Source organism: Raphanus sativus, chromosome 8 (assembly GCF_000801105.2).
Source record: "Raphanus sativus cultivar WK10039 chromosome 8, ASM80110v3, whole genome shotgun sequence".
Lineage (NCBI taxonomy): Eukaryota > Viridiplantae > Streptophyta > Magnoliopsida > Brassicales > Brassicaceae > Raphanus > Raphanus sativus.
In genome coordinates this window covers 23,454,362-23,526,450 of record NC_079518.1, presented here as the reverse complement: position 1 = coordinate 23,526,450, position 72,089 = coordinate 23,454,362, and the positions used below count along the sequence as shown (strand labels likewise).

The 72,089-nt window shown below is 34.3% G+C and overlaps 4 protein-coding genes, 1 long non-coding RNA gene and 1 pseudogene across 6 annotated transcripts in view; 1 reads left to right on the top strand and 5 right to left on the bottom strand.

Moving 5' to 3' along the window:
• LOC108821534 (uncharacterized) overlaps positions 1-2,229 on the bottom strand; it is a 2,563-nt gene extending 334 nt beyond the window's left edge. The window contains exons 1-5 of one of the 2 annotated variants that reach the window (XR_001944589.2): positions 2,067-2,229; positions 1,607-1,981; positions 1,251-1,295; positions 209-1,164; positions 1-105 (exon numbers count right to left, since the gene is read on the bottom strand). The exon at positions 1-105 is cut by the window's left edge and continues 334 nt beyond it. This is a non-coding gene — a long non-coding RNA (uncharacterized LOC108821534). The remainder of the gene's footprint in view (positions 106-208; positions 1,165-1,250; positions 1,296-1,606; positions 1,982-2,066) is intronic. The other variant, XR_001944590.2, reaches the window with a different exon arrangement.
• Positions 2,230-14,873: 12,644 nt separating this feature from the next.
• LOC108821131 (uncharacterized) lies at positions 14,874-15,658 on the bottom strand. The gene has a single exon (XM_018594180.2). The coding sequence runs from the start codon at positions 15,356-15,358 to the stop codon at positions 15,125-15,127; it is 234 nt and encodes a 77-aa protein (XP_018449682.1). The 5' UTR covers positions 15,359-15,658; the 3' UTR covers positions 14,874-15,124.
• Positions 15,659-29,822: 14,164 nt separating this feature from the next.
• LOC130499093 (uncharacterized mitochondrial protein AtMg00810-like) lies at positions 29,823-30,215 on the bottom strand. Its single transcript, XM_056992995.1, has one exon. The coding sequence runs from the start codon at positions 30,213-30,215 to the stop codon at positions 29,823-29,825; it is 393 nt and encodes a 130-aa protein (XP_056848975.1).
• A 29,157-nt stretch (positions 30,216-59,372) lies between these two features.
• Positions 59,373-64,111, bottom strand: LOC130499092 (uncharacterized; annotated as a pseudogene).
• A 6,103-nt stretch (positions 64,112-70,214) lies between these two features.
• On the top strand, positions 70,215-70,991 carry LOC108818698 (1,4-dihydroxy-2-naphthoyl-CoA thioesterase 1). Its single transcript, XM_018591620.2, has 2 exons — positions 70,215-70,439; positions 70,529-70,991. The coding sequence occupies exons 1-2, from the start codon at positions 70,314-70,316 to the stop codon at positions 70,868-70,870; spliced, it is 468 nt and encodes a 155-aa protein (XP_018447122.1). The 5' UTR covers positions 70,215-70,313; the 3' UTR covers positions 70,871-70,991.
• Positions 70,992-71,577: 586 nt separating this feature from the next.
• The window catches only part of LOC108818697 (UPF0725 protein At3g44770), a 1,634-nt gene continuing 1,122 nt past the window's right edge, over positions 71,578-72,089 (bottom strand). The window contains exons 5-6 of the mRNA XM_018591619.2: positions 72,076-72,089; positions 71,578-72,002 (exon numbers count right to left, since the gene is read on the bottom strand). The exon at positions 72,076-72,089 is cut by the window's right edge and continues 70 nt beyond it. Coding sequence (XP_018447121.1) covers positions 71,772-72,002; positions 72,076-72,089 — 245 coding nt within the window. The 3' untranslated portion in view covers positions 71,578-71,771. The remainder of the gene's footprint in view (positions 72,003-72,075) is intronic.

Here is a 72,089-nt window from a genome sequence, read left to right as displayed (position 1 = left end):
TTATTCTAGATGAAATTGCCAGCTAACTTATATCAGAGTAGAAAGCTACAAACTCAGCAGAGTCAGATGCTAGGGAGACGGTCATCTAGACACTGACATAGGTACCTAGCTCGCATTTACAAGTTCATAGGGTGACGTATAATGTCAATAAGGGTTAATTATCAAAGAAGATGGAAGGATGAATAGTATTGTGTTCTGAATACATTACCTCACAACTCCAACATTGCAGTTTGCACCATCCGTTGGTTATATAAATGCCAACAACTACCAATGTTCGTATGAACTCAACGGCCTGCAGCGTTGAGATTAGGGCTGGAAAAAATCAGAATCCGAAGAACTGAACCGAACCCGATCAAAAAGTAGTACCAAATCTGGACCAAAATTGATTAAATATCTGAATATATAGGTTCAAAATTTTGGTATTTAGAGAACTGAAACAGAAACAGACCCGGACCGAAGTATTTCAGGTACCTCAAATGTATCTGAAATAGATTTATATACCTAAATATATTTATTATTTAAAATTTAATGTATATTCAAAACATCTAAAATATATAGATAGATTTTAAAGTTGTCCAAAATAGTTGAAAATATATAAAATAGACTAAAATAGACAAAACTAGCTAAGGTATACTCAAAACACCAAAAATATTTAAAATATCTATGATCATATATCCAAATATTGAAATCAAACCAATTTATATGTTAAACTTACGTATTTTGACATATTCAAATTTATATGTAATATATTGTTTGTTTTTAGTTTTTGAGAAAACTAAAGTATATAACAAATTTTCAAATTTTAAAAATAATTTTAATGGGTTATCCGAACCTGAACCTAACCCGCAAAAATTCGAACCGAAACTTAACCCGAATAGGACTGAAATCTTCTAACTCCAAAATCCGAATAGACTTGAACGGAACCCGAATGGATTTCCAAGGAGTAAGGAAGGCACACATTAGTGGTTCCATTTACTTATGGCAGAAATGTTTATTATATGTTTATTTAAAACGAATATATTAAGCTCAGCCAAGGTTATATTCTATTTTCCTCAACCACGATATTGTGCTTCTTTAAAGGTTTACGCCTGGGAACAATTCTCTCCCTTCCTGAGTACTTGTCTCCTCTAAGCAGCCTAGGAAGAATATGGGAAAAAAGCTCACCTTCACACAGGAGAGAACTAATGTGAGCCTACCAAAGCATGCAATGGAAAGTGATGATTTTCCAGTCTGTGATCTATACAAAGAACCTGACAATTCGATCGAGTCTCTGCAACCAACAGCAAGTGAACCTACTGATATAAAGATGTTGATATTAAGGATGGAACTGCTAACGAAGATAAAATCTCTGCTGCAAGTAAAATATTATATACGTCGTATTGTTAGGCTCTTTGTTAACTATTTTTCGAGAATAGTGTAATTAATCTAATAACCAGCCAATCTTCCAGGTTCTGAAGATGATATAATGACAAGTCCATCAAAAACAAGAAGGCAGATGCTAGCTTCCTGGTTGGACAATATGAAGGACTACTATCGATGACCGCCAATCACATTATACATATATTTTTCAGGCCAAGTTAAGCAATTTAGCAAACAAAACTTGTACCTTTCTATTTCGAGCGTTTCCATTATGAGTTGAGTTGTTTGGCTCTTCATTGAATATGGTGTGCATACCCATCACCTCCCCGAAATTATCTACGAACGAGAAATAAGGTGAAAAGTACTTTCATCTGCTTTTAAAAAAAGCAGAAGCGTCCGTGTTTGTGTTGGCAAAGGGCATTAGTTGTTCTAGAAATGGAAGCTCTCTGTTGGGTATGTTCGAAGATACGTATAGCTACAGAAGCGTCCCCAAACCTGATGTTGGTGTTGCTTCTTGTTACATGAAATATGATATAAGCTCATAGAAGACTCCTTCTCCAAGCATGGGTCTGAAGATGTTTAGACGGTGAAATTTGATCGAGGCTTGGATTAGCTTCTTTGACTGAAAATGGATAGGTTTAATTAAAAACCAACAACTGCGAAAGATCGTTCTCTAAAATAATAAGGGGATAAATTGAACGACATACCTTCACATCAATCAACAGCATATCGACGTCCATCAGCTCACTGTTCTTGACATTCCAGACCTCACAAAATCGAAGGAGCCTGGTCAGGACCATCTGTCTACACAGTTCTTCTTTTAAATCAGGGAAATGAAGTTGGGAGTTCGCCATTACTAAAGGGAAGAAAGATCTATCAGTTCAGAGGATGAAATTTGTTTTCATGGAGTTCTCAAACGGTGTGTTTAGTGCTGGGCATTCGGGTTTTCGGTTCGGATCGGTTCAGTTTATTTGGTTTTTGGGTTATACGGGTTGGGATATTTAGGAATCGTTTAGGAACCGGATATTTTTCGGATCGGTTCGGTTCGGGTAGTGCCAGGTTCGGGTCGGGTTTCTATTTTTTATAAATCTGAAGTGGAACCGAATATAATAAATGGGGGTTTAAAGCCAAAAAACTAAAAGAATCAAAAAAAAACCCGAGCTAAACCCGAAAAAACCGAAAAATATTCGGGTACTTCGTTTTTTTTTGGAATTTTTTATTTATAAATTATATTTTATATATATTAAAATTAAAAATGACTAATATTTTTAATATATTCAAAATATTCGGGTACCCGTTCGGTTTTCGGTTCGGACCAGGTTCGGTTTCGAGTTTTCGGATTCAGAATTATAAGAACCGTTCGGGTTTTTGTAGTTTCCGGTCCGGTTTCGGTCTCGGTTTTTTCGGTTCGGTTTCGGTTCGGTTTTCGGGTTTATGCCCATGGCTAGGTGTGTTTATATATTACATGAAGGTGATGGTTTTTGAATTGAAGATGCATTGAAGAAAAAGTTAGTGCCCTAAAGTTATTGACCTTTTTGCTTAGCGTTACGGCGGCGACAAAAGGAGAATGAGAAACACAACCGGGAAAATAGTTTTTTCTGAAGATGGTTTCCTTCAAGAAAAGAAATGACAGCAAAGGTATGGAATGAGTCATGCAAACATGAACCAAAATATAGGCCCATTAACAAAACGAAATGAAAACAGACAAAAGTTTTTTAGAAAAGTACACCTGTCCTATTTTGCCACCCCATCTTACTGATATTGCACAAGGAAAAGAGAAAAAAGTTTTGATAAATTATTAATAAAAGTACATGTGTCCTATCTAGGTGCTTCCTGCACCATATGTGCAGTAATAATTTTTTTGAAATATAAATTATATTTAACAACAAATTTTTTTAATATTATATATTTTGTTATTGTTGACTAATATTTAATATAAATTTGATTTAATTAAGCATACGATTAAAATAAAAAATAATTTATGTTTATTTTGAGTTATATTTAACAATATATATATAATAAAATTACAATATTAGATAAATTGTATAGTTAACAAAAATTAAAACTAAAGAATATTTATAAAATTTGTAGATATTTAAAAGAAACTAATGATATTACGATTAAAAATTTATATTTTTTTAAAAAATGTAGTAAATTTTGAAACTTCTAGTAATAACAATTTTGTGATTATAAAAATAAAAGTGAATAATAGTTTAAATTTATAATGTCGTATTTGACTATATTTATTTTAGTGATGACTTATGAGTCACTATCATATTCTAAAAAGTTTACCTTAAATATAAATCAACATAAAATATATATATATATATGAGTTATTGCCATATTCTATAAAGTTTACCAAAAATATATATCAACATTAAATATAATTGTCAATGTCATCAATTTTATCAGCAATGTCAATTTTATTTTTGTAAAATTGATTGTAAAGAGGATATGTAATAAACCACTTCGTAAATAATATCTAGGAAATATTTTAATTAATAAAATATTATAAAACTATGTGTTCCTCAAACTTTATAGAACACTTTAACCTTCTCTTATAATTAAGTATTATTCAATCATTTAACTGTTTTCGTAAACTATAAAATTTTATCAGATAATTAAAAACTAAAATTTTGTGATCATTCTTTTATTTGTCACTAGGGGAGGTCAGCGTTTTGAGCGGAATTTGATGGATCAGTTTTTTAAAATATAATTTTTGTAAATAATTTTTTATGTTAAGTTGGATGTAAATATGATTATGTTGTCTACATCATATTATATCACAATAATATATATAAATCAATCGAAATCGTTCAAAAATCAATGAGCTTGCGTTTTCAAAAATTTCGTGGAGGTTTATAAAATAGCACATAAACATGTTTAGTTTGGAAGAAATCTTTGTTCAAGTTATTATAGTTGTTTTAGATAATCCATTATAACATAAATACCAAAAACAGCAATTATTAATAATAACAATTACTAACATTGTCCAACACAACTATAATAATTTCGATAAAGATTTCTCTAAATTAAAACCTCTTTTTCCACTGCTTTATAAATCCTTACAAAAAAGATACAATGGTATTTGAAAATTCAAGCTCATTCTTTTAGAACAATTTCTATTGATTTATGTATTTTATAGTGTTATAATACTTAAAACATTACAAAATCTTAGAACTCTAAACTAAAACAGAAACTATACTAAGAATTCAGTCATTTTTATTTATATAATTGGAACTTGTTGTAGCCAACATAATCATAGCCACGCACAACTTAACATAAAATAAAATTTACAAAAGTTTTTTTATCTTTTATAAAAACCGATACATCAAAATTTCTTTATGCATTTATATATTTCAGTTTCTTATATATACTATTAATGTCATATTTTTGTTTATTAATTTTTAATTGTTTTTAATATTTATAATATATTTTATTAAATTGTATACAAAGCTAAATTATATCTGTTATTCATAAAATAAATTTTATTAAAAAGTAAACAAAACAACTTTTCGAAATCTTGTATGAGTTAAATACACTAAAAGTTCTATGAAAATATTATTATTTACTATATCATTTTTAAAAAAATAAAACATAAAACAATATATTGCAATCTAACAACAGTTGTAATTTAATATTTTTTATATCTTAAGAATATGATTATATATTATGTGTAGACTGTTGTATCATTTTTTCGTTTTTAAATCATTTCGGTTGAAATTATTTAATATTATCATATTGAGCCTCAATTTTTATTGCAAAAACTAAATTTAATAATAGATTAGGGTTGTTCAATATGGTAAAACTGAACCGTACCGAACCGAAATAGACAATATGGTTTGGTTTTGGTTACCATACAAACCAAATGGATGTAATTATATAAAAACCGTAGGATTTGGATATGGCTTGGTTTATAACCGATTAAACCGAATAAACCTAACAAAACCGATCAAAAGTAAAAACATGTATATATATATATATATATATTTATAACGACGAATAAAAATCTACTTGTTAAATAAGTTATTGTTTTGCTAATATTACAATATTTTTTACATTAATAAAAAGCTCTAATTTGTAAAGTACTTGAACTATAATAAAGTAACAATTCATCGTAACATAGGCTTCTTATTTTCTTAGTCTTCTTTTTAATCTTTTTGTTTTATTTTAGCGCTGACTAAATTAAAGTAAATATTATAAATTTGATGGACAATAATTAGTGGAAATTCTTCACAACTTTTTTCTTATCTATAAATGAGTAGTGTTTTGTGATCAATCAAAGAAACATGATTCTGATGAACACTAAATATGGAATAATAGAAAAAAAATATTTTGTGCTTCTGTTTTGTTTTTTCTTTATTTTTTTCTCAAATTCAAAGCTTCATTTTAATTCTAGATTTGATTATTTTATTAGATGGTAAAATAATTTATTTAGTTTTTTCTTTTATTTAAACATATAATATTTTTAATAAATGACCGCATTGACAACATCACTCTAAAATTCGTATAATATGATCCCAAACAAAATTAGTATGTTTTTGGTATAAAACTGAATAAACCGAAAACCTACGGTATATAACCGAACCGAAGTAAATATGAATTTAGAATGGTAGTTGTATTTTGCTAACCGAAATACCGAAAACCAAAAAACTGAACCGAAATAGAACCGATATCCGGATCGAACACCCTTAAATAGGATTAATGAGATGGTTTTATAAGATTTTTCATTTTAACGGTGTAAGTCTTTTTATATATTTATTTTATTATTTTGTAAAATTAAATTATATTGTGTATATTTTTCATATTATCTAATATATTTTTTCATATTAGTTTTGATTTTTGTTTGAGAACTCTCGAATTCTTGACATAATTTTTTTTTAATTTTACACATTTTCTATATTGGCTAAATATAGAAGGCCTAACCATTCACAATTGGCTAAATATAGAAGGCCTAAAACTTTTAACTTATTTTTTTGCTTTTAGTTAGTTACGCCTTCTTTTAGCTCGAACAAAAAATTGACACATTCTTAAAAACAATTCCAAAATAGCACAATCTTAATGCTAATATTAAATTGTCATCGTCTAACGGTCGATCCAAAATATCCATAATGCCTCAAATCATAAGGCTAAACACAATCTTCATATATCTGTTAAAATTGCTTATGTGTGATTTATCTTATGTGTCATTCATATACGAAGTATTGTCAGAAATGCATATAGAAATAACTGATTGTTTTTATATTTAACTTCATAATTATATTTCTACTCACCAAATTATAATTTTTTGTTTAATTTTCAGTTTTTATCTAAATATATATTATATAAGTTCTGAATCTGTGAATTAATCGAATTTGATTGTTTATATATATCAAGAAATAATTTAAATAAAGTTAAAAATAATGAACTAAACTTTTTATTTATTAAATACCTAAATACTAGAATTGTGTTTTTTGTCAAACTAGATCCTTTTATATCGGATTTTGAAAAGATACATAGCTTAAATTAGATAAGTTTTAATATGTGATTCATCTATAAATGTTCTTCTCTGTATTTCTAATTTCTAAAACACTATCATTTCATTAGCAAAGATGAAAAACGCATTTAAACCTTCGCTTATTGGTTTGGTTATTCTCACAATTCTTCTGTTCGGTTTGTGTTCACATTTACAACTTTATTGATATATTATATAATCATTCCAAAATAAATTTTATTTGATGCTGTATATACTTATATACCTATATAAATTGAATGTATAATTATATAATGTTGAGCTTAATGATTTTTCAAGAATAATCAATGATCTAGAACAAAGATCTTTAAACGTTTACTTTTTATATAAGTATGCAGAAAACTCTCTAAACATATGTTTTACAATTTTTTTTATTTATTTTAAATATGAAAACTAAAATTATGTTTTAATTATTATAATAACAGGAGAAACGGTGATTGCTCAGAAAGGAAAACCATGCTATTCAGAATTGCCGGACAAAACATGTGAAATCAAGCGCTGCAACGATCAATGTATGAAAAAGAATAAAAATATACGGTTTCAAGGCAGGTGCATTAAAAATGTAACCGGAGAAATGTTTTGCCGATGTCAATATCCTTGCCCTCCCTAATTTTTTATCTACACTAGAACTCAAATAATATTTATAACAATACTACAACTTTGTCAAAGAAATGAATAAAATTTTAATAAATTTGTGCTGGTATTTTTGGCGTAGTAAGGTGTATTATGTAACTGACAAAGAATTAATATGTGTGTCTTCCCTTTATATTTTTTGTACAATTGTTTAAATTCACATAAAATATATTACAATAAATTGTTAATTTCATCTAAGATTGAAATGAAAATGGTAAAAACTTAATTTACTTACAGCTTAGCAATCTCACAGTCAAAATAAATTTCTCATTTGAGTTTTTTTAAAGATATTTAATATTTTGTTTTCAACTAAGTTTGAAAGTAAAACAACAGTTAAATAAAACGAGGGAGTATAATAACATTACAAAAGGTTACGGTCTCGATCCACCACGAACGTCAAATCTCCCTTCAACAACGGGATCTGAATGGACCAAAAATCCATCCCAAAATCACATGGCTCCAGAAGAGGAAAATATTCAGATAGTTCTTACTTATGAAAGCACATAAAGAACGTTTCAAAGTTTTTACTAACGTGTAAACGACGATCTGCATCCCATAAATTGAAGAAACTGGAAGATAATAATATGATTAGGAAAGATCATTAGAGTTAATAAAGTAGTTGAAAGTTGAGAAACATGTGGTAGAAGATGATGAGCTTGCAGGAGTTATACAACAGCTCGCCTTTCAAAACTTAAAACACTACAAAAGATGCAGATTTGTGACTTACCGAGACCAAGAAATGTCAAGGTAAGCATAGCGATTGTCTCTATGATATGCGACACCCTCTTGCAGTAAAGATGATGACCTGTTACACAAGATATTAACATACGGCTTCTGTAACAGATAGGTTAGGACTTTTTTATTACACGGAGACATTTTCTTATGTCACTGGAACTTAGAGATCAATCTGCTTCGGTTTCACTTGTTTCACAAAAGCTGAGCAGTCGCACAAACAACTGCCAGCATTCAAATTGGGGAAAAACACTATAAATAAGAGAGATATAAAAGATGGTTCTGAGAGGGAGGAAAACATACCTTTTTATATCCGCAGATACACCGCCTCTCAGAAGATAACCCACACATTGAAGTAGAGATCATGGCTAAAGGAGTTAAGAAACATGTTTAGTATGAGGTTAAACATTAAATCTCTGTCAGTCACAGATACAGAGCACTTATGCTGGTTATTGCTCCCGAACAATCCAAGATCTGAACTTTCTATGTTATAACATAAACAATAGTTAGAATGTACAGAGAATTCTAGTAAGAGAAATAATATGAAGAAAGAGCTAGTAGTAGCATATGCAGCTGCAATTACATCTAGGATACATATTACAGTCACTAAATCTCTCAAAAACAGCAACGATGTGCTGGTGGTTGAACAGTAACAGCAATACTGAGAATGCAAGCAACAGACAGAACATGAAGAAGGAGCTGTAATTCCAATTACATAAGGTTTCCAAAATTCAGAAACCAGGCAATCAGATAATAAGTATTTCAATGTTTAATGTGAAAGATTATGTATCAATCCTATTTGAATCAGCAAAATTTTTTAAGGTATATGAAGTAGAAGCAGAATCGGAGGAGAAAGAGTGACCATGGTGAGCAAGATGAATCTGACATTAACCGAGATCGACTCACTATTACTCGTCTCACACAACCTTTCCCCTTTCATTGTTGGCTGACCGTATCAGAGCTTGCTGTAGAAGACGATGAACCCGAAGGTCAGAAGGGGAAGGAAAGAAAGGAAAAATACAGAACCTCAGGTCGAAGATTCACAAAGCAATTCTCACGTGGATTGAAGATATCATCCAAACTCCATAACTGTATCAGAGATCGAAGAAGAAGTCTGTTCGTTTAATTGTGGAGGAAGAACACCAAACCCTAAATTTTTTTGCGGCTGTCCCGCTATCTTTTTTTTTTGAACTTGAAAGAGTTAGTTGGTTACATCAAGGCCTCATCAAGAGCCAACAATAAACCAGACGCATTCAATGCATTCTTGGCTAGCAAATCTGCAGAAGTGTTCCTCTCCCGAGGGATCCACACAAAGCAAAAGAAAACAAAAGCAGAGGAAATCTCTAAGAAGTCTGCAATAATTCCATGGAGGTCTGGAAGTCCCACGCCGGAGTTGATAATCTTGATCAGCTGAGCAGAGTCCGACTCAAACCGAACCGTCTTCATCTTCAGTCTTCTGCATTCCAGTAGCGCTGCTCTAATCGCCAAAGCTTCGGCCTTCAACGGTGATGAGACAAAAGCGGCAGAGTCCTTGAACGACATTTGTTGTTGGGGCGTTAACACATACCATCCAAGTCCTGCTGCTTGTCTCTCTGCATTCCAGGCTGCATCTGTCCTTACTACAATGGTGTTATCAGGGCATATAACCTCTGTTCTAGGTCGGAGGCTGTCTCGCTATCTTCGGGCTGAATCATGTGAGTATAATAAAATACATAATTGAAATGCAGAGAATAAGACATCACATAAATGAAACGATGAGTTTTGCTTGTACAGAACACGTGTCGCACCCATAGAACTCGATTTTCTGACATATCTGCTGAGTGGCACATCTAGGAGGGAGAAAACATCTTTATATATAATTCCCTTCATATTATTTTAGGATAATTTTAGATAACTAACCTTTAGTTCATGTGTTATTTACAGGTGTGCCATTTCCTACGTGTCATCTCTACAAGCTCTCTCACCCCTTATATTAAAAACCCCTTTCTTACCTAGAGGAATTACATAAAATGCCAATTACACTATTATACTATATGACTCGCATAATTATAACTGGACTATGAAATTTGGCTTCCTCATTCGGCTTCCTCATTTATAAGACTACACTATATGTCTCGCATAATTATATTGCTGCACATTATACCTTCTTCTCCGTCCTATATGTGAGATTTTGTTATCTATTCATATGCACTAAATGGAAAAATTCGACCTATCTATTTTTTTATATAACATGGGTATCTAACGTCAAACTTTTGCATATTCCATTGTATATCATAGACATAATGTTTATTATCATCAGAGAATCATATTACAAAACAAATATATACATGGTCATTTAGCAATTTATAATAACTGTATAAAACTGACATTTTCAAACTTTTAACTCCAAATAATATTTTTCGATAAATATATTTCCTCATTATTTGTTGCATACTATTTTTTATATATAGAGTAAAGTTTAAAGTTCAAACATGATGTAACCATTTTTTGAAATATTGAAGTCTATGATTTACTATATGCTAATTAGATAAAGTAACTTTTATTATATAACAAGATATTTAAGGTTTGTATAGTTTTGCATTACTGTATAAATATTACATTTTCGAACTTTGAACTCTAAATAATATTTATCGAAAAAATATTATTTGTTGCATAATATTTTTTTATATATAGAGTAAAGTTTAAAGTTCAAACATTTATGATTTACTATATGCTTATTAGTAAAGAAACTTTATTATGATTATTTTCATTATTGGTTATATTGTATGTCATAGACATAGACATAGACATTATGATTTTCAATATTACATCAAAACCATTTATAATTACTTGCCAATACTAAATTTTCTTTATTAGTCGTATATTAATAACTCAATATAATTATAAAGGGGATTTCTAAAATTTTGATACCTTAATTTTAGAAACCTTAAATACTATGACCAAACATTTAAATTTAGAACACGGTAAAGATTATTTTGGATTGCACAATTACTTATGGCACATTCCTCAAATCGCATTATTGACAATCTCAGATATTCCTGAAATTGAGATTGACAGTAAAGAAACGTATATAAGGAAACATTATATCAGGATATTCAAAGTTATATTTTTAATCCAATTAAAAAGCCGACAATAATTGATATATTTTTATCTCTAGAATTGATTCAATCCACTATAAATGGTAGTGCCTATGTCTTACGGAAATCAAATTGTATATTTTAGGAATTCCAGAGATTTGTTTTTGAATCTCATTCGTTCGATAATTAATGTAAGATTTGAAAGGAGTCATTGACTAATAACCAGATTACCTTAAATATGGAAAGTATATATTTCGAATTATGGCTGATTTATTTTTCTTTAAAGTGATCGATATAATGACATTAATAATATATCGCACTATGGAAAATTATTAACAGCATTGGAGTGCAAGTTATGTCGTCCCATTAATTTTTCAAAATCCCTTTCTTAATTCGATATATTTATTCTTTCTAAGCGCTAATTGATATCTTCCACTATATAACAAGTAGTGCTCACCACCTATTACCTCACCACACTCGCTTAACTCTTAAATCGTCCGTGAAAGTAACCACTCTCGATATCAACTCCCTTATGGCCGCCTTCAATTCCGTTGCCGATTTAAAAATGTTTAAGACAATGTGGAGAGTGATGGTGAGCATTGTTCGATTGTGAAAGCAAAATTCTGCTGTTGGTGGTCTTACCATTGAGATGGTTCTCATTGATTCAAATGTAAGTTCTAATAACTATTTTTATCAGACATTTATATTTATATGATCGTTTCTGTTTTCTATAGGGAGATAAGATTCATGCAAGTGTGAAGAAAGAATTGGTTAATCAATTCGACAATTTCCTAGCGCAGGGGAGGACATTGACATTCACCAACTTTTCCTTGAATCATTCATGTGGCTCATACAGGACAACAAACCATCTTTACAAGATGACTTTCCTGTCCACAACTCGTGTGAGAAATTCTGAGGATTTGCCCGTGGCTTTGAATGGCTTCACACCAGTTAGTTTCCGGGAAGTTCTCGATGGGACTCTCAACCCTGACTATTTGGTTGGTAATTATGGCAACTTCATCATTTATACATTTCACATGGAAAAGTTTCTATATAAATCTCATTAACCTAATTGTCGTTATATTTTTTTTATACAGATGTGATCGAACATGTCGTGGAAGTCATGTTGAAATAATTTCCGTGAATGGAAAAGAAACCCAAAAGATTTAACTGGAATTTCATGATCTAGAGTAAGTTTACTCTCACAGCTTAGAAATAATTCTGTTAATAAGTGATTATTACCAAGGTTTTTGTAACGACATGTCTATACAGAAATTCTAACCCGTTATGATATATATTTTATCTTAGGGATGTCCGTATTCCAGTGGTATTGTGGGGGAAAGTTTGCAACTGACGCCATGAACGCTATACAGTTGGTATTGAGGTTTGGGAAGATTAAGGTTTGGAAAGGTACAATGAATTCAAAAATATGGTTTGGTTATTATATATCGTTTAATATTGTCCTTATACATCTTTGTGGATTTAAACTTACTTGAAATAATGTATTTTATTTTTTCAGTTCAAAAAGATGTTTTACCTGATTCTTTTTCTCATAGATGATTCTATTTGTACCTTTTGACAATATTATGTTTTCTTGCTTAATAAGGTCGATCGAAGAATGTTACTAACATTGATAATGTTTCAAAATATTTCTTTGAGCCCAATGATGTTCCAGAAATCGATGCTCTCAGAATGAGGTAATACATTTTTTCACATATTATGTTAACTAATGTTTTAAATTTTGCAAGGTGATATTTTTTTAGTCCTCATAATAGGATTCCAAACGAAAAGTTCTGATGGCACTATTCACGGCAGCTGTTTTGAAATTGTTAAACATATTATGTTTTCTTATATTTTTTTCTGCATGGTTTTATTAGTCTATTTCATATGTTTCGTTTTATCTTATATTTATGATTTTAAATGTGATACATTTGTGGACTTATATATCTATGTTTTGTGTTATCTTTACATAATTATTTTTTATTAGTATTTGCTTATTCTTATTGATTCCCTTCCATGATATATGATCCAAGTAAATAATTAAACGAATACACAAGTTTGAAAATAAATACAAAGATTAGTGTAGTTTTTATTTTTATGAAATTTACCTTTATAATTTCTATTAATTCAGTGTAATCATCTTTTAAAATACGCGCAGGGTGCTGATTATCACCTAGTAAATATTATGTAGCAAACAATTGACAAGCCAGACCAATATGAAGTGACAACAGAATCTCTCTCTAATAAAATAGTTCTTTAATTACAGAAAATGAGTTAATGAACTCGATCATATCAGAGAAACTTTTACATAGGTTCATGTATCTCTCCAGATTTTACTCTATAGGCCCTGAAAGTAAATGTTCGCTTCATATCAATTATTCATAATAAATCCAATAGCTGATAGAAATATAATAAGCAAGAAATACACACACATAGATACACATACATATTTTATGTTGTTTATGTCTTGTAATCTAAAAGCAGGTATTCGTTCCCAATATGGTACTTAAAATTCCAAAAGTATGTCGATGTATTTGACCTTTTAAGTGGCCATGTTAAGTTACAGAAGTGAGGCCAGCTCTCTGATAAGATGTTTGAACATGTTAGGGATGTTAATGAGGATGATGAGGAAGAAAATGCACGTTATAGGAATCATGTTGTCCCACTTTCACTTTAATACAATCACATCGTATCATTCATCACATTACCTCACACTACACCTTATACGGCTGTACTTTTTCTCTTCTTGTTTTATATTTTAGGTTCAATGATTGGGTTCCCCTGAGTTTAAGGCCTGCCATTTAGTTTTTATTCTATTTTTTTTTGTTTGAATGTTTGTAAATCTTATATTAAACACCCGCCTTATGTAAAGATTGTTGATATATTGCTTGTAATTATTTTGTCACATGTCTACTGTTTTTGGAGTTAAGATCTGTTGTTATATATGGCTGTCAAAAGTAATCAAACATGTAAATGGGATTTTACTACCAAACAATCTTTCTAATTTGGTTTGATTTCTTTAAAACTGATTAAACCAATAGCAAAGAAACCAACCAAAAACTGAAATTTGATAAGAGTTACATAAAAACATATAAACGTAGCATAACATACTGAAATTGACATTATCGAATGGCAAAACCAGTAAATGTTATTCTTTTTGTGCAACAGAATACTTCATTAAAGGCTAAAAAAGCCCAATGTCTTAGGTTACAACTGAAAGTAAATGTTCAACATTATGTTTCTTTGAGGTTATTTATAAAGTTCCAACAAAATTTGGCAATCAACGAGCTCAAGCTAGCGTTCAAAGGACCACTGGATAAGAGTGTGGATAACATTGTCCCCCATGATTAACATTGTCCCCCATGATATAGAGATCAGCTTAATGTAAAATTTTATCAGCTGCAGCTTTTATGAATGACCTTGTTATCCAATGGTTTCATTTCTTCTTATAATAATCAGAATTAGTTATAATCTCAAGTTCTCAACGGGCTTAACATATCATATTCCGTAAATCGCTAAAAACAAAAAAAATAGCCGTACAAATGAAACGGGATGTAAACTAACATCAAAAGACTTGATTTTTCAAACTAAATGAAAAATCGCACCGTGAAGTCGATTAGATCATCACGGGGATTAATAACATCCGAATCAGAACTAATCATCGGATCATAGTTCACTAAAAGCTAAAGAAAGAAGCCGCGTACATGAAGATAAAGGAGAAAGATGAGAGACATGGCGGGCTAATACAACTATACACAGAAGATAAAATGGAAAAGAGATAATTCGAATAGTTTTTGTTGTAATAAACTAATCAAGAACTGAGATTGTTGGAAGAGTTTGACTTGTCAAGAATTGACCACATGACGAGGACATCTTCATAGCCACAAGCCATGACATCACCTTGAAGCTCATTCACCGTTCTTCTCTCATGTTCCTCCCTCGCTTTCGAGTTAGCGTGGCGGTTGTGCGACGTTTGCTGCGGTTGGTTAAAGAACGTCGCCGCTTTCTTGAATGGCGTTGTGATAGTTTTCTTCCATGAAGTCATTCTTTTATGGGTTAGACACAAAAGAAGAAGATGAAATTAGTTTTGATAGTGGATTGCTTCTTCGCTTTAGTTTTGGAGTTGGATTGAAGAGGAGTCTTCTATGTATTTATACCACCACATGTGAACACAAAAACAATCTCTCATGATTTTTTAAAACAATTGTAATAAAATAAAAATTATTAAACGAGAAATAATATTGGAGAAATGGGAGAGAGAGCGTGGTCAAACGAGGCAAGATCCGCGATAAGAGCATTCCCATGAACCCATCAATTCGATTTCTTATCCTCCCCACGTGATCTCCTTCACTAACAACTAACACCAGTTTCACCGTTTTCTCACCTTTTATGTACGTTCAATTTATATCCCATTAAAAATGATAGTGGTTAAAATGGTTACAAATAATGTGAAGTACTAATATATTTTAGTTATCAACATATTTTCTGTAGCTATCAAGATTTCAAGAATAACTTAAGTAGTTCAGTTTCGATGGCTCCGTCAAAGTGAAGAATTCATGTTATTGGACTATAATTTTTAAACATTATATATATTTTACATGATAATGATATCGACCATGAATTAGAATTTATATTACAGTTCATGATCTTAGGTCATTAAAAATTATCATAATATAATAATAATAATAATAATAATAATAATAATAATAATATAATAATAATAAATAATAATAACAAAATAATAATAATAATAAGAATCTCATACGTTCTATTATTAACAGAAAACCTCGTAATGGATTAGAACCTACATGAATCGGTTAGACTTTTATCACTCTAAAAACCCTAAAGAAGTTAATATAAAATGAAACTAAAAATTAGTCAAAGAGTAGATGACGAAATCAAGAAAACTAGACTAAATTGTTTTTTTTTCTGACAGTAATAACTTAATAATGATACAAAAATCACCGAGATGTTGGGCTGTTTTTTTTCCTCGCTTTCGAACATGATCTTTGGACTAGTTTTTTAAGTAGAAGATCGGTTTGATAGGTCACAGGTGTATGGTGTGAAAATATAAATGCTATTTCTGATCACAAATCATAAGGATATATTTTTTAAGCGCCATGGTAGTACGGTAGACATTTTTCAAGCTTCATTGGGAGACATGACTACGCACATGACTACGCACAACGACAAACACAAAACACTTATTACATCAACTTTCTGGGGTCTTCTTTTCTATTTATGTTTCTACCCAATCTCATTTTTTCGTCATTCATCTTTGCGCTATTTCTAGATATTTTTTCTCATATGCCTCCATCTATCGCACAAGTTCGGACACATGTACCTATAAATGTTGGCTCTAACTGGTGATCAAAGGAATGAATGGGAATGAGTGATTCCTCTTCATTCCCCAAATTTTACACCATTTATGTGGAATATTTTTTTTCTAGTGTTCCTTTTCATTCCTTTTAATTTAAGGAATTATAAAGTAAAAGTATTCCTTATAAAATCTGGCAAGGAACAATAAAGAATAAGTATTCCTATTATTTTGTTCCTCTGCATTCCATTCCTCTTTGTTCCTATTATTCCATTTGTGGTCACCAGTTAGAGCCGTTGTATGGTCAGTTTTATGCATTATGAATAAGCATATGGTGAAGTACCAAAAAGTTACCGACTGTTTTTTTTGTTGCTAAAATTAGGAAAAGTTACCGACTGTTACGAGATGTAAGATTGATTTCTATAATTACGGACAACGCGGTGGACATTATTAATTAATATTTAATCTGTCTAATTTGATAGCTTAGTGAACATCTAATAACACACTCAAATAGCATACGTAGGTATGGATGTTTGGTTCGAGCTCTCTCGGTTTACATTCCTAAGTCACATTCTTATATTTTGTTACTATGGATTGGGTTCAGATAATAACATTTCAGGTTTGATTCAATTTTGCGTTACTTATTAACAGCGGCTGACTCAAGAAATTCACGGGCTCTAGTGCCAAAAAAAACTTTTTTGAACCCTTAAAACTAATATCAATTCAAAATTTAGTAACTTAAAAAAAATATTATTAAAATACTTTTTACAAGATTATGATGAAAATAAAAATATATGTTTATACAAAAAAAATTTGGACCCTTTATATATATATTTAATATAAATTAAATATATAGATTTTTTAAAAAACCGGGTCCCTAGCTATTAACAAATATAGGGACATTAGACTGGATCCGAAGCGGTCGCACCGTTTGTCCCCCACTTAAGCCGGTCCTACATCTTGAAACCCACAAAATAATGATATATTGTTGGGATTTGGATTATATCGGTTTGGTTTGAAAAAATTGAAAAGCAAAATAAAGAAAAACACTTAAATTGAATATAAATTATCTAACACACATTGAGAAAATAACAATAAAGTGTTAAAATCAAGCATAAAATAAACATCGTCTGTAAAAATATGCATTACCTTATAAATAAAGTAGATTATTTATTTCTATTAGAAAACTATGAAGTACTTATTTATAAGTTACTAGGTATTTAAAGTATTTATTTAAATTTTAATACTTATTTTTATATTTCATATCAAATTAAAATGGATTAACGACCTATTTTCACACCATAACTATCATATAATAACAGTTCCACCCAAACTTTCATTTTCGTCATAATTGAACACAATTTAACTATCACAACCTATTACTACTTAATGCGAAAGATCGAAACCGAATCCACACAGACGAAAATGAGGCTTGGTTTTAATGGTTTATAATGTTAAACCGATATTAAACCTACTGGTATTGGTTTATATTGGTACAATCCGACCAAAACGAAGATCCAACTATAAATCGGATAAAATCTGACCCATATCTTTTAAAAATCCCAAATAGAAAGAACCCTGAAATTGAATTGTGAAATTTGATTGTTCATATTTCCAAAATTAATGATGTCTGTATTGTCAAATACTAAAGCCAGAGCTTCGAGTGGATTATCTAACCTGCCTTACCGAATTTTCGTTTGGTCATAATCAATGAATCTATGGAGTGAAACGAAAAAACTTAAAAAATCAAAACTACAAGTGCAAAATCCTACTTTATAATATGGTATGTTATATTTGGATAAAGCTAATAAAAAACCAGTTAACAAAGCCGTAAATCATGGAAGAAATAAGTGAAAATTCAGAATTTTGGGTTTTCAAATCGCAGAAAAGATTAAAGATAAGGGCAAAATCGTCCATTTGTATTTACTTCACTAAAATCATAAAAAAAAAAAAACAAAATGCATTACAGCTGGTTTGAACTTGTGACCAGACATAATTTTTTAAAAGACACAAACCACCGGCCTATTGCATCTTTGTGGCACATAGATAAGATATATCATTTATATAACTACTAGCCTACGTATTTCTTAATGAAACTTCATCTTCTTCACAGTTTATCTGCAAATATAGATTTATCATTTTTTGAATGAATATAGATCTACCTCTCTGCAGGTAAATATATTGTAGCTTAGAGCCTTTAATATATTTTTTCGACTTCAATCTTCTCTCAAACTTCACTTTCATTTTCGATTTTGAGTTAACAATTTTTTTTGGATCTAGGTTATTAATTATAGGGTTAAATATGTCGGGTTTCTGGGTCAGATTACAGAATTTAGTTCTAGATTCAGGTTAATTGGTCCATTTATGTCGGTTTAACGGTTTAATATTTCTAATCGGGTCGTTTGGGTTAAATTAGGTTAACCATTGGTTAACATATTAATCAAAAGTTAGTTAACCAACAATAAACCGCTTTGTGTTGGTTTTAGATCGTACATTAAATTTTAAGGGGATTCGGGTTTCGATCTTTCGAATTAGGGGATAATAGGTTGTGATAGTTAAATTGTGTTCAATTATGACGAGGATGAAAGTCTGTGTGGAACTGTTACTGTATGATAGTTATGGTGTGGAAATAGATCGTTAACCCAATTAAAACATTCAATTGAGTATTTTGAAATACTTATGTATGTTTCAAGTTTTTATATAGTCTATTAATTTCAGATTTTGGGGTTATTCATTCGGTTTCGATTAATAACACATTGGTTCAGATATGTTTTGTACCATCCTATGAGATCCCCTCGAGTAATTTATATTTTAGATTATTTCGGTTCCGACAAAAGATCAGATTTTTCAGTTCGGTTCAGATGTCAGATTATGTATTTTATTGCTAACCCTAAGCATATGGATTCATCCAAGAGGCGTGGAGATTAAAATTGATAGAGTTAATATAATTTATATTTTGTAACTAAAACGATATGAAAGGAAAACAAATTAATAAACAAAAAATAAACTATATCAAAACTTAATCTCTATGATTTTATAGGAATAACCTTTGTGCACCATCGGGTAAAAACACATGTTAGAAACCTGATATTTCTAATATCTAATTCGTGAGTAAGAGGATTTTTAATGTTGTTTCATTTTGACATTTTGCTTTATTTTTTCTCCTTGTTTATATTTTCAAATTTTTTAAAATTGAATAATATCTCTTCAAATTTTGAAAATATTTTTCAGTACTTCATTTTTCAAGATGAACTTTTTAATTAAAAATAATCCTTAATTTTAACATATTGTTTTTACTTGAAATAAATTATAATTTTAAATACTACCCAACCAATTATAAAGTTTGTATTATTTTATCTAATTATATTTTAATAGCGAAAATATTTATCCCAAGAATTTTGTATTCAACTTAAATTAATTTAGAATAAAATAAGCACATTTCGCATTTCCAAATACTTTGGTTAATCATTAAGAGAAATCTATACTTGATTGTTCTTTATAAAAACTATTTTTTTGTTTACTAAAGTATGTTATGATAATAAATGCATCATGTTATAATTTAATTTTAACTTATACTAATAAATAGTAATTGTGTCAGGTTAATATTAAAAAAATGGGATAAAATTAGTAAACATTTTAAAGTGTAAGATGCTTAAATAATTAATTATAAATTGGTGATAACATGAACTTAAAATTTATTATTATTATTATTATTATTATTATTATTATTATTATTATTATTATTATTATTATTTTGATAACAGTGGGATCCGGCGACCGAAGTCAGCCGACTAATCCCACGATGTCAACGGCATGCCACGTATTCTTGCGATTTAACGTTAAACCGAGTGGCCACGCGAGTCTAACTCAGGTGGTTTTCTTTATTGAGCCGAAGTTCTCTCAAGTAATCACCACTGGGCCAACGCGAGTTGATTAAAAGAAAATGAATAAACTGTTAAAGAACAAATTGTTTTATTTTTGAAGAAAAACAAAATTGGAAGGAAAAATTCTCTGAATAGCTTACTAATTTTTCTTAGCATAGTTCAGATATTAATTTTATATTCACGATGTACACAAAAGATTTTATTAATGGAAAATTTATGTACTTATAAAAGTACAATTAGATTATATATATATCAAATAGGGATTATTTTGGTTAAAAGTCTATTTTTTTCTAACAAGTCATAACCGATTTAATGATTAGGTTATCATCATCTAATGAAATCAAAGAGATTATACAAAACTTTAAAAAAATTGTAATCAGTGGTCGTAGTTCAGTGGCACTTGAGAAAAAATAAACCCAATTCGACGAACTCTAATGTGGACCGTACTTCTATCCGGAAATTAGGTTAATGTCTTTAATATATTCGGGTTTAATCATTTTGTGTTACAAAAAAAACTTTAAGAAAATGCAACATTCTGACAAAAAAATGCAACATTTTGTTTGTTTTGCAAGTGTTCCATTTTCATATCAATAGTAAATCACTGAAAGAATTTAACTGGGATTATGCCATCATCATCACTGAAAAGCTACATATTTATAAAATAACTTTTAAAACTGAAAATATTAACCAAGTATTAAAATGTTGATAACGATTAGTCTTTTGGGAGAGAAATAGAATCGATTCACCATTTTCTCTTTCCTTTAGTACTTACTTTTGGTTTTACCATACCTCCAATATGCCTGCGCTGTTATGATTTCTTTCCTGTATAGTTTTTGTTAACTGGATAATTAAATACTCATTTCCCTTATATTTTGGTTGATGTATTTTATCTCAATTGTTTTATTCCTAGTGATTGTGTGATATTGTTCGTCTGAAGTAAAAAAAGTCTATGTCTGTTGACATTGAAAATATTACGTTTAGGAAAGTTGCTGATTATATCATTTGTTTCCCATTAAATTATACCCTTACAATTATTTTAAGGCTTACGTAACAATTAGAAATGTATTAATTAATTTTAGTGACCTAACCACCACCATACGTAAAATTCTTAATGTAGAAAGATGATGAAAATTAACAAATGGTTAGGTGATTAAAATGTGGGGAGCCAAAGGTGGGTAAATGTGTCTTGTTTAAAGGACCATTGGATTAGGAGTTTGAGGTGGGCAGAGTGATACGCAGAGTATCCCATGTGATCTCCACATGTCTTCTCTCTTTCTCCACTTCCATGATTCCATCCCCTATTAACTATGTTCTTCTCATTTTATTTATTTCTTTGTTGTATTTTCCATTAACTTTTTTTCTTTCATCATATCTTGCTTGACATTTCTTTTTCTTTTTGGTAAAATCTTGTTTGACATCTCGACAGCTTAGGTAACATATTCTAGTTTTCATTAGCACATAGGAAACTGAACTCATGGAACGCCACACACAAAAATTCAACATTTTATACTTTCATATGATTGATTTTATTGTTCCATTTAATGAGAAGTTCTTAGTCTAGTTGCATAACATATATTTACGTATAAAAAAGCAACACGATTTTATGTGTGGAGATTTCAACTTCCGTCCTCTATAATAAAGTTAGTAGGCTAATGGACTCACAAGTTGTGATCTAAAGTACCAGAATATATATATATATATATATATATATGACTTGTTTCATCATTTTACTAGTTCACCAATCAGTTTTGGTAGTTCTAACTAAAACTTTCGGAATAGAAACAAAACCTATTTATCGATATTAGATGTTTATGAACTTGTGTTTACATATTGAAAATGTCATGAAGTTAAGAAAACATACTGAAGCCGTAATTCTGAAACAATTTAATTACGTAATACTTAGCTATCACATATTATAATAATCAAAGTTGACCGGAATCTTTTTAAGCCGCCTGTAACAAACTTTCAATTTAGTCTGTGTCAAAATTGACTTAATTATATCTGCAACAATCAAATAAGACTCTTTTTCAAAAAAAAAAAAAAAATCAAATAAGAACATACACGACCAACCATCAAATGAAAATGTACACGACCAACCATCTTAAATATTCGAGTCACAAGAGTGGTTTGTCTGAATTGATATTTGTTGTTTTTCATTGCAAGTCAATGAAATATGGTGACTTTGTGTTGGTGAGCAATGAGTAGTCGGCCTTATTGCATTTTAGTAAAGAAGTCTTCCATTGTGGCTCTTGTTCTCGAGACAGGCTCGATTTTTGATTATCAAATAAGCAAATCAATGACTAATGAATCATGTACAATTCAATCGATGACATGAATCATGTCCTAAAGTGGTCTGAAGCGTTATGGAGTGGCCTAAATCGTCTTGCTACATCCATTATCACATGTCCTGTGGGCCAAACCGCAAAGGCCTACATATATTTGGAGGTGGTTTTGGGCAACCATTCTAGAGACCGCAGCTCGCGTGGATCTGATCTGCCATGACATATCTGAAGATGAGCCCGTTGCAGTATGGGACAGGACATGACATAATAACATGTTTGCATTCTCTGCTAGTAAACATAACTCAAGACTTTTTAATCTAAAATACATTCAATAGTTAGTTTATCCCAGACAAAGACTAAGTATCTTAGAAAACCTAATAAATTCATAAATAAGATTAGGTGTCACATGTAATCAAAAATACATATAGGTCAAACTGAGAGTTCAACGCTCAAAACATTTATATACCTACTAAACACTTACTAGCATTTGCAAAAAAGGAACAACTATATCTCAGTTTAGCTTAAAAAGACACCTAATGGTTACCTACAAAACAAGTAGAGTTGCAAACAACTAATTTGCTTAGGGAGTTCGGTTCCCAATACCCACATAATCAATTCCCCGCAAATCCAAAATAAAATCATCACGCAAGACATAATCAACATATGCAACAATCATAATACAATGCATAATCATATATACTATATGTATATATTTTACTTTCAACCTCGAGGCATTTACTGTCATTTAACATTGCTCATCCCATTTAACTTGTCACACCTAAACATATCATAGCCACAAAGGCTAAATGATTGATGGTATACACATATCTGGCTTCCTATAAGAACCAGCATGCCTGGATCGCGCATAGTCATGTGTGGCACATGCCCATGCTGAAATCACGTCCATCCGTGCTTCCATACCGATCGGTTGTCAAATGACCATAACATTTTCCACTTGTACAACTACACAATTCATAGTTATAAAATTATCTAATATCAACTGATAGTACTCATTCATATCATAATCATTCAACATACTTATGATCAAGGCCTGATGACCAATAAACAGTCATGCATATCAATCACAACAATCAATATCAGTCACGATCATTAATATAAATAAGACCACCGTTATCACTTATCCACCACATCTAACTATGGTAGTATTCTCTAACTTCATATAACAATACTAAAGCATACCATGTTCATTCACTTAACTAACCTTCTAGTCATGATAACATCAATATAGCATTATATGATACCATAACTAGCATGACCAATCAATAAACCACAACCATTACCAGAAAGCAACATCACTATATCTCATACTTGCTTTGCAGTAAAACAACAAGCATAAGCACTACTCACTTTGGAACGAGATAAATATATTTTATGGGTCACATCGGGTTTTCGGGTCTTATAGACGAAACCTGGGTTCTAGGATGGACATACAATAATTAGGAAAAACTAACCTCGGATTTGGAATCAAGACGGAAAACTAAGTTGGAAAGGGAAGCTAAAAATAACAAGAATTTACCCAAAAACTTTCGGACCTAAACTACTTGAAAATTCTTCTCTGTGGACTTTTATAACAAGTTAGACGTCTAAATTTTTTTCCTATTGGTTTTGTGTTTGAGCTCTAGTTTCATAATTAAATAGAGATCCCCTATTTATACTAAAGGAGAAGGTATACCTGACTCACCTCCTTAGCCGCCAACTAACCTTAAGAAAAGACAAATGTCAACATTTGGTTTCACGTTATCGAAAGCAGCTTACAAGGCTGGTGAAACATGACACGAGGTGGCATAACATGCAATCAAGTGAAGCATACATGCAGGTGAATCAGACAAGCAAGTAGGTGCAGCAAGACAAACTGCTGAAGCAGAATAACCATCAACCATCACAACCTTGTCCAATTAACCGATTATAAAGACGTCCAAATACAAGTTCTGATCAACCTAACAAGAACTCCCAAATCAAAAATTAACATCCCATCTTATTTTTTACTCTGAGGCTCATTATGATGCTCACATTCCGCATGAAACAAATAAAATGATCTTTACTTAAATATTTTATGAAATACGTGTTCAAAAGGGCTTATTAGGATTATGCACCAACCAACTCTCTTTCTTCTGCTTCAAAATCACTTCTCGTGTTTTCATTAGCTTCTTCAACCCTAATACATTCCTTTACAAGTCATGAATATTTTTTGACCATAATAGGTCATTTCCATCCTTTTTGCAATGCATTAAACATTCTCATAGACTATCCGAATGGGGTACAGCTTTGCGGCATAATCCCTTCAACAATTCTTTCATTTCTTCTCATTTTCCCTTATACTTAGGTTTCCTTAAGGTTTCCCAACCATATAAATCAAGGCCAATAGACGTGGATGCACACTGACCATTTTTGGTGCTTGGTCGCTTTAACAGACACATGGAGCTATTCACGTCGACCACATATGATTTGTATTTACCATACCATATTGGTACATATAAGCTTTGTTTAACACATTTATAACCTTCATATACTCATTCAAGCTTGCGATCTCTTTTGTAATGTATTGAATATTACCGGTTAAACTGGTGTTCTCGTGGCCTTGTGTCAATTATTCGTATGGTCATTACACAAGGTGTCCAAAGCCAGCACATGATCGCCAATCACCATCATCGAAGTCACCCATGGAGGCGTCCCACGACCACAACTTGACTGCTTCTAAGCGAAGAGCCGATTCCTTAACCCTAACCATCACATGTTGTACGAGATCCACTGCCTCGCAAGTCTGAGACAGAGTGTATTCCTGCACTCTCAAGGCAGAGAATAGGAAGATTCTGAATTGGAGAGAAAGCTATTATCAGAAACCGTCATCCCAGATGAAGAAACTTCGACACCAAATACCTTCTCATCCACCGGATATGAGCTCCAGACCGGAGGACGGAGAACATGATATCCAGCGCTCTTTCATGGGCATGTCGGAGCTTCTCATCTCTTTTTGAGGAAAGCAGTTCGGAGGGCACTGCCGTGAATCTCTGTTTTGAGATTTACTTATCAGTCTAGCCTTGCATTTTTTTGTCGTCTTGTCTCTTTCTCTATATTTCGGTGTTTTTGGTGAGGACTAGCCTAATTATGGAACCTTCATGTGTAATGCAGCTTGAATCGTCAGTTTGGACACTTTTGTTGGAACTCCAACTCTTGTGTTTTCAAACCCTCAAAGGTAGTTTGGAGAGAGGTTTTATGCTTCTTTGTCGGATATAATGATGTATCCTCTCCTGGGACGTGGCTGGTATAAGTAGATTTATATATCGCCTACCACCTCCATGTATCACGTGCTTCTTTCTCTGCTTGCTTTCACTGATTAGGATTTCCAGTCATCTCTTCTCTCGATTCTAGTTTAGTCTTATAATTGTCTGATACTGAAATGGTCGGAGACATATAGACTAACCGCCTATTCCTTACATCGTCAAACATTCTCTAGGATTTCCACTATTTTAAAATTTACCCTTGACTAATATTTTTATCTGAAGGTTTCCAGGAAAATACCATCCGCTTGGTCATAAAGAAATTCTAATAGTTGTTTAATATTTTTTACTGTATATTTTCACTCTTATTCAAAGAGTTAGTATAAATCTAGTGGCGACTAATTTTTTTTTTAAGTTTTTGGGGATGTTTAGTTAGAATTTTGCGTTCTAAAGCATTTTTAGATTCAATTTCATATGTATCTCTTAACCTTTTAAATAAATTGAATTCACATTTTGTTGACAAAAAAAATTGAATTCATATTTTCACAGATATATGAGAAAAAACATGTGAGAAAAAACTAATATGCTCCTTGATTCAATAATATATATTTTTAACATCTGATTTGTATTATATTAAAGCTCATATAACAAAGACTAAAGGACATAAAGGAACTACCATGAAGATAGCTAACCCATACAAAGAGTGTTCCCATACCACAAAACAGCTAGTTTCAAAAAAATATATACAATAATATTTTCATGTAAGCTTTTAAATATTAATATTTTTTTTTATAACCGTGGGACCCCAGGTTTCGCCAAGACTAATTCCACGAGACCGACAACAATCCACGTATTCTTGCGATTTAACGTTAGTCCCGGTGACTACTGCATATCGAACCCAAAATGCTTTTTTGTGCTTACCACTGGACCACCATGTAGTGGTTATTAAATAATATTAATATTAGAGCGTTGGATATATGTGTAACATGATTAGGTTCGTAGATTGTTTATCACACATTTGGAGGCACCCTCGACCTCGAGACACGGTGAATTTCCTTACAACTTGCATTGTGTTGGTTATCTCATTCATAAGTCACTATATATGTATACATAAACTAATTAAACAAATACAACAAAACATATCGCCTGCAATGCAAGAATTTGAATCCGTACGATTAGGATGGATGTTTACTCGTTGTATCTAACCAATGTGACATTAATAGCAACCACGCGTCGATTCATTCATTTTTACTCTTCACCAAATACATATTTTATTAGGGGGAAGAAATATATTAAAAAGAAAGACCTAAAATAATTTTAAAACTGAATTTGAAAGAAATACCTAGTCGTAGAAAACAAAAAGAAAGCGAAATAATTTTTTATTATTATTTAAAACTGGATATAATTGTGGTAAGTGGTATATATGAGATCTAAGAATGTGCTTTAACATTTTCCCTTAATTCGAGTTTAACTTGAAACAAAATCACAGTTATGTGGAAGTTTAAATTTGAGTTTCGGTCCATACAGTAAACATGATAGTATGGTGATATATGCGACTCAACTACCATTTAGAATTAGAAGATATTTTAATTCGAGTTAAACAGTGTGACAACCAGTATACTTTATAACAATAGATGTTTTTTTGGATCGAAATTAGTCGATAAGACATATAAAAAAACTCAATTTTATTGAAATTTGTTCTTTATAATGGTATCTAAATTCCCAATGTTGTGGGGGTGTGTTTATGAGAGTATTGCGTTGCTTGGACGGCAAATATGGGGAAAACATGCAGAAAAAGTATTGAATACTTCAAAAAGTGAAAGACATGATTGACAAGAAGACCGAGAAAACAAAAGAAGAAATAGTCTACTTATCAAGGAGTGATTTAAAGTCTAAAATGGTACTAGTATTTACTAAGCTTAGAAAAGGGTGAAAGTAGTCATGTTTTTAATAAGATTTCAATGTTTTTTGGGTTGAGTATGGGACGAAGTGAAAGTTGTGGTCGGTCCAAAAGTTAGGTGTCTGACTTTATGGTCTCTACTACCATTCCTGCGTCTATCACCCACCGAATGTTCCAGTCTCCAGTATATATATTTACGAGACTACGACGTAGTATTTTTCTTGCCTACATTCTAAACTGTCCGACTAGGACCGGACTCAAGGTGAATACTTGTTATTTTGCATGTATTTTTGACTTTATTTGTCTTGTATGAGTAATAAAATTTTCGATTTGTACTTAACTTGTTAAAAACGAGTATTTGCTATTTCGAATACTTGATCAAAAATGAATTACTTGTATGTTACTTAATATTTACGAGTACTTGTGAACTATTTACAAGTTATTAAAAATATCTAAGAAGTACTTCCTAAATAATAATCTATTAAAAATAAACATAATTTTTTTTTTGCCTATTCTACTTAAAATAATATATGATTTATTTTAAACGAAATATTTGTTCATATTATAGAGAAGACAAATAAAAAATGTCTTCTCTACACAAGTAACTAGTAATAACATGTCATATAACTAATTTTTTAATACTTGTTATATATAATATTTGAGTAGACGACGACGAGTATTTACAACTCAAGAAGGATAAGAAATAAGTAACAATTTTAAGAAGAATAATGAGTATTTATATCCAATCCAAAATGCAAGTAAAATAAGAGAAAAATATAAACAAGTAATTAATAGATCATATAACAAATAGCAAGTAATGAAGTAAGTAACAAAGCAAGTAACGGGACGTAACAAGTCAAGTACTAAAAATAATAAAGATACTTGATACTTCACATGGTTTTGCAAATAATGAAAATTGTCGACTTGCCTTGACAACATCGAGTATTTGATTTTTTAAGGCGGGTACGAGTCAAATAACGAGTTTAAGGCGAGTTACAAGTAATGATGTCCAGCTCTAGCAAGAACCATGATCGGTCCTTAATTTTTTATACCAATTTTTAAAACAAAAAGATTAGTTTTATTTCTAAAGAGAGAAAAACTATGGAATTGATGATATAAAACATATATTTTATTTCATTTTTATATTGAATTTATTCATATATATATTACAATAGCATAAAATATAACTAGTAATTGAAATTTATTTTTATTTTAGAGGAAATTATCAAAAATGACTCAAAACTTGATTTTGTTTACAAAAATGTACCCCAAATTTAATCAAATGTAAAAGTAATCTTAAAGACTAGTGATATTACAACAATCTATTTATGACCAAACAAAATACATGTATTGAGTTTTACCATTATAATCCTCCGCGTGAGAAGACTTACAAACAAGTCTTCTCTTCTTTGTAAGTATTTTTAGCTAAGTAGATCTTCAAAATAATTTAAGATCAAGTGGTTCAGTGAAAAGATCTGATAATTGTAGTTATGTGACAACGTGTTCGACCACTACCAGTTGTTCGTCGACTAGTTCCCTGATGAAGTGCTGTCGAATGTCAATGTGCTTTGTCCTCGAGTGTTGCACTGGATTCTTCGAGATGCCAGTGGCACTTTTATTGTCACAGTAGAGCAGAAATGATCCTGGGTCCATCCCGTAGTTAGCAAAAATTACTTCATCCACATGAGTTGTGTGCAGCAACTTACCATTGCAATATATTCTGCCTCTGCTGTAGACAGTGACACAAAGTTCTGCTTTTTACTCAGCCATGATATCATATTATTTCTGAGAAAGAAAAATCTTCCACTCGTGCTCTTCCAATCCATCTACACTTCCAGCCCAGTCCGCATCACAGTATCCAACAAGACTCCATTTCGACCCCTTGGATTAAACGATCCCTAGATTGACAGTCCCTTTGACGTACCGGATGATCCTCTTCACAGCTTCTAGATGATACTTTTTGGGTTTCGTTTGATATCTTGCGCATATCCCAACACTCAAGCTTAGATCAGGTCGACTTGCTATCAGGTAGAGCAGATTTCTGATCATCCCTCGAAACACCTTTCTGTCAACTTGTTCACCATCTTCATCCTTTGAGATCTTGTTGGGGCTGCTCAAAGGAGCTTTTACTTCTTTGCAGTGATCAAGACGAAACTTTTTCAACAGTGTCATTGCATAAGTGCTATGTGAGATGAAAAATCCTTCAGCAATTTGATGTATTTGAAGTCCTAGAAAGTATTTCAGCTCTCCCACCATACTCATTTCAAACTCCCGAGTCATATCTTGAATGAAGGCATCACTTATGATTTGGTTGTTCCTCCAAAAATGATATCTCATGTTTCATGTTTCATGTCTCAACGCAAAGAGTGTCTTGTCCACACTTCCTCTAATATACCCTTTGTTAATCAAGAAAATTTTCAACCTGTCATACCAAGCTCAAAGAGCTTGCTTCAGACCATAGTAATGCTTTCTTTAGCTTGTATACGTATTCAGGATTTGTTGCATCCTTAAACCCTTTTGGTTGATGCACAAAGAGTTCCTCCTGTACTCCATTCAGGAACGCACTCTTGACATCCATTTGAAACAATGTGAAGTTCATAATGCATCCAATACAAGTACACAGCCTGGCGGATTCCAGTCTGGGTACTGGGCAAATGTTTTTTCAAACCCAACTCCTTCGATAGGTGAATATCCATGAGCCACTAATCTGGCTTTGTTTCTGACCACGGTTCCAGTCTCATCAATCTTTTTCTTGTAGATCCATTTGGTTCCAACAATGTTACCATCCACCGGCTTTTCTACCAACTCCCAAACGTAATTCCTGATGAACTGCTCCAGTTCTTCTTGCATGGCCTGAACTCGAAACTCATCTGAGAGTGCTTTAGTGTGATCCCTTGGTTCAATGGTTGAGACGAAGCATGCAGATTGCAACATCTCTCTCAAGTTTATCTTCACACCCCGTGTTCTCCTTCCCTCATCCATTTTTACAATGGTGTCACAAGCCGAGTGGTTTTTGTGAACACTTGGGTTAGCATCCTGATTGACTCTTGGTGATACAAGTGTTGTCACGCTTGCAGGCTCAGGTTGTGTCTGATTGCTTATATCTGCTGGTTCATTGGTTTCAACTCTCTCATATTTTTCCCACTGAGCTATGGTTGTGTCATCAAACACGACATTGACTGACATCATGATCATCAGAGACCCCGTGTTGTACACTTTGAATGTGGAACTGTTTCCTGAGTACCCCCAAGAACATGCTTTCATGACTTCTTGCATCGAACTTTTCGAGATGTTTCTTGTCGTTCAGGATATAGCACTTGCATCTAAAGACATGAAAGTAGCTCAAATTTGGTGTTCTTCCTTTCCAAAGTTCAAAAGGATTTTTTTTGTTGTTCCTTTCTTGACATAAACTCTATTTATGAGGTAGCAGGCTGTGATAATAGCCTCTGCCCAAAATCAAGTTGAAACATCATTTATGTGCATCATTGCCCTTGCAATCTCCCAAAGAGTCCGATTCTTCCTTTCTACTACATCTTTTTATGTGGAGTCCTAGGTGCAGAGAACTGATTATTTATGTCGTGTTGCTGGTAAAAGACAGTCATAGCTTCATTCTGGAATTCTCCTACATAATCACTGCGAATCTGATTCAACTTCTTCTTTCCATTCGTAATCTGAAGAACTTAAGTTTTCCAATGTATTAGATTTCTCCCGAATGAATCTGACCTAAGTGAACAGTGAGTAATCATCACATAGGACCAAAACATACCTTTTCCCAGTTATACTCCCTATTTGCATTGGACCCATCATATCCATATGTATCAATTCAAGTAGATCCTTTGATTGAACGTCTTGGATTGCCTTGTGCTTAACTTGATTTGCTTTCTCATGTTGCATTGTCCACAAACCATCTTGATGGTATTTTATAGCTGAGGTAGACTTCTGACCGATCCTTTGCTCACAAGCTGGGTCATGTGTCTTATGTTCATGTGTCTCAGTCTTTGGTGCCACAGAATAGCTTTATCCTGAGCAATGAAACACTGATGTGAATTCTGTCATATGTAGCAGTTATTTCCAGATCTTACTCTGTGAAGATTCGTTTTGTTCTCATCATTTACTGCCTTGAAATCCTAGCTTGTGAATTAAACCATCAATCATCCGTCACACAGCTGGCTGACACTGATGAGATTTGCCTTTAGACCTTTGGTCAAGTACACCTTGTTCAGTGATGGTCTAGATTAAGCTGTCTTCCCTTTCCCTTTGATACCTCATTAACTTTAATCCCCAAAAGTGACTCTTCCACCTTTCAGAGGTTTTACATCCTTAAGATGCTTATGTGTCCCGATCATATGTCGAGAGCAGCCATTGTCAAAGTACAACAGACTATCATCTCAGATACCAAGGCCATACTGCATCGAATTTCTTTATCAAATTGCTATGATGTACGACTTGGTTTAGGGTGTCGTATGTCAAAGATTTTGATCCAGACCTGCTTTCGATGACCATTCCACCAGTACTTCCCTTATCTAAGCAGTTGGTTCACTCTCTCTAGATAATGATATCATTTCCCCTTGATGTGACCTGGCTTTCTACAGTGATAACATCCCTTCAATCTTTCAGTGTATAGCTGTTTATGCACCGGATAGTCCTTCACATTTCTTGTTACAGTCTTTGCCTTGGCCTATGTTTTAGGGTCGGTTCTTCGATGTTGGAGCTAGGAACAAACTTAATTGGCCCCACACCAGCCTTTCCATATCTGATATACCCAAGTCCTCTAGACGAATGCTCTTGTCTTCCTAAATTCAGAATTTTATCCAGCTCCTTTGATCCAGTGAGCATCCGAACTGTTTTGTAGTGATGTTCCAAGGACACATGTAGCTCAGATGACTTCTTTTTCTCAGTCTGCAACTCTTTTTCCAGTATAACCACTCGTGAGATTAGATGTATATTCTATTTCTTTAGACTAAGGTTTGTCAGATCCTTTTTCCTTTCATCATCCAGTTCCTTCCTAAGGTTTACGACAACTTCTTCTAACCAGATTTTCTCCTTTTTCAAACAAATATTCTCCTTTCCTATCTGGAAAATAGCCTGACACAATTCCTGGTTGTCTTCTACTGTGTCGTCAAAGACAATAGATTGATCACTGTCAGATTTCTACTGTGTCGTCAATGACAATAGATTGATCACTGTTCCTGGTATTCTTCTGTGTCAGTTTCTCATTTCACAAACTTGGTGATCCCAATGAGAGCTACGAAGTTAGTTAGCTCTTGTTCCTCACTGTCTTCTTCTGAGTCTGATTCATCAATCCCGTTCAGTGATTTCTCACGACGCCTCTTTTGATCATTGATACACTCAAGCTGAGTGTGACCAATACCTTTGCACTCAAAGCACTTGATGTCCCTTCTCCTTACTGTGGGGCATTCAGTTTTGTAGTGCCCAAACCCTTTTTATTCATGACATTGAACATCAGATTTCCGGTCACCTTTCTCTGCTCCAGAAGAACGTTTTTCTACCTTTGCTGCACGTCGTGATGCAATTCTCTTTTTCTGACCAATATCAGCTCTGCGTAGAAATTTGTTGAATCTTCTGACAAGTAGGATAACATGATCATTATCATATTTTTCTTTCTTTTTATCTGATTCTTATGATGAGAGAGCGATTCCCTTTTGTTTCTATCCTCCATCCAGTTCCATTTCATGAGCTCTTAGCATTCCTACCACTTCACCTTTAATTCAGTTCAACCTGCCATGACAGACTTCCATGCCATGGCATCAATCCCTTGGATGATAGACCTCATCCTAGACTTCCACAGCCCATGGTTGGAAGCATCCAAGTTCAACTTTGTTCTTGACACCAGTTCATGATAGTTCTCCATTTCTTATGCAGGATCTCACCTGTTATATAATTGAAAGGGTGACTGCTCGGATACCACTTGTAAATGCAAGAACTATAACACAAACGTAAATTATAAAGTATACCAGAGAATATCTCTACAAAGATATGCGTATTTACTAGTATTCTTTTAAAGCGAACTTACAAATCTCTTTTTACACAGAATTCTAATAAGATCAAGAACCTCTTGAATGTTGCCCTAGCCTAACACGTCCTAAGGTCGAATACAAATCCTGTAGAGTCTCTCCCTTTAGCCCTTAGTACTTTCACTCTCTTACAAGCTTATGAAACCCACTCTTATACTAAGAAAACAATTTGCGTGACAACCTATTACATAGGTCGTATGTGACTATCTATACAATACAGCCAAGTTGGCTAACCTATCCATCTAACCGATACTTACTAAATCACCAAATATGGTAAGTGCCCTAATACTCCTACTAAGTCCTTACGAACTTTCCATTAGTGAGATCTAACTTCTCCAAGGTTAACTTTTTCATGCTTACTCTCGAAGATGTCTTCGCATTAACTCTTACTTGATCTCCAATCCGTTCTTCAAGTCTCGATCTTCACTCGTCTTGTTCATCCGCATGCATACTCATTGTCGTAGACTCTGCTCCATTCGTTGCTGCACTAGCGTCTGAATCAGAACTCCACCTGATCTTTGCACCTTCATGTTTATGCGATCCTAAGTCCTAACTAACCAATTCAAGGTGTTCGTTTACAAGTTTTCTTTCCGGTTTAGGAAGTGGTTTTACTGACCAAACCAATTTACTTGATATGCATGACTGTATCCTTTCTTGTCTATACTGCCGTCCCAATTTTTTTTGGGATTTACAGCATGTCATTTGTTAAATTTGGCCCATGTGAAATGTAAAATTGTAAATGAAGAAACTGTGACAAATTGGCTGGAAACTGGTTCGAAACTTTGAACATGGGTGTTTGTTTTTTTACCATTAAAACGGCTCTTGTGTTATTTTGTGTATTGTATGTGTTTATCTCTCAAAAGTGTATCATTCTGGTGTGATTTTTTTTCATAAAGTTTTTTATTAATTTTATACTAGGTAGTAACCCGCGCCGTGCGCGAAGTGAAATAACTGATTAGATTATTTATTTTAAGTTGTAATAAGAGATATGTCGTATATTTTTTTCAAGGGATGAGCATTCAAATATATGTTCGGATTTAGTTGATATATTCAGATTTCAGATTTTGGTTTTTAGAATTATAAATTAAATATGATTCAGATATTTACAAATTTTGGTTTGAATGTGGTTTGGATTTGGTTCGAAGCATTGCATGTTCAGTTCAGGTTCGAGTTTGGGTATATTTTTTAATTATTTAATTTAAAAAAAAAGCCAAATATACTTAATCCTCAAAATCCAAAAAATAAAAATAATATAAAATATAAAAATTTTAAATAATAAAAGATTAAATACTTAAGTTAACATAAAATAGTTTAATTTAAATATTTAAATAGAGAAAATAATATATTTTCAGTATTTTGAACATATTTTATTATTTTAGGTATTTTCATATTAATTAATTAATATTTACTAATGAAGTACTCTTCTTCCTCTGACATAATTGACACCATAGAAAGTGGTTTGAAAATCACAATTCTCATTGGTAAATTTCCCTTTGGTAACCTATTTAGAAAATAGATCGTCGATGAAAAACCTGTGCAGATATTAAATTGATCATATTATACAACTCGATTTGTCTTCAAATATAAACATACTCACAATGATTAGAAATCATCCACCTCCTTCATGGACGGATTAAGGGCGATAGAGGACACATTGTATGTATTACATACACTTCGCTCATCTTTTGAAGAATACACGTTTAGATGGTGTAAGAATATTATATATATTTAGATGATCTAAATAAGTAACATCACTAATAGTGAAACACGCTTACCTTTCCATACTTTAAGCTTAGCAAACTTCATGACACATATTATGGTTTTATCACAAAGAAGTTGAATTGATTCGCTTAGATCTAGTGCAACTTTTCCCCATACAACCAAAAGAATCATGACATCTCCGAGGAAAAACATTTAAAAAACGCAAGTTCTCAGCATATGAAAACACATATATAATGGTATAACTCCTATAGCAAAATCGAAATGACAGCCAATTATAACTCACTCTGCATTTTTTAACTGTAATGAAATCACTTTTACAAAAAAACTGTAATGAAATCTTTTCCCTGTCCTTCCCATTAAGAGACACGATTTCAACATGAGTAACCTCCACAACCTGACCAATAATATCTACAAAAAAGAAGATAAAAATCAGTATAGTTAAATTGATTAATTTAAAAGGATGAAGTTTATTTTATATACGCTCACCGATCAAATATTGAGGGCTCAGACAACCATTTAAGATATCATGAAAACTGGAAGGTTTGAAACCACTCAATCTGAATGTCAAATCCTCACAAAATCGAACCCAAGTAAAGTCTCTGAACAAAATTTTGTAAGGATGTTTTGTTGTTCGATAGGAGTTACATGACAGAGAAAGTTGAAAATTATACAAAATCTTCGAGTCACCTTCTAGGAGGAATGATTCAAAAACAGGAACCAATTCATCATTAACAGTCGCATGAATCGTATTATCCTGACAAAAAAATAATTATAACCGATTAAAAACATATATTTTTGATCATCGATTATTCTTATTGTAATTAAAAACTCCAAAAAAATACTTACATGTGAATCGACTAACACCATCTCAATACTCTCGATACTTGCTGCGATGAATTATCTCCACAGACGAATGATCTCGACCCCGATCTTCCACGTCGTTTTTCCAGGTTTCAGTTCAATAACCTTGTCAAAATTGTAAGCCATATTCTTTATGATCAATAGTTTTAGGGTTTTCTTTTTTTTTATGGAGATTAAGAAGTGTGGGCATCAAAATTTATATTACTCTTTTGCCATAACGTTAGAATATTGTGCCTAAGAGCAAAGGAAATCCCCAAGTAAATGTTAATATCTATTATGTAAAATAGATATTCTATAAGTTCGGTAAATTAGCTTTTTTTTTCTTTTTTGATTACTTATATAAAACTTGTCCACCAAGCATATAGTTATCTTGAATTTAACTAATTTACAAAACTGGTATCTTGACAAAATATCAATGTTGGTCGAAACTATAGTTTTTTCGTAGCTTACGTGATTTGTAGCTTACATACTGAATAAGAAGCTTTTTAAGAAATGTGATCCAACTGTTCGTGTAACTATAATGTGATCCTAAGGTTACGTGATAAGTGTGATCCTAACTGCTCATCTTGCAGCAGAACACCTAAAGGTTCTAGCTTAACATGATTCTGTGATTATGGCTTTATCACGGGGAAAGGTTCATCTGAAGCTAAAGGTTCATCCGAAGCTTAAATGTTCGTCTAGCAACAACTGAGCTAAAGGCTTTAACGGGAAGAATGACCATCAACTTGTTGGTCGTGAGCTATTAACTTGTCGTCGTTGTTGGGTGTTGTCGTCTAACTATATTGCAGTTTTATGAACATACAACGAAAGCTAAGTAGGGAAGTCCAGTAACACCCTGTTCTCTGAGTACACATATGAGAGAAGTGTAAGGTCCAACAACACACACAGAAGCTTAAGTGAAGCTTTTGTGAAGTTATGAAGCTTACATAAAGCTGTCATGGGTTGTTTTGCTCCTCTTATCTAAGTTATAGGACTTATGAGATTGTTACGTGTGTTTGTTTTTGCAGCTACGACTTGATGAGAAGAATATGTTGAGCTATGAGTTTGATCTCGTGGGATCTGATCCAAGTGATCCAAACACAAAAAGTAACACCCTGTTCTCTGAGTACACATATGAGAAGAGAAGTCTTAGGACCCTCAAACTTTAATTTCGCATGCTTTTTCTTGTAGTGTCGTGTTGCTATGGGTTATGTTCGATGATGTTATGAAGCTTACGTGATTTGTTTTTTTTTTTCACATTAATTTTACATGATGTGTTTAAGAAGCATTTTAAGGAATGTTTATGTTTACATTAAATACAAATTTTGGTAGAAACATTCTTCGTTCGACACGTCAGCGTTTTTATTAATAGAAGACTCTCATGAAGCCACGTCATATACCTTCTCAATTATCTTTTAAGGCAAGTTCTCAAAATGCTTCTCCTTTAATATATAGGAGATTCTAGGCGATTTTGCATGTGAGCTGATGTATATTGTTTTGGACTTCGGATAAATATATTAAGTAATCTTGTGTATTGATGAGAAACATCCCACATCGAAAATATAAAAATTAATCTATTACTATATAAAGGATTATGGTCAATCCACTTATTGCCAATTGACTTTAAGTTGGAAGCCCATAATAAATTCAATTATAACATGGTATCAGAGCAATAAGATCATTTGACCTAAATTTACTACAACAACTACTACTATACCGATGTTGGACCTCTCGTTAACAGTGGCGTCGATAGTTGCTTTCTCTTGTTGACTGAGTTCTTTTGAGTCATAGCAAGACCTCCCGTCACTCGCATTTAGATGTGGGCTTCTTATTAAGCATTCAAATCTGTTTTGTTTTTTTTTCCTTTTAAAAAGCTTTACACTTTTCATGTCACTATGGTAACTGAAGACTTTCTCGTCATGGTCTGTTGCTGAACGATGATGGAAGAAATCATAGTGAGTAAAGATCGAAGATGAGATTGTTTTAGTGAAACAAACTCACAGTGGTCAAAGTCGAAGATGTTGTCTTCAACGAAAGGAGCCAGGGTTTGGCAAATTACAAAGATTACCTTTTCATATGGATTGGCAATTTCTCTGATCTAATAGTAAAGCTAGTCGTTGACAGAGTTGATCTTTTCTGATGGCGTAGGAGTGAGTAGGTCCATTGCAGTCTTCAAGAAAATTTATAGCCGGAGCTTGTAGCAGTTATCTTTGAATATGGTGATGACGATTAAATGCATAAGAAAGTGGGAAAAGTGAGATAACCACGGAAATAGCTGCTTTAATACAATACGTCAGAGGAGTGAAAAATGTAGCCGTTACACAGGCTTTGCTGGAGGCGGTTAGATCCAAAGAGACGGCAGCGTCTCAACTACGATTCACCACCATTATGTATGATAAGCCCTAATAGTTAATGGGTTTCTAAAGAGATTTTAAAAGGGTTTTATGAATTAAACACAAACAAAATTGAAACCATAAACATAACAAAATAAAGAAACTTTGATAAAAAAGAATTTTAAGATGGTTTTATGGACAACATGTGTCGAAAATCGAGATACAAGCACTGAGGTGGCAACTTGTGGAGTGTTTAAGTCAACTTTATTATTATAGATAGATAGATTACTCAAATTCCTTAAGTAATTCCAATGTGAGATTTTTTCTCGAACAACACCTAACGGAACATAATGAATCGAGTTCAATGTTTGCAAATTCTGTAACACATACGCCTTGCGGAGTTCTGGTAGGAACTACTCATTTTGAAATTTGGGCTTCTTTCTGATAACTAGGCTTAGCCCATGCTTTTAGATTTTGTAAATACTACTTTGCGGGCCGTAGTGTCCACGTCTCTCCCGTTGGCGGCGACTCACAGTCTAGATTCATCTAGGGTTTCTAAACTATACCCTAGAGAAGCCATCTATATATATAAGACATACTCCCACGATTACTTATTCATCCGCAAAGTTTGTTTAGCGAGCTTCGGCTGCAGGAGAATAATAACACGTTATCTCTGTTCTTCTTTGTTTACATTCTGGAAAAAAGAAGTGATGACGCCATCGCACTTTTTCCAAATGTAGACAAAGCAAAACCGTGATAACGTAAGAGAGAATTTGTTGATGGTACGATTGGTAATATATTTTTTTTGATTTTCGTTGGTGTTTATAACTTCTCTGACTGCTGATCTTGTTTTTGTTTACTCTAATGGAATCGTAAATCTTTTTACAAAATAAAGCCTCGTAAATATCTCTAGTCGTCTCTGTTTTATATTTTTGTTTGTTAATGAGGATTCTCAGACCACCATTTCTACTGAAAGAAAAAAGTACAATTACCAAGTACTGTTGAGTCCTGCTCGAACAAGAACAATTTCATCTACATGCTTTAGCCAAAGCCAATCGTTGTCCGGGTACTTAATTTTTAAAGACAGACAAATTGTTCTCTTATCCATTTTTGCTAAATGGAAGAAGTTTATTCTGAGAGTAATCAACTGAGCAATATATATTATGATATTCGACCTAAGATTTTTAGCGTGATGTTGAAACTTTTGACAGATTCGTAATTTTTTTCCAGTTTCTCGATTATATCGAAACACGAGAACAGCAAAACAACTCATTGTTTATCTCTTTGATAAACGAACATATGTTGGTATCCTCAACCAAAGACTCAAAGCTGGTTTAGCCGATTTTGGTAAATCCAAGTTTAACGGACACATCGTTGCTTTTACGAAGTCTTTGTAAGCGACTAACATAAAGTCCTATCTCAAACAAAATTTTCATATAAAGTAAAAGACAAGAACAGTCTGATTCATAAGAATCTTATAATGAAGATCTTAGAATGATAATAGATACGAAACTAGCATTTTAGGTTTGACATAAAAATAACAAAAGAATCTCTCTAAACCAAAGATTGTAGAATCAAGATTTAAGAAATGTGTTTTAAGGTTGAACTCGATATGATAATTTAGTGAATTAACATAAGGTAACATAAAGAACCTGCTTCTCTCTATATTCATTCTCAGTGTGATCTCCATAGAGACTGAGCAGAAAACAAAACCTTAGTGCTGGAACCTTATACAGAGATTCTAACTCTTTTTTACCATCTTCTGTTTGGCCGTGGAGATCTCAGGAAGATCCCTGCAGTCCTTAAACATTGTGAGTTGCGAAGATGTATGCCACAAACTGTTTCTTCTATACGCCTTCCACTCAAAAATCTCAAGATAGACAACAAGCACAGGTACAGAACTCGGTTGGTTCCAGGAAACTCCCGGAGCAATCATTCTAAAATAATCATTCACTTGTTATATGATATCCGTTGTAAAGTGTTCTTACGGTTGTTGGAGCAGCTCTCATGGGAGAACATGTTCTATTCTCTCTTACATCCTTTTCTTCTTATCTCCATTGTTTTTTTCTATTTTTTTTTCTTTTTATTAAATGCTGAGAGCTCAACCGATAAAGATGCTCTCATAAAGAGATAAATAACCTTGGTCAAAACCACAGTTCGAGACAAGTGAAAGAGGGAAAAAGATTTCAAGAACTTCTCATTCACGGAACGAGAAACAACGCTCACAACCGCCACATCAAGGCGAGAGGTATTCTGGATAGAGATACTGTCTCCGAAAGAATCGTTGATGGTTACGTGGTTTATCCTCGGGGAATCTATAACCAAGAACCTAGGAGACTCCTTATATCGACGCCATGACTTGTTCACATATGTTAGACTCTCTAAAGAAGGCACTTTCACAATGAACATTGTCACATTGTCGTCAAAGACATTTCACAGCAAAACCAAAATTTTGAGAACAGGGCAGCTTGATAAAAGCCTAACATGAGCATCTTTGTCTTTATACACAATGCTGAAAATGTTCAGCAAGAGGGACCCACAGGAAAGAAACATCAACAAGGATCTTTTTGTTTCATAGAGTTAGTTTCACAAGCTCTCTGCAGGTGTGACTTTCAGGCAACCCAGAGGTAATGCAGAGAGAGTAGTTCAGCTCTATCTTCGGCTCTCTATGCAGCGGTCAACTACGTATGAGAACCACTTCTGGCTGTTGGTTGCTTTGTTGGCAAGGTAGTGAAGTTGATGATTCATAGATAGGCTTTGCTGTTACTGAGCCTGGAGAGTATAAATAAAGATCCATGATTGTTGTTGAGTGGTATCAAAAGATCACAGAGAATTGTAAGGCAAATCAGAGGAGTGTCTCTGCATTTGAAGGCAAGTTCAGAGATGTTGTTCTCTGGATTTGAAGGCTCAAGATCTTGATTCGGATCTTGTGATTGTATCGGTTCTTGTCGGGATGTTGTCTCTAGTCCTCGTGTTGGGCCAAGACCTGAAGCCCACTTCGTGCAGCAGGGATAGAAGTCTCTAATTGATGGGCTCGTGAATGACATTTATATTCAGCCCATAATGTTGTCTAGGGCAGACTGAGTAACCTGCATATAAAAGGAGATCGTTTTGTTGTGTTAACGTGGTGGCGACGTAACAACAACAACAACAACAGGAGATTGCAGTGTTCAGGTGATAGATTGTCTTGGTGAAAAGATCGTCTAGAGTTTACCTGATAGATATAGCAATCTGTTTTAGGACTTAAGGTGACAAGTTCTTGGTCTTGCTACGGTGGTGTAGTAGCTTGACTTATTATCTCTTGTATTGCTCTACTTGTACTTGAGATAGTGGATTGGAAGCATAGTTCTTCCCCCAGACGTACCTAAACGGGAACTGGGTAACCAAAGCTTTGTGTCTTATCTCTTAAGTTAACCTATCAAACATACAGACAAACATCAAGTTAGTGTTGAGGTTAATCAATCTAGGAGCTTAGCTAATCGATATCTAGCTAACTGGTTAAAGGTTTAAGTTGATCAAATCCGGAATAAACCTTACAAGTGGTATCAGAGCACTCAGGTTCAGCAAAGGGGAACGGTTCTCAGTTTCTTATCTGCTTATTGGTGCGGTCAAAGGTTGTGACTAAGGGTTTGTACTCTCACGGTTAAGTGGAGAAGTATGAAGAAAACTAAAGTCAAGATTGATGTTGAAAAGTTTGATGGTAAAGGGGATTTTGGTATGTGGAAATTCAAGATGTTGATGCAACTTGAAAACTCTGATTTAGACAGTGTTCTAAATGAAGAAGACACAAGCGAGATAACAGATAAAGAGAAGGCAGTTGACACAGATACTAAGCCGGGTGCATCTAAAGAGGGTCTAACTCGAAAAGAGATGGACAAACGAGCTAAGAACATGATCTGTGCAAGTCTGGGTAATCTGGTGCTTCGAAAGGTTATGAAACAAACTACTGCACTAGGGGTTTGGAAAGCACTAGAGAAGGATTATCAGACAAAAACGCTACCAAACAGAATCTACTTAAAGCAAAGGTTTGCGAGTTTCAGAATGGAAGAGCATCGAAGTATAGAAGAAAACCTTGATGTGTTCTTGAGGCTAGTAGATGATCTGGAGAGTCTAAACATCACGGTTAGTGATGAAGATCAAGCGATACAGGTACTGTCAAGCTTGCCAAAACCGTTTGATTCCTTAGTGCATACTCTCAAGTACGGTAACGGCAAAGAAACGCTGACGCTGCAAGAAGTAACGACATCTGCATATGCAAAAGAAGTAGAGTTAAAAGAAGCTGGACTTCTGGGCAAAGCAAAATCAAATGCAGAAGGTCTGATAGCAGAGAGAGGGAGATCAGAAACAAAATCTCAAGGTAAATGGAAGGGCAGATCCAAAAGCAGAAACTACAGATCTAAGTCAAAGCCAAGAGGTCCAGGAAAACCCAGAGAATGCTGGACATGTGGTAAGGAGGGTCACTACAAGAAGGATTGTCCAGACAAGAAAAACTGGAAATCAAATGAATCTGCGAATGTTGCAAGTGACAAAGAACAACCTATGATTTTAACTGCAAGCATTCACAATCCTATGAAGGAATGGGTAATGGATTCTGGCTGCACCTTCCATATAACACCCGAGAGGGATGTGTTATTTGACTTCAAGGAAGTAAATGGTGGACGAGTTCTAATGGGTAATAACACTGAATGCGAAGTCAAAGGTATTGGAAGTGTTAAGATTATAAATTCTGAAGGAGCTCAAGTCATCCTAAGCGATGTGAGATACATGCCATCAATGGGCAGAAATCTCATCTCCTATGGTCAGTTGGAGAAAAATGGTTGCAAATACGAAGGGGAAAACTTTACTGTCAATTTCTATCGAAAAGGTCAGAAAGTACTATCTGGAAAATATCAAGATGGCTTATACTATCTACAAGGATCGGTTCTTAAAGGGGAAGTTTCAGTGGCTAGAGCTGAGACAAATCTAACTAACAGATGGCATTCCAGATTAGGACATATGAGTTTGAAGAATATGAATCTCTTGGTGAAAGGAGGTTACTTAAATCCTAAAGAAGTGCACACTTTGGATTTCTGCGAAAAATGTGTTTTCGGCAAAGCTCATAAGCAAAGTTTTCCAGAAGGGCGACACACATCAAAGGAAAGACTTGACTATGTACACAGTGATCTATGGGGGTCAGTTTCTAATGAACCTAGCTTATCAGGCTGCAGATATTTTCTAACTTTCATCGATGACTATTCGAGGAAGGTATGGATCAGGTTTCTACGAACTAAAGATGAAGTGTATGATAATTTCTCAGAATGGAAGACCCTAGTGGAGAATACTACAAAGAAAAGATTGAAGTATTTTCGGACAGATAATGGATTAGAATTCTGCAATGTCAAGATGGACAAGTTATGCAGTGATTCTGGAATTCAAAGGCACAAGACGTGTACTTACACCCCACAGCAGAATGGGGTGGCAGAGAGAATGAATCGGACTATAGCTGAGAAGATACGATGCATGTTAGCAGAGTCTGGACTAGAGAAATCTTTTTGGGCAGAAGCTGCTTGTACAGCAGTGTATCTTATAAATCGATCTCCTAATGCAGCTCTAAGATTCAAGATTCCAGAAGAGTTATGGACAGGTTCTAGAGTGGATTACAGTCACTTGAGGAGATTTGGATGTGTGGCATATGTTCACACAACACAGGACAAAATGAGTCCTAGAGCTATTAAAGGGGTTTTCGTTGGGTATCCTCAAGGAGTCAAAGGGTATAGAGTTTGGATATCAGAAGAAGGAAAGTGCTCAATCAGCAGAAACGTTGTATTTGATGAGGATAAACTATATTCTGAGACAGAAAAGAAAACTGAGAAACCTAAGAAGCTCAAGAAAGTGACATTTAGAACATAATTGATTCAAGGACCAACAACACAAGGTTCTATTGATCAAGGTGGAGCAGATTCAGAAGATACGCAATCTACTAGTCAAGGTGGAGCAGATTCAGAACAAGAAAGCTCAAAGTCCTCAAGTGAGTCAGAAGAGGATGATAAAGATGAGGAAGGAGATTCGGAACAGACTGAACCTCTAGATCTGGATAATTATGTGTTAGCAAGAGATAGAGATCGGAGGACGATCAGGCCTCCATCAAGATATGAAGATGGGGATTCTGTTATAGCTTATGCATTGGCATGTGCTACGATTATTGAACTTGATGAGCCGAGATCAGTGGCAGAGGCTAAACGAAGCAAACACTGGAAGAAGTGGAAAGAAGCTATGACAGAAGAAAAGGTGTCTCTTGACAAGAATGACACATTCGAGTTGGTTCCAAGACCAGAAAAACAAAGAGTGATCGGTTGCAAATGGATCTATAAATATAAGGAGGGGATTCCAGGAGTTGAAGACCCAAGATTCAAGGCTAGACTAGTAGGAAAAGGCTACGCTCAAGTTGAAGGGATTGACTACAATGAAATATTCGCGCCTGTGGTAAAACATGTGTCGATAAGGATTATGTTATCTATTGTGGTGAATTATGATTTGGAATTGGAACAGCTTGATGTTAAAACGGCATTTCTACATGGGGTTCTTGAGGAAAAGATCTACATGGAGCAGCCTGAGGAATTTATCGAAAAGGGAAAGGAAGGAATGGTGTGCCTACTTAAGAAATCCCTATACGGATTGAAACAGTCCCCAAGGCAATGGAATCAGAAATTTAATGAGTTCATGATGTCTCAGGGGTTCACAAGATGTTCTAAAGATCCGTGTGTTTACACTAAAGGAACGACTATAGAAGATATGATATATCTTTTACTCTATGTTGATGATATGCTTGTGGCAGCTAAAGATCTTAAGAAGATAAATTGTCTAAAGAAGAGTTTGAATAAGATGTTTGAAATGAAAGATCTTGGAGCAGCCTCAAGGATTCTCGGAATGAATATTATGAGAGATAGGAAGAAGGGAGTTCTAAAACTATCGCAAGAGAAATATATTAAGCAAATTCTGAGAACATTCAACATGGAGGAGAGTAAGGCAGTTGTGACTCCTAGCAATTGTCTGGTGAAACTACGAAGCCTAAGACCAGAAGAAGAAGAAATAGAGAGAGAAGCTATGGATACTGTTCCATATGCAAGTGCAGTAGGGAGCTTAATGTATGCAATGGTCGGGTCAAGACCAGATTTGGGATATGCCATTGGAGTGGTTAGCAGATTTATGGCAAATCCAGGAAGGAGTCACTGGGAAGCAGTGAAATGGATCCTAAGATATCTAAAGGGTGCTTCGGAAGTATGTTTAACATTTACAAAAGCAGAGAAGTTTGATATAGAAGGTTTTTCAGACTCAGACTATTCAGCGGATTTAGATAAAAGAAGATCAGTTTCAGCTTATGTGTTCAGAGTTGGCGGCAATACAGTCAGTTGGAGATCATGTCTACAGCAAGTAGTTGCTCTATCTACCACAGAAGCAGAATACATGGCCCTAGCAGAAGCTACTAAAGAAGGAATATGGCTAAAAGCTATATGTGAAGAATTAGGATTCAAAACAGAAGCATTCAGGCTACATTGTGATTCTCAAAGCGCAATTTGCCTAGCAAAGAATAGTGTGCATCATGACAGAACAAAACACATTGCAAGAAAATATCACTTCATACGAGATATAGTTGAAGAAGGTTCAGTCAAGATAGAAAAGGTACACACTACTGAGAATGCAGCAGATATGTTGACAAAGAGTTTACCTGGGAAGAGTTTCGAGAAGTGTCTCGAACTTCTCAAAGTAATCAGGTGAACAGCTTGTGGCATCCCGAGGTTCCTGTTTGGTTGATTGAAGGACCTCGCAAAAGGGGATACATTCAGATACAGAGGTTAATCAGTATCGGTAAAAGGAAATCAACATTAGTTCTCAAATGGTAAAATTTGGAAGACGAGTTAATCTACGGTTTTTTTTCAGAAGATTAAATGAGTCATTTTTATGACTACAGGATCAGACAAAGCTACATTAGTTCAACAAGTTCTAAGCGAACGAGTTCAGAATTTAATGGGGTGTCTAAAGACTATGCTGAGTTGAAGTTTACCTTGTTGATTGGGTCTTGATGTTCTTTGTTAACTGCAGAAAAACAAAGACAAAATTAAGATCTCAGGGTTCGTATAACAAGCGGCAGATAAGGAAACTAAAAAGGGATCAGCAGATTACCAGGAAAACGAAGATCGGTTGAAAGGTTGAAACTTGAAAGGTGGCTCAAGTTCTTCAAAAGTCAGAGACTTTAGCTGATGAGGTTAGTCGACGAATCTCATCTCAGGGAAGGAGCTCTCCGGTGTACGAAATATAGATCGGTCATGAAAGAGTCTTGGTTGGAATAGTCGTTTTGCGGTAAAGCGAAGACACGGAGTCGTCAGGTTCGCTGTCCAAAGAGAAGTGAGGGTTTGATTGTCACAGTTGCTGGAGAGATTAAAGAGACATAGGAGGAGAATCCAAGGCTTGAATAAGCGGAGGAAACGATATTTGACGGAGGAAGCGATTCGTCGGTATTCATGATCGTCGGTGGAAGTCGATAGAGAAGAAGAGAGACTGTTGAGCTTTCTCGAAGACTCCGACAGAGACAAAGGTGGAGTTTGTCGGGATGTTGTCTCTAGTCCTCGTGTTGGGCCAAGACCTGAAGCCCACTTCGTGCAGCAGGGATAGAAGTCTCTAATTGATGGGCTCGTGAATGACATTTATATTCAGCCCATAATGTTGTCTAGGGCAGACTGAGTAACCTGCATATAAAAGGAGATCGTTTTGTTGTGTTAACGTGGTGGCGACGTAACAACAACAACAACAACAGGAGATTGCAGTGTTCAGGTGATAGATTGTCTTGGTGAAAAGATCGTCTAGAGTTTACCTGATAGATATAGCAATCTGTTTTAGGACTTAAGGTGACAAGTTCTTGGTCTTGCTACGGTGGTGTAGTAGCTTGACTTATTATCTCTTGTATTGCTCTACTTGTACTTGAGATAGTGGATTGGAAGCATAGTTCTTCCCCCAGACGTACCTAAACGGGAACTGGGTAACCAAAGCTTTGTGTCTTATCTCTTAAGTTAACCTATCAAACATACAGACAAACATCAAGTTAGTGTTGAGGTTAATCAATCTAGGAGCTTAGCTAATCGATATCTAGCTAACTGGTTAAAGGTTTAAGTTGATCAAATCCGGAATAAACCTTACAGTTCTGTTAAGCAATAATATTGTACGTGGTTGTTTATCATAATTCTTTTGTTTTTAAATTTTAGGTTTTACTTCATGTATACCTGAACTGAATCGATATTTTTCGAATCCAAATGATATATGGTTATTTTTTGAATCTTAAGATGTGATACAAATTAAAATTGAGACTGATGTGTTATATCCAAACCCGACATGTATTTACAAATTTACTAGAATGAGACTTAGGATGCAATACAAATTAGAACAAAAATCCGAAATAACTAATCCAAACCCCCTCAAGGTCGGCGAGTACGCATATCGAGCACTATTGAGCGCTTTACTTGTATGTAGGACTAGGATTTAGAATCATAACCAATTATTCAAATCAGAACTGATCCAAAATAGACCTTTTGGATTGGTCTCAGTTGTATATTATTTATCTGATGGTCTTTATATGGAGAACCGTAGGTATCAGTTGATTGGGTATACGTTCAAACCGAAATCCATGTTCAAAAAATATATAGTTGACCACCATGAAACTCGAACCCAAGTTCGAAAAAAGGACGTGAAAGCCACATTACTAGTGGACCTAGTGCTAGCTATGGCAAGAAATCAAGGAGGCATTTGCTTCCGACCTCTAAAGTTTATAGAAAAAATTCATACTGTTTTACCCTACTCTAGCTCTACTAGCAAGATTGTAGTTTATATTATTTCTAGTTAACAAGTTCGAATCGCATGACATAACTTTTTGTAAAGATTTTCATTAAAATAACATCTAGACAGTGTCGGTCCGGACTATGGTGGCGCCTAAAACGGACCACAATATTCTGCCCTTTAATTATAAATAAAAAAATTTACAATATATTAAGCATATAACCAAAATAATACCAAATATTATTAAAACTGTATTTTTTTATTTAACAAAAAAGAAATCTAAACATTATTTGCAACTTATCTTATCTATTAGGCATACATAAAGATAAGAATTGGTATTCTAAAGTAAAAGATCACTTATTATTTTTATATTTTAAGCATGTAACCAAAATAATACCAAATATTATTAAAACTGTATATTGTTTGTTTAACAAAAAAAAAGAAAATATCAAAACATTATTTACAACTTATCTTATCTATTAGGCATACATAAAGACGTCAATAATTCAATTTGTAAAATTTTGTGGAGTTTTAATAGATTTCAATGAATCTTAAAATTCTGTGATAATTTTATGTGTTTTTATTTCAAAAGTTTACAATTTATAAAAATAAGAAAGGATAAATAATTAAAAGGCATAATAGAAGATGCAGACATTTCTACTAAAATTTATTCAATTGAATATGAATAATTTCTAATTCAAGTTAATTGTTATAATATATCTTGTTAATACATGTATTCTATCAAATATTAGCTGAAATAGATAGAAAAAATTGGGAAAAAAACAAATTGTCTTTTAAATAAAATAAAAGATTATTTAGATTTTTGTTTAATTAAATTTGTATCTAATAATATACCATTTACTACAACATATAAGAGATGAAACTAGAATTATTAAAAATGGTAATAAAATCGTCCTTTATCTTTGTTGAATATCAAAAAAGGAAAAAAAAATTAAAAAAAAAAGAGGAAGACAGGGACAGGAGTCGAACCTGCTAACTTTTGGTCAGGAGAAAAAAGTTAAGACCACTAGACTAAGGTGAAGTTTACAACATTTGGCGCCCATAATATACATATACTTTTTGGCGCCTAAAATCCTTGCTTTATGGGCTTTAGCCCAGGACCGGCCCTGCATCTAGACTCTGTTCGTTTTTGTATTTGGTACGACATCTGGATGTAACATCTCAATGCAACATTTAGATATTGCATCCTGGCGTTGTTCGATTTTATAATTGATATTTGCATCCAGATGCATCATTAAAAATGTTAAGTTGTTTCATTTTTAATTTAATAATAACATTTGAATGCAATTAGTTAAAATGACTAAAAGTGCATTTTACATTTTACATTTTTAATAATAACAGATGATCTTTATTTTTTATTAATACTGATTATAAAATTCAAATTTATTATTTTACATTTTTATTCGGAAAATAAAAGTTTATGGATATTGATAGGGAAAATAATTTTGCGATTTTGTAAAAACAGACAATGAACGGTGTTTCACGGGACACTACGACTTTAATGGTGTTGGCGGAAAAACACATTATCCGTTTTGTCGGAAAAACACGTTTTTCGGGTTCGGCGGAAAAACACGTTTTCCGAGTTTGACGGAAAATACGTTTTTTGGGTTTTGGCAGAAATATATGTTTTCAGATTTTGGCCGAAAACATGTTTTTAGGGTTTTGGCGGAAAATCATATTTTTGGAATTGAGCGGAAAAAAAAAATTTTGGGGTTTAGCGTGAAAACGCATATTTGGATTTTAGCAGAAAAACAAGTTTTGAGGTTTCATCAAGAAAACGCGTTTTTGGGGTTTCAGGGGAAAACGCGATATCCAAATTTCAACGGGAAAATACGTTATGAGGATTTCGGCAGCAAATAGGTTTTTCGAATTTTGGCGGGAAAATACATTTTCGGGTTTCGGCGGAAAAACGTGTTTTCTTGGTTTTAGCAAGAAAATATATTTTCTAGGTTTTGGCGTGAAAATGTAAATGTGTTTCTTCAGGTTTCCGCGAAAAACACGTTTTCTGGGTTTGGGTAAAATGTGCTTTCTTGGTTTTGGCAGGAAATTTGTTTATGAGTTTTGGCGGAAAAATACGTTTTTCGGGATTTGGAAAAAAACATGAGTTTTTGTGATTCGGCGGAAAAACATGTTTTCGAATGAATTTTCTGGGTTTCGGCAGAAAAAATATTTTTCAGGTATTGGCGAAAAAACATATTCTATGGATTTTGGCGAGAAAACATGTTTTCTCGGTTTTGGTGGGAAAACGGATTTTTTGGAGTTTGGAAAAAGTATGCATTCTTCGGGTTTCAGTGTGAAAATGCATTTTTGGTTTTGGCGATCAAATAAAACTGCATAGATAGAATAGATAGAAATAAAGGTGTTCAAGAAAACTCTCAATAGTAATTCTCTCTCTCACCAAACTTTGGTGAAAAAACCTTAGGTAAAAACTGTGTCTAAAAACGTGTCTGCCTCCAAACACTTAGGCAAGACATAAATACTAAATAATTAGGTTAAAACTCGTCAGGGGTATCCTGGTAAATAGATGAAATCTTGGGCTTCAAGTCGGTTGTGACCAAATTGGACTTCTACGTTTTCCCATCGATCGATATCACTAAGTGTGTATCGATCGATATGTCTCTCTCTGTGTCGATCTCGGGTGGTCGATATGGTCATCTCGGGTGAAATCTCTAAAGTGCTCTAAAATCACCATCTTTCCTCTCCAATTGCTCTTGAACCTGTAAATATGCTATCTAGGCTCCAAAACATATTAAATCTATCCTAAAACTCTTATATACAATGGCTAAAATCGGGTCAAATTCATGGTATATCACTTAACATAAGTCTTCTGGTCTATGCAGATGTTACTTTTTCAATTGAGCGGATTATGTCATAAATTTAACATTCTCTAGATGACTTACACAAAATTATTCCGCCAGAAGACTTCCATGTAATTCTTTCGAACTCTCGGTAGAAGTCTTCTCATTGCTGGTGAAAGTTGTTTCCGATTACTTTTGCAATTGAAAAATAAAACTTACATATTTAATTTTAATTAGACGATTTTCATGTAAGCCTTTCAGAAAATAAATTATACGGAAATCTTCGAGAATTTTATTCTGAGATTCTAGTCAAACCTTGGTTATCATAGAAGACTTCCGTGTACGTCGTCTGCCGGAAGACTTACATGGAAGTCGTCTTATTAAAATTAAATATTTAAGTTTTATTTTTCAATTGCATAAGAAACCTGAGATGACTTACACAGAACTAGTCTAGTTAAATGTAATATACAAGTTTTATTTTTCTGGTAGAAGACTTCCATGTAAATCTTCTAGAAAAATTCAAATTTCTGATACAATTCAGTCCATTGTAAAACTAACATGTCTATCCTAAAAGACTTACCAGAAGCATCTTCTTGTACTTTTGATTTTTTTTTCAAAAATAAAAGTAAGCCAATATTTACAAAGGAAGACTTCCAAAGAAGTTTGCTATAAAGTAGTCTTCTCTCGAAGTTTTCCTTTGTAAAATTTCATTTGCAAAAATTACATAAATGGAAGACTTCTAGACGACTTCTATGGAGGTCTTCTACGTTAAAGTTTAATGAACTTTCATTTTCTCTAAACCTTGACTTATTAACATTTTCTTGTTAATTCATATATATTAGTTGATTTTGGGGCTCCCGAATAAAATCCATAACTTAATTGGTTTTAGTTACGAGGTTACCAGAATTCATGTTTATTAATGTTTCTACGTTAGGTTTTGTAAACTTATTAAGTAATTTTACTATAGTTTTTTAACTTTCAAGTGTTAAGTAACCTAAAGAATATCAAGTTATATGGTTTAATATTGCTTCTTAGATCATAAGATGTACTCTTTAACTTTCATGATATTTGAGATTTCAATTTTCACTTAAAATTTGAGTTTCCCGTTTAAATTTTATTTTTCCGCTTAAGTTTAAATTACCCGCTTATATTTCAATTTCCCGCTTTAAAGTTTCCGTTTAAAATTTAAGTCTTCCGAGAAGACTTTTAGTGAAACTTTTAAATGTTTGAACTTATAATGTTTGATATTTTGTGAATTTCGCTAAGTTATCTTGAGAAGTCTCCTCCCTTAGTTGTAGTAAATTTGACTATTTTTTGTGTTATTGTGTTTTGCTATTGAAGTTGTATCAATAACTTCAATAATATTAAGTACTTTTGGCAAGATAATATTGTAGACATTATCATATTTACCAAAAAAATTCATTAATATCTCTTCAAATTTACAAAAGAATTCACAATTAAAAGTGTACACCTACAAATCACAAAACATACCATAAACCAAATTATTATAGATCATTCATCTACAACGACAAGCTTGGACTCCACTTGACATGGGAGAAGATTATAGCAGTATATGTTAGAAGACTTCCGAGAAAACTTCTCAATAGTCTTCCAAAGTCTTACTCTGATCTGAAAACCTACAAACACAAAAACATTCAAATGGCTTCAAACAGAAAAATATGTGGAAGATGAAATAGGTCTACCTTTAAAGAACCCACAAAAATACATACCCAAAAAATCTAGATCTACCTTTAAAAGAGTAGAAGATGAAAACCATGTAATAAAAAACATGCAAAACAAGATGAATTAGTAAGAAAGACATGAGACAAAAAAATGAAAAATTGATAAGAACTTTAGTGTTTTCAAGTTCTAAGAGTCTTAAGAGAGGTTGAACAGTTTTAGTTTGAAAAAAAAGTAAGAGCTTTAAAAAACTAGAGGTTACCAAATAAAGAAAATTCAGACATAGAAACTTATCAAAACACTCAGATCAGTTATGCAAAAGGAGACATGACAGAAAACTCGGTCAGTAAACTTTCAGAAAGTCTTCTAGTGCATTATATGTTAGAAGACTTCCGAAAATACTTTCCTGGAAGTCTTCCAAAACTGGTTTCAGATGTGGAAAGCCTGCATATTCAAAAGTATTCAAATGGCTTTAAAAACTACAAAAACTTCAAAATAAGGTAAGAGCTTTAAGCAACAAAAATAATTTTCAAAGGTAAGAGTTCTAAGCAACAAAAGGTTACCAAATGAAGAAAAAACAGACATGAAGACTTACCAAAACGTTCAGATCTGTTATAAAAGAAGAGCCATGAGAGAAGACTCCGCCAGAGTAAGACTTCAAGGAAGTCTTCTAGTGCATTAAATGTTAGAAGACTTCCCAGTAGACTTCCCTGGAAGTCTTCTAAGTATGTATCAGATCTGGAAAACATGCATATCTAAAAGCATTCAAATGACTTCAAAACATTGAAAAACTTTAAAAAATAAGGTAAGAACTTAAAACAACAAAAAGAGTTTTTAAAAGGTAAGAGCTTTAAACAACAAGATGTTACCAAATGAAAATAAAGTATGATTTATAGATGGGTGGAAGATTTGAACCATGTAATGTAAAACCTGTAAAAACAAAATAAATCAGTCAGAAAGACATGAGTTAAAATGAAAAATTAATATAGAGTTCGGTGTTTTTAAGTTCCAAAAGATTACAGAGAGGTTGGTGAGTTTTAGAATGAAAACATTAAATTATTGTTGCAGCGATTTGAGAGAAAGAGAGAGAATATGTAAATTTTTATTTATATAGAGAGATAAAATATTCCAGTAAAGTTAAATATTTTCGATTTATAAGACTTTCAAGTAAGTGTTCTAATAGAAGACCTCTTAGAAAACTTACTTGAAAGTATTCTATAACCTATATTTACTATTCACCGAGAAGACTTCTGAGAAAGTCTTCTAATGCATTATTTGTTGGAAGACTTAAGTCGCTTAAACTCTAAACTCAAAATAACTAACTTTTCACTAGCCTTTTGTGTTATTTTATATTTTATTCAAGTTTGCACGCAATTACGACGAATGCTTTCTTTGCGTTTTACGACGAATAATCTTTTACGGCGACACATCCAACGCGATGGGGTTTAACAACAAAACGCATTTCCTCATTAATTTGTCGTAACATCCTTATTATTACGAATTAACAAAGTACGGCCCTCGTAAAAGTTATGTCTTCTTGTAATGTGATTGAATGATTAGAATTTTTATAACAAAAAATTTAAACACTTCAATTTTTTTTCTAATTTTATCGAAAACAGCATATATGAAACTATACATAATCTTAGAAAATATTTGTTTCATCCTAAGATAAAAGTAAACAAAATCTAACTTAACAAGGTGTTATTATTTTGGGCTTTTTGCAAAAGTGACTCAAAACTTGAAGTCAAACAGAAAACTAACCTTTTCTTTTGACTCATTTTTTTTTTGAGTTTTTAACCCCACGCCTCCATTTAATCTACGAAAATGCCATTAACTCTTTTTTTTTTTCGAAAATGGCTTCTTTACTGTCTCAACCTCATATTCTTCAAGTATTTACAATATTGCCACTGCCATGAATAGTGGGAACAACCTTGTACGAACTGTTTGGAGTTTTTAATGCCTTTTAATGCACGTAAATCTCTTTACACTCTCTCTGTTTCAATTGTTATGAACTAAAAACAACATTTCTTTCACTTTCTCTCCATATTCATCCAAAAAACTCAAGCTTTTGATTCAAAATATGGGCGATGGTTGACAGAGCCATATTTCTTTCGTTTTGACTTACGGTTGCTTTCGTTTGAGGTTCTTGGTGGTTGGAGAAGACCATGTGTGCAAACGAAGTCATCTCACCTAGTTTAAGGTACAAATTTGATTTTTTTTTCAAAATCTGTTCGCGTAGAAGACTTACAAGTAAGTCATCTGTATGTAGAAGACTTACTGATGAGTCTTCTGGTCAAACGGACGACTTAAACTAAGTCGTCCAGCTTTGTTTGTTGAAAAAAAACACTCCAGACGACTTATATATAAGTCGTCTACGAGAAACAAGCTAGTTTTGCATTTGACTGAATCGTGTCAGATCTTTGACTATTTCTGGACGACTTATAATTCAGTCGTCTCTGGGAAAGTTAAAATTTCAATATTTTATTAAACTAGACGACTTACGTGTAAGTCGTCTTAGGTTACTTTTGTAATTGAAAAATAAAACTTCATAATTTAACTTTTACCAGACGACATAATATAAAGTCGTCCCGTTAGAAGACTTAATTTAAAGTCGTCCAGGGAAAGCAAAGTCGTCCAGAATTTTTCCCAATTTTCTGGTCAAACCTTGCTTATCCCGGACGACCTTAAATTAAGTTGTCTAGCTGGACGACTTTTAGTTAAGTCGTCTGGAGAAAGTTAAATTTCAAGTTTTATTTTTCAATTACAAAACTAACCTAGGACGACTTACATGTAAGTTGTCTAGTTTGAATAAAATATTGAAATTTTTACTTTCCAGAGACGACTGAATTATAAGTCGTCCAGAAATAGTCAAAGATCTGACACGATTCGGTCAAATGCAAAACTAGCCCGTTTCTCGTAGACGACTTATATATAAGTCGTCTGAAATTTTTTTTTTAACAAACAAAGCCGGACGACTTAGAATTAAGTCGTCCCTTTTAATTTTCAATTGCAAAAGTGACATCTTTAGACGACTTACCTTTAAGTCTTCTGGACGACTTAATTATAAGTCGTCTGCGATAATGTTTATTGAACTTCTTCATTTTCTCTATGTTTACTAATGTGTTTTATTTTGAATATTTGCAGATGATTTTTAAGTTACATGCAGTGTATGGAGAATGGTTGTTGAGAGATTTCCGTTGGGATTTTGTGGTTGATGATCTCAAAGGAGCAAGATTGTTTTTCTTGAATGAAGATTCAACACATGCTGAACTTGTTGCAATGGCTCAAGAAGATTATAACCTGGACATGAGATCAATGACTGTGGAGATTAGCTACTCATTACCAGCAGAAATGATGATGACTTCAGGCAGTCCTCACATTCATGTTACAAGTGATAGACAAGTTCGAAACTTGCTCGAGATACTCAAAACGCATAGAGTATGTCTTTGTGTATCAAGCCGCAGCAAGGTGGAAACGGTTTCAGAGAAAAGAGAAGAAGCTGGTGAATGGAAAGAAGATGTTGGTGATAATGATGAAGCTGGTGAATGGGAAGAAGATGTTGGTGATAATGATGAAGCTGATGAATGTTCTGAAGATGTTGGTGATAATGAGTCTGTTGAAGATGAAAATCAAGATGGGGAGGAGGAAAATGGGGAGGAGGAAAATGGGGAGGAGGATGCTGATAACACTATTGTTGGTGAAACGGATCAGAATGGTGGGGATTACAGTCTTTATGGAAATGTTCTAGATGAGGACGAGGAAGATGATGATAATATTTGTTTTGAAGAAATTGAAAAGACATATGCTAAGACAAATGCTATTGAAGGAGGAAAATCGGATTGTACCAGCATCTATGTCAACCAGAGTTTTGTTAGCAAGGATGCACTGCTTTCAGAGCTGCGATTGACAGCAGTGAGGGGTAAATTTTCTTTCAGAATATACAAATCAACAAAAACTCTCCTTGTGGCAATATGTCGGGTTAGCGGTTGTGGATGGAAGATCAGAGCGAGTGTGAAACATGGGCCAAACACGTTTTGGGTAACAAAGTATGTGGAAAAACATTTATGCTCAATTGGAGACCAAATCGCTCAGCGGAGAAACTGTACTCCAAAGTATGTTGGTAGTCTTTTCATTGATCGTGTTGGGATCATTGATGGAATAACTCCACAGCATATCACTGATGCAATGAAAAACATGTTTGGCATGACGCTTGATTACACCACTTCATACAGAGCACTGTTATATGCACAAAAATTGGTGAGAGGATCAGCAGAAGAAGGGAATTCGCGTCTGCCTTCATATCTCGAGCAAATCTCCATTGCAAATCCTGATTCTATCACGGCTATAGAACTTGATTCTAAGAAAAGATTTAAGTATCTATTTCTCTCTTTTGGAGCTTCTATCAAAGGTTTTCAGTATCAGAGAAGGGTCATTGTGGTGGATGGAACTCACCTAAGTGGAAAGTATGGAGGTGTTATGTTAGTTGCAGCCGCACAAGATGGCAATTTTCAGATATTCCCATTGGCTTTTGGGATCGTGGATGCTGAAGATGAACCTTCTTGGGAATGGTTTTTCACAAAATTGGCTAGTTGTATATCTCATGACAAGCCTCTGGTGATAGTCTCTGACCGGCACGCGGCCATTAAAAGTGCGTGTGAGAAGGTGTTTCCTTGGGCAACCCGAGGAATATGTTATTATCACCTTCAAGATAACATTGTCAAAAAGTTTAAAGGGAAATATCTCATGTACTTGGTGAAAGGGGCTGCTTATGCGCACACGGTTTACGATTTTGACCGGTACATGGCTGAGATACGGAGTGGAAACCCGGAACTTGCAACGTATTTGGAGAAGGCCGACGCCAGGCTATGGTCAAGGGTTTATTGTAAGGGGAACATGTTCAACATAAAAACAAGCAACATCGCTGAATCTATTAATTCCGCACTGAAGCGAGCAAAAGGATTTCCGATTCCGTTCCTGCTGGAGTTCATAAGGCAGAAGTTAGGAAAATAGTATTGGAAAGGAGACAAGATGCTTTGAGTCTCCCAACTGAACATAGCCGGGGTGTTGAATACTTGCTTGTTGTTCGATCAGAGATAGCGGATACGATGACGGTCGAACCAATTGATGGATGGCGTTTCTTTGTCAAAGGTGGCAAAATGGACTGTGTGGTTGATTTGGAACATGTAAAGTGTGATTGTGGTGTCTATGGAGTGGAGAAAATACCTTGCTCTCATGCTATAGCAGCTGCAACACATGCTGGTGTGCATATCGACACACTTGTATGTCCACTTTACTCAAAGAATCATCTGTATGCAGGATACTCAGAGAATATATATCCTATCGTGTCACAACATATTGAGGAACGAGAATGCTTTCCTCCAAACGTAAAGCATGGTCCGGGGAGACAGAAGAAATCAAGATGGCAATCTTGGTTGGAGCTATCTAGGATGAGAGGACACAAACCCAGGAAGAAACACAGGGCACAGAGATGCTCAAACTGCAAGGAAACTGGCCATACGAAACCACAATGTACACAACCAGTTGACTAGTTGTCCAGACGACCTAAATTTAAGTCGTCCAGTCTTGATTACCCGTCCAGACGACTAATTGTTAAGTCGTCCAGACGACTTATTTGTAAGTCGTCCAGTGTTTCGTCTACCAGATAACCTTCTACTAAGTCGTCCAGTGTATTTTATTTTTAGACTACCTTCTACTATCCCTTCAATTGTATTTTTTTAGACGACCTTTTACGAAGTCGTCCAGTGTATTTTATTTTTAGACTACCTTCTACTATCCCTTCGAGTGTATTTTTTTAGACGACTTTTTACGAAGTCGTCCAGTGTATTTTATTTTTAGACTACCTTCTACTATTTTTAGACTACCTTATTTGTAAGTCGTCCAAACCTTCCAGGCGACTTATTTGTAAGTCGTCCAGCTGGAAAACCTTCCAGACGACTTATTTGTAAGTCGTCCAGCTGAAAAACCTTCCAGACGACTTATTTGTAAGTCGTCCAGCTGGAAAACCTTCCAGACGACTTATTTGTAAGTAGACAAGTTCAAATACACAAATAAATCATACACAAGTTAGAAAATCTATACAACGACAAGTTCAAATAAAAATACACAAATATACAAATACAAATACAACGACAAGTTCAAAGCCATACACAAGTTAGAAAATCTATACAAGTTAGATTTGTGTATCTAATCATACATGCCCACGAACATACCACCATCCTCATTATCTTTCAAATGCTGATCAACAAGCTCCGTCCATATAACCACAGCCATATTATCCCTCATAGTCTTCGCATTGGACCTAGCAAAGTCTTTAGGGCTAAAGGGGACCCCAAGAGCATGACATTCAATGTACTTTAGAGCGTACACGCCACAATCACCATTGTTGGCCGTGGGTACATCTTTCAGCAGTCTCTCATATGTGTATCGCTCCAACCGGATTTGACCCGTAATTCCTCGGTGGCTGCGCACTCAACAAGCATATAAGGGACCATCTCGAGAAAAGGCTCCATTATCTCATCTCATGCTTCTGGTATGCTAGATGAAGGTATGCTGTCCCAGACGACTATGTGCCTCTTAGGGATCGATATCCAGATAGCAACCCAATGTTTGTTGTCCAAGTTCACTGGCGCATAGATATCATCAATGTCCTCCCCCCCACTTCTTGTTTGATTGGCAAAATGAAGGCATTGATCCGTCATAAAAACACGACGCCCCACTAGGTAGCATTCTTCCTAAACCTTTGTGATCAGGTGCCGATGCTTTGAAGAACAGATACTGCTCTCTCCAAGAATGGGAAAAGTTGTGATCCAGGAAGCACATTCGCTCGCTCCGGAAAGCTTGTGGGTTCTCCTGATACCTCTGCCTCAGCACATTCATCCAAGCATCCATATGCTGCATATAAAATAATACAAGTTAGAACCTCCCAGACGACTTATTTGTAAGTCGTCCAGCTGGAAAACCTACCAGACGACTTATTTGTAAGTCGTCCAGCTGGAAAACCTTCCAGACGACTTATTTGTTAGTCGTCCAGCTGGAAAACCTTCCAGACGACTTATATATTTACAAATCTATACAAAGACAAGTTACCAGACGACTTAAAGATAAGCAGAAGACTTACTACGTCTTCCAGCCATGCTTTGGGTGTCCGGAGTTTATGATACCACCAAATTGGTGATGTACGTGGTTTGTCCTCTTGCTTAGTGAAATAATCACTGCAAACAAAAAAGCAATCAGTTTTGGTAGACTAAATCAAGCTATTATGGGTAAAGCAATCACTTACGGATCAGTTTTCAACCAATCAGCGAGCTCCTTCAACTTAGGTCTGTTTAGTGTGGGAAAAGGACTATACTTTCCCACTCTAAGGAGTTTCTTTCTCTCTGCCGTATAAGGAGATATCTGTGTGGGAGCAGGTTTCTTCGTTCGTTCACTCCTTGCACGCACAGAAGCAGTGGGAGCTGTTTTGTCCAATACAACCAGGCTCGGTTCTGAAACTGGAACGCTTGGATCGGTGGAAGCGAAGCTCGGTTGTTGATCGTTGGAAGCGAAGCTCGGTTGGTCAGTGGAAGTGAGAGGAACAATCTCTTTGGAGGTGACACCATCTGCTTTATCTGCTGTATCCTCCGGCAAGATCTTATATACCGAGATCGCCTCATCTGCTGTATCCTCCGGCAACAATCTCTGCAATAAAAGTTGCACACAAGTTAACCCTGGACGACTTAAATAAAAGTTGTCTGGACGACTAGTTGACCCTGGACGACTTAAATAAAAGTTGTCTGGACAACTAGAAGACCCTGGACGACTTAATTCTTGTTGGGAGAGGATTTGATACTAACCTCTTTGGGCAGAGGAGAAGGCTGTTTCTTTTGAGGAGTAGGCTGTTTCGTTTGAGGAGAAGGTTGTTTCTTTTGAGGAGGAGTAGGCTTTGCCTTTTGAGGAGTAGGCTGTTTCGTTTGAGGAGTAGGCTTTGCCTTTTGAGGAGGAGGCTGTCTGGTGGGAGGAGTAGGATGATTGGTTTGAAGTGTAGGCTGATCCTTTTGAGGGGTGGCTTGAGGGGTAGGCTGTTTGTTACTAACCCCGGTTTCTTTGGCTTGAGGGGTAGCCTGATTGGTGACACCAACCTTCTTCTCCACAGCTTCCAATCTATCGGACAACTTCCTAATCTCCCTGATGCACTTCCTAAACCCATCTTTCATCATGTCACCTAAGCCACTTCTTAAGTCCTTGAACATATTTTCCAACTCCTCTCTGGTCACCCAACTAGCCTCTTCTCTAGCCTCTTCTCTAGCCTCTTCGCTAGCCTCTTCTCTAGCCTCTTCGCTAGCCTCTTTAGGAGCCTCTTTAGGAGCCTCTTTAGGACCCTCTTTACGAGCTTTCTTCCGAGGTCTCTGATTGTCTTCCTCCTCCTCCTCCACCTCCACCACAACCATCTCTTTGGCTCTTTTCGATGGAGTCACAAACTTAGGTTTTGTACCAGTGACTTCCCAGCAATCCATGGTCCACTTCCACGGTCTCCGATCATACATGACTTTAATGATGTTCTCCGCGGGCACGTCCTCAACCTCAGAGTCCCATTTTGGCCACATTTCACTAATGTCCTTCTCAACAAAGTTGATCACGCGGGTCTGCAGTAAATAGAAGAAGAATCGAGTTAGATATTTGAAACAAAATACTAAATAGACGACTTAATTATAAGTCATCTACTAAGTCGTCCAGCTGGACGACCTTCCAGACGACTTATTATAAGTCGTCTACTAAGTCGTCCAGCTGGACGACCTTCCAGACGACTTATAATAAGTTGTCTACTAAGTCGTCCAGCTGGAAGACCTTCCAGATGACTTATAATAAGTCGTCTACTAAGTCGTCCAGATGGAAGACTTTCCAGACGACTTATTATAAGTCGTCTACTAAGTCGTCCAGCTGGAAGACCTTCCAGACGACTTATAATAAGTCGTCTACTAAGTCGTCCAGCTGGAAGACTTTCCAGACAACTTAATTAAGTGACGATGGAAAGGTACCTGACTCAAGATAGCAGCTTTCATGAATCTGCGGCCTCTGCTGCCCTCGTAGGCCAGAATCGGTGGAGACGGACTGTTTGCTCTGGGACTACCAATACTAGCACCCAATCCCGGAATAGCTGTGTACGCCCAGACCTGAAGAACTTGTATAAACCCATCCACGGTGTAACAGCCAGTAATATCTTTGTTCCACAAAGAGTCCATCAGCACCTTAAACGCGACTCTCCCCCATGGATAATTCTCAAACCGTTCTAAATCCATCACTAGCCTTGCCAGAGTAGCTCGTGTAGCGGTTGAAAACTTTCTCCCTTCAATGAATCCAGTGAAGATGGAAAGGTACGCGAGTCGCTTGCGATCTTCCCTGGACCAATCCCCGCATCTCTTCAGTGCTGCTATTATCTGATCAGTAGTTGGCCCAGCTTCCAGATGAACTCCCATCATCCCCCAGAAAGAAACCATCTCTGGGGTAACTTCACATTCTGGTGTCTCAAGGTCCTCGATGTACTCGCAGTTTAAACCAGTGATGTTTTCAAACTCTAACAGTGAAAACCTCGCAGGTTCTGGACCAACGAGACACCACATCTCGTACTTCTTCTTAATGTCCAGCTTTAAACAGAGCAAGTAGTGAACCAGCCTTGAAGCCCAACCAAATCCCTGCTCCTTGAACTTGATGAAAACTCCCAATCTCGACTCCTTGAGCTCTTCAAATTCAGCATCAGTGAGAGCTTCCCTAAGAGCAGTATGCAACTTCTTGTTATCCGTATGATACGAAATGCTATTGTGGGGTTCTGGCTCTTCCCCTAATGTGTATAACCTACGGGGGAGTTCTGGAATATCCATCCTTTTTGTCTGCAAAATAATCAAAGACAACAATAGAAGTCAGAACACAAGCTAAATCAATCACGCCTTAATTGTTACTCCAGACGACTTAGTAGACGACTTTAATATAAGTCGTCTGGAAAGTCGTCCAACTGGATGACTTAGTTGACGACTTATATTTAAGTCGTCTGGAAAGTCTTCCAAATGGACGACTTATATTTAAGTCGTCTACTAAGTCATCCAGTTGGAAGACTTTCCAGACGACTTACTTACAAGTCTTCCAGTAGAAAAATTTCAAGCGGACCTGATTAGTCGCAGAAGGAGTTGGAGTACTCGTCATTGTGGTTATAGATCTGAAAAAATAAACGTGAAACGGTGAGAATGAGTAAATTGAAAGAGACAACGTTTTATGTTCATCTTTTCCTCGAGTTTGATGACTTACCGGCGTTAGGGTTTACAGAGAAACGGCGCTACGGTTTACAGAGAAGAAGCGGCGGCGCTAGGGTTTAGAAGAAGCGGCGGTGCTAGCTAGTGTTTAGAGGAAGCGGCGGTGAGAACGTTGGTGAGCACGGTGGCGAGGGCGACGGTTTGTTCGGAAATAGTGGAAGCGGGGGCGCTAGGGTTTAGAGGAATCGGCGGCGCTAGGGTTAGAAGAAGCTGCGGCGAAAACGGTGAGAATGAAGTGAGATAGATAGCCGACGTTGAGAACGATGGTTGTTCGAAAATAGTGGGAATTCGAATCGCCTTTGATATCACCGGTGAGAGAGAACTGTTAGGGTTTCTGAATTTCGCGGAAAATGAAAAAAAAAATCACCTTATATATTGGGTAAATGATCCGGTTAGCTTTAAAAGTACATTGGTAAACTTTAAGGTTTGGTCCGGTTTAGACGACTTATTCTGGCTGATAATGTACATCAGACGACCTAATATTTAGTCGTCTGGGCACAGAAAACTAAATATTAAGTCGTCCCAGACCCTAAAATGAACCCCTAAACTAAAATGACTAAATTAACTTACTAACCACGTTATAAAATCAAATTATACTTCAATAGTGTTTACTATACACAGAAATGAACACGCTTAGGTAATTTTAAAAAATTTCAAGAACGGTTTTAATGCTTTCCAAAATCTAACCCTAAGAACACATACAATACTACAACATATGTTGATGAAACATAAACTAAAGAATATCATGACTCACTACTTTCTCTCATCTGGGCTGAAAACAATTGAAATTTGTTATATATTAATTTATATCTCTTAAGACATATGTTAATTACATAATTCCAATTTTTCACTTATCAAAATATTTTTTACAAAATTTTTAAATTATGTTTAAGAATAACTGTCCAGACGACTTTAAGTTAAGTCGTCTGGACGACTTATTTTCAAGTCGTCTAAACAGACGACTTGTGAGGGGTAGAAACGTAAAAAAAGATCCGTTTTTTTGTTTGTTCACAAGGAGATAGTTATAATTTCAATAGTCTTTTAGGTTACTTTTGCCTTTGACCCAAGTTGGGGTATTCTTTTGGATTTGACTCCAAGTTTTGAGTCACAATTGGTAATTCTCCCTATTATTTTAGTTTAACCGTAACAAAAAAAAAACAAATTGTGATCAGAAAATTGATAAAATCCAGTATACTAAAATATGAATAACCAACCATTATTAATATGAAAAATTAAATAGAAAATTATTATGATTTAGTGTGTAACTAAGAAAAATTGTGTACGAATTTTCAGAATATTACAAGTTATGTTTATTAATACAAATCTTATTTAGTATTTATGTTTTCTATTTTATATATCCATTTATTCAAAAAATTACAAATATATTTAAAAATATAAGAGAAACGAACTAAACTACATGAAATTAAGAAAATAATAATCCAATTTTAATATAATTAAAAATCAATATTTAATTTACAATAATAGATGTAATTTAACATATCAAAAATAAAAATTTGAAATTATTTTCAAAATATTATATGTGAAATCACATGTCCAATTAAGATGGGAAGATAATAATACGAAATATATTTTTATTATACATAAAATTACAAAATAACTTAAAAATTGTAAACAAATATTTTCTATCAATTATTTTAATTCAATTATTACGTAAATGCATGCGGTATGACCCAGTACACTCTATGGAACAAAATATCATTCTACTTCTTCTAATATTAAATTTGTAGACTATTCTGTAAGGGCAATGCTTTCCACACCGCGTGCATATTCTTCGAGTAAGACCGTCATTGGGAATTATCGAAAACGATATGCTGTTGATTTGGATAGCTCGACTACAGTTCATAAATGGATCTACCCCCAGCAGACATTCAATGTGAACTGTGATGCTACACAACGAATTGCACGTGTAGAACCCAACATGTTGATATGTTTCCTTTTCGCATATGTCACACCAATTGTATCCTCCTGTATCTTTTTTATAGGATAAGGTGAGATAATGTTCATCATATTTGTACTTCACCTTATATGGTAAAGTGGCACAACGGAAACAAAAAACAAAGGAACATTCGATACAGTTCAAATGTTTATTTTGTTTTCCGCACATGGAACACTCTCTGGATATACCTTCTTCAGATGTTAAGAATAAGGAATGTGGATGAAACTCATGAGTGAAAGGCTCTGTAACCAAAGTGCATCTTACATCTAAACTGAAAGAACAAAGTGGTTTATGGCATGTGTATGCAAAACCACAACAATGGTTTCTACAAGCTACGCACTCGAATTCCCTTTTCTGATCAACTTGTAGATCGAGTGGATGGGAATGCAGTGAATGCCATTTTTTACGAGGAAGATGTGCACATGTTTCATGGAGGATAAAATCACATCTCATGCATCTATAAATGCTACCTTCATAGATAGGAAGGATGCACGATTGACACCTTTTTTCGTCCTCTACTTTACCATTCTCCTTCTTGTCAAGTCTCATGTTATGCTTTGGATGGCTGACATGTTTTATGACTCCATCACCTATTTCTTTGAACGCCTTAACGTTTTCTTCCTCAGTATCTGGTTCTCCTTCGAGTTCTTCTCCGTCCCATAAATCTTTTCGTGTTGCACACTTAGAATGAACAACATAATCACAATCCTTCACACAAGAGTATTGTCCATAATTTTTGTCAACTCTATGGCGACAAACTCCACAATACCAATTCTTATTAGGAATAGTTAGAGGAGGAGTGAAAGAGAGACGGTGGTCATGACGGGATATTCTGATAATGTTTGGTAAGTAGATACACGTCTTATGGACCACGAAATCGCATTGATAACAGACGTAAATGAAACATTTATCATCATCACTCAATGCACAAACGTCACAAGTTAGGGAGTTTATTCTAGGGAAGTAGGTGAGTGTATGGTCATGCCTTTTTGGGTAGTTTATAGAAAGGATGTTGAAGCTTATCGCACAAACAGGATGTAAATTAAAACCACATATAGAACAAGAGTAATAGAAAACTTCATGAGTGTTTTCTCCACAACAATTACACTTGTTGTAATGGCTGCTCCTTACTTGAAGTGTACTCTTGGGAGATGGAAAAATAAGTTGGAGAGGGTGTTTGGGATGATAAGGGACTTTGATTTCAGGTGGAGATTCAACACATTCTTTGTGGAAGGGTTGGATACATTTGGCGCACGATAAATCAGTGGGATGTTTCATATGAAGATTGCAAACCCCACACCGAACGAAGTTGCGCCAAAGTTCTTCGAAGTAAGAGTCAGCGTCAGGGTCAGAATCTAACAGGGAAAGACGGTGAGATTCTTCTAAAGACGGATCATTTTGTTTTTCAATGAAATAGGTTTCTGGGTCCATTTGTTTTTTGTATCGTAGCCTAGGGCATAAGAAAGTCGTAGGAGAAGAAGAGTGGTTGACGGAGTCCATGGCTTGTACAAAAGAGGTTAAGGCTGTACGTAAGAGATTTGAAGAGTGGTTTAATTTGAGTTTTGCAGAATCCATACATATATATAGGAGCAAAAAGAAATTCATATACATAGATTTACACATCACTATTCCAATTACAAAGGATAGAGATTAGAATAAAATAACAGTTGACGCAAAGTATTTTGGTTTATATACTTGTTTAAATGCCTCACTCAAGGTATTATCTATCTTATTAAAACAGAAGCATTCTGTTGGATCTAACATTTATTTTGTAAGTTTTTAAATTAAATACATCTTTATACTTTATAGTTAAACCTACATTAAATCACTAATATTCCTTTCTTTATACTACTATCCATGTTTCCAAACAATATACTTATTTCTTTATACTACTATCAATGTTTCCAATCTATCTTATTAAAACAGAAGCATTCTGTTGGATCTAACATTTATTTTGTAAGTTTTTAAATTAAATACATCTTTATACTTTATAGTTAAACCTACATTAAATCACTAATATTCCTTTCTTTATACTACTATCCATGTTTCCAAACAATATACTTATTTCTTTATACTACTATCAATGTTTCCAAACAATATATTTTACATACTACTTTCCAAACAATACAATAATTAATTTTAGTTATTTTATATCCATCATTTTCTCTTTAAAATGTTATAGAAACGTCATAATTTCATAAATTACAAAATAATGAACTTTAAAATTTGGATTATAAGATTAATTATGAAACTATTCAATTTCAATCAAATTAGATTACATATCGGTCATCCATCAGTTCAATCGGTTAGTCTCGGGTTTTAGTGACTTTTTAATATGAATATTTTAGAAAACTAAATTGAATTGTTAGATCTCCGGATTAACCGGTATAATCACAATCAGGTTGAATTTAAAAACACTGATTTAAATACAAAAATATTTTAAATACACAATCTTTAAAAGTTAACAAAATATTTGTTAAGTTATTAGTGAAATTTTTCATCGTAAAATATTCCGCGCTTCCAAAGCGCGGATCAAGATCTAGTTTATATTAAAGTACCACTTTTGTTGAAAATTCTTACTTGACTCCGATGCAACCCTTCTTATTATTTACAATATTCTCAAGAAATGTAAGAGCATCAAAGATGGTAAACTCTAACAAATGTTCTCATCGGTGTTCTAAAAAGAAGAAAAAAAGGAAAGAAAAAGAGAATACCGTTGAGGGCACTTTTTATACATGTCATCGTATAATTAGTTCTATTAATATTGTGATACACGTGTAATACTATTAAAAATCTTTATTTTTCAACATTAATGTTTTTTTAGAACAATATAGAGAAAACTTTACCATTACTGATGTTATAAGAAACTAAACTAATAAGTATTTACTTTATTGAATAAACTAATTAAATTTGGTACAGTTTAGGTTTTCGGTATTCTAGATGATCATCATCTAGAATACAAAAATTATATTTATTCTACATTACACAGATAATCTTGTAATATTATAATCAATATTTCTATAATTAATATAATTATAATGGTTATCATTATTATCTATGTAATATTTAAACTTTTGTTAATATTTGTTTCCATATCAAAAAGGCATTATGTTTTTATTTCTCACGTCAATATGTTTTTATTTTGTTTATTCCATTAGCAGAAGATAATACCATAAGAATATAGCTATTTCTCGTCTTCACAGCCACGTCATAAACTTGCTTAGCATGGCCAAACAAGTTTCCTATGTTTTGTTCTTCCTTTTTCATACATGGTCTTTTTTTAGGTCGGAGTAAGCTACCATTATCTCATAAATCCCCGGAGCTCCTCCTTTGGCACACTGCCTAAGGCTGATTAGTCTGGAGCTTTTAAGAAACGATATGTATACCAACACAATTGTTTTAGTAAATTCAAATATGCTTAAATTGAATGATCAAACAATTCAACAATAGTAATGGAAATAGAAAAGTAAATCATTGGCGACAAAAGCATTACTTTATATACAGTTGTAGTGGGGATATTTGGCATTAATAGGCATCTAAGTCTTGCTTGCCTTCTTCATGCATTTCCCAGTTTTGGGACAAATGTGTTGTTCCGAGTGATGCCGCCTATTTTAAGGTCCATAGATGCAGATTTTAGATCACCCAAAAATGTCTGCTCGCTAGTTTCTTTCTCCTCTCAAAGTGTTGCTTCCCCTAGCAGTGATGTCTCCATTAAAGTTCTTAGAGGAAAGACAAATAACTCTGGCATATTGTCTATGGGCCCACCGGCATAATCTCCATTATGACAAAGCTGATGTCACATCAGAAACGAAGGTTGGGGTTGGGGACGGTGACGTCCATCAAGGATGTCATTCTAAAAGTAGATTTTCACAGTACCATGGAGGAGGAAAGGTGAATTGAATGAGTGATAGTGGGGGATGGTTTAAGGATCGTTCATGGGAGTTTTAAACGTGACTGATTGTAAATGATTAATGGTGTTAGAAAGCGAATCAATGGTCGGTGTATTTAGGGTTTAGTGTAACTACGAAGACGGTGTTTGCTACCGGATAAAATCGAATAGGAAGGAAAGAAATAGGCTATAAGCCCAATAAATATGTGTGAATGTCAAATTTGTAACGGGTAGCACAAAACAGAAGTCCAAATTCAAATTGGAACAATAAACTCTTCCGAAGATTTTGAAAAAAAAGAGTTGCACATGTCACTCTCTCCTTCATCTATTTGTTGAAATGGCAACCTCAGATGACAAAATTAGTTTTTTATATAATGGATACCGAAAGACAAAGACGTATAACTAAACTGGACTAAACACCCCTAAACAAATATTTAGGATTATTCTACTTAAACACTAACATAGCACACAAGAGAGTGAATGTCGTGATGATCTTTACCAAAGTCTAGGCCAATATTTAGATGAAATTTGATTTCGTGACATGATAAAAAGGCTACCGAAACAGAATTGAGTGATTTAGGGTGCTAAAAGGGCGTTGCACAAAAAAAAAGGCTGCTAAAAGGGCTTATTACGATGGCCCATCGTAGGAGGTTAATATCCACTGTCGGCCTATTAAAAGACTGACAAGCAGATATACGACACGTGCGTCTTATCCAATACTTTAAACGTAGTTAATAATACAGACGATACGTCGACTCTTGTCCGAAAGATGCTCACCAACATCAATTATGGAGTTTTGACAATCGGCCCGAAAGGAAAAGGGCGTCGTAACGTAAAACCAATAAAAAACTATTACAGTGACATTCCATTTAACGCTATTATCTATTAAAAAAAAACATTCAATCAATGTCTCACTTTTTTCTCAACCTCTCTTATCATCTTTTAGAACTTCACCCACCTAACCTCCTCTCTCTTTCTCTGAAACAGAGGAACACAAAATGGTTTCTGCATCGTCCAAGACCAAAGCTTTAGACCCTCCGCTCTACGCATTAGGTTTCGAGATCGATGAGTTATCTCCTACACGTGTCACAGGTCGTCTTCCCGTCTCTCCAATCTGTTGCCAGGTCCCTTCTCCTTCTTCTTTCTCAATTTTGATCATTGTCCCCTTTTTTTTCTTACAAATTCTGAGATATTTGATTTTTTTTTCTCAAAGCCTTTCAAGGTGTTACACGGTGGTGTATCTGCTCTGATCGCCGAGTCTTTAGCAAGTATGGGAGCTCACATGGCTTCTGGCTTCAAAAGGGTCGCTGGGATTCAACTCTCGATCAACCATATAAAGAGTGCTGATCTCGGAGACCTTGTCTTCGCCGAAGCATCTCCTGTGAGTACAGGAAAGACTATTCAGGTTTGGGAAGTTAAGCTGTGGAAGTCAAAGGAAGGGTCAGAGAACAGAACCTTAATATCTTCCTCTAGAGTCACACTCCTCTGTAATCTTCCTGTCCCTGATCACGTCAAAGATGCATCAGACCCTCTCAAATTGATCTCTAAATTGTAAATCTCAAAAAGCTTCTTTTTCTCTGTCTCTGTTATTGATTGTGTTTTTCTTGATAATGCCTTTTATTTCCACTTGTATGTATCGTCTTCTAAACATATTTACCCTTTCTGGGTGATGATAAGCTCAAAAGTGGCAACAGACAGTCGTTTAGTCCCTCACCTGCGAAATCTACTGGAGTATAGTTAAAGAAATCCCCAAACCGTTGCAAAGATAGTTTAGCAAGTAGCAATCTACTATATGATCCTTATTCTCATTGTGTTCACCTCAAGTTTTGTACACAAAACTAACATTCTATTCATAGGCCCTTTGCATCAGGCTTGACTATTTACAGCCATGGTCGATTCTACCACAAAACAAGAGCTGGATTCTCTCTCAATTGTTCGGAATATACTTCATCAGATCAGATTTCTTCTTACATTGAAGTGAAGAGTAGTCTGAAAGCTGACGATTTGTACGACCGCTTTGTTCTCAAAGGAATCAGATGCAGTGGCAGAAAACGGATAGACATGCAAAAGTCAGGAGAAGTCATAGCAAGAATTAAGACAAAGGGAAAGATTTATTATAATCAGTTCATTATTAAAGATGAAAACAATGTAATTTTTAGTTTTTTTTAACTATTAGTATGCAAATGATATAAAAAAACGAACAATTTATCATGCATTCAACTATTAATTATAGAAACGGACAACATTTAAAAACAATAGATGTTGTATTCAAATGATACATCTAGATGACTTTAATATAATTTATTTACATCTCAGTATCTTGATGTTTTTCTTTTCCAGCAATCAAAACATCCATAAATAAAGGACATAAACAGGATTTACAAAAAATATTTAACTGTTAATAAAAACAAAGCAAAGTTCATCATAAAAGGAAAAATTTGGGCGACAGTTTCTGTTCACGGGGAGCTTGGTGGGTTGGTCCAGGTACTAATTTCGAGTATTATATGCCCTGTTCTCCCATCCTTTGTCCTCCTGACAACCGATATGTAGTCACAGCTCTTGGCGGTGAAGTTGATGTGGAAGATGGCATTACTAGACTTGAGCTTCAGAGACGGGTCTGTATGAGTTTCAAAGGTTTCCACAAGTATCTTGTTGATCTCGGCAGGCAAGCAAGACTTGAATGCCTCCTGGAAGAAAAAAAAAGCTTCAAAAATTGCAAGAGATTAATGCCAAACATAATCATGATTCTCATTATATTACCTCATTATACCGCC

Coding starts and splice junctions, on each gene's coding strand:
- LOC108821131 (XM_018594180.2), bottom strand. CDS start 15,358: ATGACTTCATGGAAGAAAACTATCACAACGCCATTCAAGAAAGCGGCG.
- LOC130499093 (XM_056992995.1), bottom strand. CDS start 30,215: ATGACTCGGGAGTTTGAAATGAGTATGGTGGGAGAGCTGAAATACTTT.
- LOC108818698 (XM_018591620.2), top strand. CDS start 70,314: ATGGTTTCTGCATCGTCCAAGACCAAAGCTTTAGACCCTCCGCTCTAC. Junction 70,440..70,528: donor TCTCTCCAATCTGTTGCCAG/GTCCCTTCTCCT, acceptor TTTTTCTCAAAG/CCTTTCAAGGTGTTACACGG.